At 46.4% G+C, this 52,455-nt stretch overlaps 1 protein-coding gene and 1 long non-coding RNA gene across 9 annotated transcripts; both read left to right on the forward strand.

Annotated features, from left to right (window-relative positions):
* The first annotated feature begins 2,735 nt into the window (after positions 1-2,735).
* Positions 2,736-10,656, forward strand: LOC119844228 (zinc finger protein 436-like). 8 transcript variants are annotated; one of them, XM_043498514.1, is made up of 6 exons: positions 2,793-2,933; positions 3,521-3,561; positions 3,856-4,087; positions 4,230-4,356; positions 7,065-7,181; positions 8,477-10,656. In XM_043498514.1, exons 3-6 carry the CDS (start codon positions 4,070-4,072, stop codon positions 9,283-9,285), a joined length of 1,071 nt encoding a protein of 356 aa, XP_043354449.1. In that variant the 5' UTR covers positions 2,793-2,933; positions 3,521-3,561; positions 3,856-4,069; the 3' UTR covers positions 9,286-10,656. The 8 variants fall into 8 exon arrangements, with proteins under 8 accessions (XP_038230743.1, XP_038230742.1, XP_043354449.1 ...); XM_043498515.1 differs by having other exon boundaries at positions 3,856-4,009; XM_038374815.2 differs by lacking the exon at positions 3,856-4,087 and having other exon boundaries at positions 2,736-2,933; positions 7,068-7,181.
* Positions 10,657-20,630: 9,974 nt separating this feature from the next.
* On the forward strand, positions 20,631-40,813 carry LOC122456855. Its single transcript, XR_006275962.1, has 3 exons — positions 20,631-20,769; positions 29,128-29,134; positions 40,799-40,813. It is a non-coding gene; the product is annotated as an uncharacterized LOC122456855 (long non-coding RNA).
* The last annotated feature ends 11,642 nt before the right edge of the window (positions 40,814-52,455 follow it).

The raw sequence follows: 52,455 nt of genomic DNA on the forward strand, positions 1-52,455 counted from the left end.
TTCCATTGTTAGGCACTAGCCACTGTCTACAGCCAAACTCTACGATACAACCGCAGTTGCTCCAACCCTTCAGACAGAGACAAACACCTACAAGATCTCCATCAAGCATTCTTACAACTACAATACCCACCTGCTGAAGAGAAGAAACAGATTGACAGAGCCAGAAGAGTACCCAGAAGTCACCTACTACAGGACAGGCCCAATAAAGAAAATAACAGAACGCCACTAGCCATCACCTTCAGCCCCCAACTAAAACCTCTCCAACGCATCATCAAGGATCTACAACCTATCCTGAAGGACGAGCCATCGCTCTCTCAGATCTTGGGAGACAGACCAGTCCTCGCTTACAGACAGCCCCCCAATCTGAAGCAAATACTCACCAGCAACCACACATCACACAACAGAACCACTAACCCAGGAACCTATCCTTGCAACAAAGCCCGTTGCCAACTGTGTCCACATATCTATTCAGGGGACACCATCATAGGGCCTAATCACATCAGCCACACTATCAGAGGCTCGTTCACCTGCGCATCTACCAATGTGATATATGCCATCATGTGCCAGCAATGCCCCTCTGCCATGTACATTGGTCAAACTGGACAGTCTCTACGTAAAAGAATAAATGGACACAAATCAGACGTCAAGAATTATAACATTCAAAAACCAATTGGAGAACACTTCAATCTCTCTGGTCACTCAATTACAGACCTGAGAGTGGCAATATTTCAACAAAAAAACTTCAAAAACATTCTCCAACGAGAGACTGTTGAATTGGAATTAATTTGCAAACTGGATACAATTAATTTAGGCTTGAATAGAGACTGGGAGTGGATGTGTCATTACACAAAGTAAAACTATTTCCCCAAATTATTCCTCCCCACTGTTCCTCAGACGTTCTTGTCAACAGGTGGAAATGGCCCATCTTGATTATCACCACAAAAGGTTTTCTTCCTCCCCCGCCTCCCGCTGGTGATGGCTCATCTTAAGTGAGCTGTAGCTCACGAAAGCTTATGCTCTAATAAATTTGTTAGTCTCTAAGGTGCCACAAGTACTCCTTTTCTTTTTGCGAATACAGACTAACACGGCTGCTACTCTGAAACCTGTCCTTACAGTGTGTATGATAAAACCCATTGTTTCATGTTCTCTGTGTGTGTATATAAATCTCCCCACTGTATTTTCCACTGAATGCATCCGATGAAGTGAGCTGTAGCTCACGAAAGGTTATGCTCAAATAAATTTGTTAGTCTCTTAGGTGCCACAAGTCCTTCTTTTCTTTTAGCCATTATTTATTTCTCTTCCTTTTGCTGCTGGGTCAGGGTGTTGCTGCTGTTGAAATTCAGGATGTGGAGATGTTTGGGGACTTTACAATCTAGTTTAAATAAAAAAAAACTCATTAAAAAACTTTTTAAATCCAGCTTGTTATCCTGTTTTCTTGCCCCTCACCCTCCATTCTCTAGCTCAGGGAGAGAGGCTGGCTTATTTGTCCCTTATTCAGTTCCCCTGAGGGGCAGGCTAGAAGAAAACAATTCCTAATAATGAGGAGACTTTGGCCATGTGGAATAGTCTCCCTCTCAAGAGAAGGAGCCGTAGCCTCCATCACTAGGGACATTGAAAATCTAGGTAAAATTGGATAAAGCCCTGGAAAATAGGCTATTGACAATTCTACACAGCCCCCCCAGCAGATGCGAGAGGGCTCGAGATATTCAGAGGGGAACTGCCGTGGGATATACCTGGGATCGGGGGAGGCTGAGAGACAGAGAGAAGCTTGGCAGAATTCTTCTTCTTTTTTTTTTTACAGTTTTAATGGATAATATTGATTTTTATTTTTAAGCATTGTCTTCGATTTTTATCCATCTGCACTTTCACAGTTGTAGGGAAAATATACATGGCGGGGACCAGACACGAATTGTTTAATGACAGCAGACACTGAAATTCATAAAGTTAAAGCTTTGTAACCACTGAAGCACAAACAGTCAACATCAAGTGTCAAGATACTCAAGGTTAATATCCTTAAATCAAAGTTCTCAAGTGGCATTTTTCGTACTTTGCCTTTCTCTACATGTTGATTATTGACGGAAATATTTTCACGTCGGTCTGTGTCTGGTGAAATCGACGTTTATTGATGCTTGTGGTGTCGTTGTAGCTGTGTTGGCCCCAGGATATGAGAGGAACAAGATTTTCTTCAGGACTGTGGTGCTCCAAAGCTTGTGTCTTTCACCAATGAAAGATGTTACCTCACCCTCCTTGTCTCTCATTTACTGACATTTACAGATAAAAATTGAATCCTTCTAAGCCTAGCTATAAAGAACCGAGACTTTGTGGGAGACAGAGAGAGGGTCAGTTCAGAACAAAGCGACCCCATTTAAAACCATCACTAAGGGCTCAACAGGAGAGATATTGACAGGAATCCCCACTGATCATTACCTCCTGCCCCCCTCAGACACAGCAGCCTCCTACAGAAGTGAGGAGGGGATTTGGCCGGGAGATCCAGCACCATTCCAGGGGGAACCTAAACTAAAAAGGACACTGGGCTCATGGAACCTGGTCTGGATGAGGCTGCACAGCCCTGGAGGACAGAGCTATCCCTGTCCCGTGCTGTTATTTCCCCTCTGATTTTCTATTCTTTAAACAATGAGGAAAGGATCCTGGACTGCTCTGTGGGGGAAGCTGTGTGTCCAGGTTTTTGTAGTGATGACCACTAGAGGGTGATGCTTATTGTGGCAGGAGAAGCTGTGCCTGTCTCTCCTCTTGCTAGTTCCTGTGCTTTGGATACCAGGGGTTGAGCTTCCTGAGATGCAATTTTGCAATTGCAACAGCCCCTGCTGTTCCCTGAGGCCTGCTGAGATCTCACAGCAAGGTCCTGTTCCTAGCCAAGGTGGGGACTGTCTCTGGCTGTCACTAGTCTCCTAGGGAGACACAGGACTCTGCAGGTAATTGGAAGAGAGAACTCAAGCACTGACTGGCGATGGGCAGGAAGGGGACTATGTAAAAAGGACTGTGGCCTCTGCTGACACACACAGGCTCTCAGGTCTGTTAGCACTTGCTGGCGCTGATGCAGGTCCGAGAGTCCAGTGCTTCCAGGGATGGAACAATAACCCAGGCTCCCAGCCAGAGGCAGTGGACAGGGGAGGAGAAATGAGACTGAATTGCTCCCTCGCTTTTCCCGACCTCAGGTTCCTGCTTCTGTCTAGTAAACATGCTGATGGAACAGGTTGCCTGCCTGGCAGGGGAACATCACCAAAAAAGCTTCTTTTTATTCTGCCTTTTCATGGGCTGGTAAAGGGAGGGTTTAAAATATTTTGCTGTTCTTAGCCTGGGTGAAAGGTGCCAGATCTGCACTATCATCAAGTGATCAAGCATTTTACCAGCCCCTCACAGCCTGCAACTTTTGCATGCAGACAAAGACTGTAGAGAGGACTGGGCTTTAAAATGTTCGGGAGCCCGTCCTCATCTCTCCCCATTTGCCCTCAGTGCCCTAGCAAGCTAAGGAATAACACCCACCTTTTGATCGTTTCAGGGGGACAGAAAAGAGAAATGGCTGCATTGGAGCCAGCTCAGGTAAGGCATTTTCATGGAGCTTGTGGGGCTTGTTATACAGGGAGAGGACTAAATACACAGGAAGGTGGAGGAGGGGAGAGAGTGCAAGCAGCCTGCCAGGATGTGTTCAGAACAGGGGCTGACTTGTAGGATCAAGGAGATTATTAGGGGAAGGGCGAAATCCCTGAGCTACAGCATTTGGATCAAATCTTAGCACTTCCCTCTCTGTGCTGGGCAAGGGCTTCTGGGAATTGTTTCTGGCAGGATGAGTGAATAATAGAGCATCATTAAGAAGTTTCTGATTGAATCTCCCAGTCCTGCCAAGACCCAAACGTGAAGCCACAGATCCCAAGATGGGGGCAAATTAACGGAAAAGTGCCCGGAGCTCAGGACAGAGCCACAAAGAGTGTTTTCTGCCTCTGGGCTTCCCAGCGTTGGCATGTTGGAGTTCAGTGACGTCTGAGGCTGGGTATGTGAGTGCAAGGTGGGCTTACACCTGGGGGAAAGCAGGCCTGCATTGAGGGGTCCCATGAGAACGTGGTGCCAGGTGAGTCTAACCTGAGCTTTAGGTGAGCTATTGCCATGCCGTGCCACAGAGCATAAGGTATGGGAGACTGGGGCACATGGCTTGAGCGGCGCGATTGTTCATGAACCAGCAGGTACTGAGTGGGCAATGCTTGTGATTTCAGGTCCTGGTGACATTTGAGGACGTGGCTGTGTATTTCTCTCGGGAGCAATGGGGCCTTTTGGATGATATGCAGAGGGCCCTCTACAGGGATGTCATGCAGGAGAATTACCAGACTCTGGTCTCACTGCGTAAGAATTCAGCTCTTCTCGGTTATTTGAAGCTCTGTGGTCACTGAAGTGCCGGGGGAGGCTTCGGTTCAGGCCCTGGGCCCTTTAGGGTACGTCTACACTGCAAAGAAAAACCTATGGCGCCAAGTCTGAGAGCCTGGGTCAACTGACTCAGGCCCGTGGGGCTAAAAGAAGCAGTGTTTGTGGCCTTGGTGTTTCCAAGCCTATGCTTGAGTGTCCACACTGCATTGTAACCTAGACTTACAATTGCAAAACCCAGGTCTTACCACCATACCAACGCATCCATACTGCACCACGCAGACCTTCTGATTCGGGTCTGTGGCTCGGCCTGCATTCAAAATTACAGGGCTTGGACCTGAGCCACAGCAGAACTTGAGCTCTGACCCACCCCACTAGCAGGGTCTAGGACTCAGGTGCTGAGTGCTTGCTGATGTGAGTCAGACTGATTTATGTGTAGATGGAAGCAGGGATTGGGCTGAAACCAGAGTCAGAGCTTGGGCTTAGTGTGCAGTGTAGACGTACCAGTAGATGTCTGGGGAGCCAGCCAGGCCTGGAGTGGCAGAGAGAGACCCCAGACAATACCTTTCAAGTAGCCCATAAATGAGCGATCAGTTTGCAGGGGTGGGGAGGGATTGAACCCTTGTGGTATTCCTCCCCGCCCCCTTATACGCAAATGTTATCCACGGAAATTTAATTGTTACATTCTCACTGGCCTTTCTGTTACAAAACTTGTTTAAAACATGACCCTATCTCTCCCCTTTGGGGTTTTCTTCCTTCTTTCCTTTTCCCCAGCCTACTCTCAAAGGGACGTTAATAAAATGAAAAAGGTGTGATATTCAAAATGATGCATAATTAGGCTGGGAAATCATTAAGGCCAAGAACTTAGGATAGGACATTTATATGCATAATAAGAATAAAAACATAAAACTATTACTGATAAAATTTTCAGGGTACACAAAGATTGGGGAAGTTGTAAATAATGAAGAGGACACGTCACTGATACAGAGCAATCTGAATCCCTTGGTAAGCTGGGTGCAAGAAAACAAGATTTGTTTTAATGAGGCCAAATGTAAAATTATACATCTAGGGACAAAGAATTTAGGTCACACTTACAAGATGGGGAGACTCTGTACTGGGTAGGAGTGACTCTGAGAAAGACTTGGGGATCATGGTGGATAACCAGCAGAACATGAGTTCTTGGTGCACTCTGGTGGGGAAAAGGGTTAATGCGGTCCTAGGATGTATAAATGGGAATATCAAGTAAGCACAGAGAGGTTATATTATTTCCCTGTTTGGCACTGGTGTGATCATTACTGGAATACTGTGTCTAGTTGTGGCATCCATAATTCAAGAAGGATGTTGATAAATTGGAGAAGAGCCAGGAGAATGATTAAATGATTGTAAAACTTGCCTAATGGTTAAGGAAGTCGTATGGCCTGTGTTATACAGGAGGTCAGATTATATGATCACAGTGGTCTTGTCTGGCCTTATACAACTCTCATGCTTCAGAGTTTAAACTAGAGATGAGGGCAAGACCTAACATGGGGAGCAGATTATCCCACATTTGTCTAATGCAAAATTTCTTGTTCCTTCCTTTGAAACAGCCGGTTCAGGTGACTGAGACTGGACACAGGATTAGATGGACCTTGAGTCTGCTCCAGTCTGGCAGTTCCTCTCTTCTTTGTATTTCACTACATCTCGTTTCCCTATTTCTTCCTTTTTGTCTCTGGATCCCCCTTTCCCGCCCTTCACGGTGCTCTTTGCCTCCTCTTCCACTGTTCTCCCTTTGCGTCTCCTCCCTCCTCCCACAATTCCTTCTTTTCAATCATCTCCAGACCTCCCCTCCGCCTCCCCGCAGTCCAGTGTCTCCCTCAGGGCTCTGAAATCACAGCTCTCCAGTCACAGCCACACACCCTCAATCTAACCCACACACAACCCAGTCACTCACTGTCCCCCGACAAGCATATACAGTACCAGTCGCACACAGAGTCAGAGAGACATGCCCACCAGTCACTGACTTCTCTGTCCAAGTCACCTTCACCAGACACCCCTACCCCTGGTAACACAATTGCAAAAACCTCTTGAGGTGGCACAGGGTTTGCTCCCAGTCACAATCCTCCCCGCTCTGCGGAGATGCTGGAGTAAGCAGTGCAGAGAAGTCAGAGTCCCTTCTTGAAGACAGGGGTGGCTGTGCAGGATGCACGAAGAGCAGCAGATGTGATGTCTGCCACCTTGGCCAACATGCCAAGCTGCAGGAGAGGGTCTGCCACCTCCCCAACTCCTCCCATAGGAAAGGACGTTCAGAGACTGAACATTGTCCAGTGGGGAGAGAACTGTGCGATTCCCCTGTACATGGGCACTCCTACAGAGGCTCACCGTGTCCCCTCACCTCCTGAGGCTGGTTCCATGCTCTGAGAGGCCCTGGTCTCACTACAGGAGAGATAGCAGCAAGTACCAGACTTATTTGTTTCTCTTTGCCCAGATTATGTCCCCACAGTGTGTGCAGGTCCCTGAATCAGCTATAAGCGGCACAACACATCTCCCAGCAACTGTCTGCTTTTCCCAAGGGCCTTGGGGAACATCCCCCATCCATTGAGGTGAAATGTCTCTTCCCAGCAGAAAGAGGAGCTGGGTTTAAATCAGGGGCCATTCTTCATAACAAATAGTCGAGGAATATTTGACAAATGCTGATTTCCTTTCTCCCTCAGCAGGATCTTCCATTCCCAAACCTGATGTGATTTCCCAGATGGAACGAGGGAAAGAGCCATGGATCCCAGACCTCCAGAGCTCCCAGGAAAGGGAGATCCCAAGAGGTGCTCGAACAGGTGAGGAACAGGCTAAACCACCTCAGGAGCTGTCAGTGGAATGAAGATCTGGGAATCCAGCAGCACCTTCATATCTTCTCATCTCCCTCTTATCTTTCACTATCATAGCTGGTGTGGGTGATGCCCACATGGCGGATGTCAGTCAGGGCTGTCTACCCATCCTAATTCACATCTAGCAGGGGTCTGTCCCCTCACCCATCCTTTCAGTGTATATTCAGGAGGGGTGTGGCATCAGAATTTTCCCCTTTCCCTCTGTCTTCTGGGGACAGTTCAGGGATTCGATTCCTGATTTTCAGTCCCATTGCAACAAACTTTGACTAATTAAATAAAAACAACCCGTTTTCTGATATAGCCTTCTAACAGTATGTCCTAAAATGTACCTTAAAATTGGAATATGGGATTTCCTGCTCCCTGATTATATCATGAAGGGTTTTTGGATGGGCCTGCAAGCAAAATGGCCAAAGAGTCCCAGGTCCCCTCGCTCCTCTCTGGGCACACCCCTGCCTGATTCTGGCAGCCTGTTCAGTGTCATGTCTGCTGCTGCTGTTTCTGGGAAACCATCTCTGGCAGAGATGTCAGACTCGCCCCTTCTCATCTCTTTCTGTTCTGATGTATGACTTGGATTGCAATAGCACCAAAGAGCCCCTGGCCTGGGCCAAGACCCCTCTGTGCAAGGTGCTGTACGAACACAACAAAAAGAGCTGACCATCTAAGTATCAGACAAGAGACAACACATGGATACAGATAGATGAGGGGAGCACAAGGAAACAATCAGACGATCGGGTTACTTGTAGCAACAATAGGAACAAAAGGGACACATGGCTTTGCAAGTTCAGTTCCCTTTTCGCAGGTTTCCTTCCTGCCCACCCCTTGCAGGAAATCACAGGTGCCGGCTTCCTCCTTTCCCTAGGGCTGCTTGACCCCCATTCAGCACCAGGTCCTGCCCCCACACCACCCCTACCCCCAAGGCCCCACCCCTAACCCAGCTCTTCCTGCCCCCACTCTGCCCCTGCCCTGCCTCTTCCCACCCAGTTCTGCCTCCGAGTGTGCCCCGCTCCTCCCCCTCCCCACCAGCGCCAGCTGCACACTGCAGAACAGCTGATTGTGGCAGGCAAGAGGCACTGGGAGAAAGGGGGAGGAGTTGATCAGCATGTGGGGCTGCTGGTGGATGGGAGGCGCTGGGGGGGAAGGGAACTGGCTGCCGGTGAGTGGTAAGCACCCACTAATTTGGAGCACCCACGGAGTCAGCACCTATGCAGGAAATGACTCCTCTCTGGGTTCTCTTTTTATTCCAGCAGAGGATGACATCATCGCCCGGAGGAATCCTGCAGGCGATAGGCCGACCACATGCAATGAGTGCGGGAAGAGCTTCAGAGGGAGCTCAAACCTCGTTCAGCATCAGAGGATCCACACGGGGGAGAGACCTTATGAATGCGCAGCCTGTGGGAAGAGCTTCCGTCAGCGCTCGCACCTCCGCCAGCACTGGAAGATCCACACGGGGGAGAGACCCTTTGAATGCCCTGACTGTGGGAAGAGCTTCAGCGTGAGCTCTGCCCTCATTAGGCACCAGAAAACTCACACGGGTGAGAGACCCTATGCATGCGCTGAGTGTGGGAAGAGCTTCAGCGTGAGCTCTGCCCTTACTAGGCACCAGCGGATCCACACCGGGGAGCGGCCCCACGTCTGTGCCGAGTGCGGGAAGAACTTCAGTTTGAGCTCCCACCTCGTGCAGCACCAGCGGATCCACACGGGGGAACGACCCTATGTGTGCGCTGAGTGTGGGCGGAGCTTCAGCCAGAGCTCCCACCTACTCCAGCATCAGAGGGTCCACTCAGGTGAGCGGCCCTACGAATGCACCGAGTGCGGGAAGAACTTCAGCCAGAGCTCGGACCTCATCAAACACCAGAGAATCCACTCAGGAGAGCGACCCTACGAATGCTCTTGCTGCTTTAAAAGCTTCACCTGGAACTCAGCGCTCATTAAACACCAGAGAGTGCACACGGGACAGAGACCCTATGAGTGTGGCCAGTGCGTGGAAAGCTTCAGCCAGAGCTCAGCCCTCATCATCCCACAGAGAAACCACATGTGGCAGAAACCCCACTGATGGAGCATCAGGACACCAGCCAGTGTAATGCACTTGCTCTTATGAGCAAGTCACTTCAACTCTTGGTGCTGCGTCTTCCACCTCTGTCTTAAGGAAAATGAGAACAATGGGATTCTCTGATCCTTGTTCTGCTCACCCATCACCAGCTGGGACTTTCCCGGAATTATAGGGTTTGGGAAGTTTCTTTTCCTTTTACTATAGAGTGGGTTGAGTGCTGTTTCTAGAAAGCCAGGTTTAGGAGGTTTTCCAGTGAGTTTGGTTCCAGTTTCAATAAAGTCTTTATTTGTTGCTGTGGGTCCTTGGAATTTGGGTTTGAAATGTTAAAAATTCTCAATAAAAGTTTGCGTTAAGATACCACTGTCTTGGAAATTTTCTTAGTGCTCAGAGTGCCAGAGGCTAATTTCCCCAGATTGAATTATTCCCACTCAGTTTTCGGTATGCAGTCCATTTACGAATTGTGTTTGTGAATGTCCAGGAGACAGGTACATGAGACCCCAACGTGGTGACTCAGAGCCAGAGAACTGGTTCACTGACAAGTTGGAAATATAGACTCTTCCAGCAGCAAATCCACTTCTGCTCCCTGCTAACAACTTGAACTTTTGTGTCTCCTCTCTGGATCATATTTAACTTCTTTAGATCCCATTTCAGCAAAGCACTTAAAATGGTTATGTCCCATTGACATCACTGAGACTTTAGCAAGTGTTTAAAGTTAGTAAGTGGTTTGTGGAGTAAAGATGAACATAAGCATGCATTTTAGGGCTTTGCTAAATCAGAGTTTAATTCCCTAAATTCCAGGACTGTCAGTTCAACAGTGGGATTGTTCATTCAGGGTGGGTTTTCAAAAGCACCAGAAGGAGTTATTGGATTTCTGTGGGAGCTGGGCACGTAAATCACATCTTAATAAGGGTAGTCGGAGCAAGGTGGCAGCAAGGTTTGGGCTTCCTTCACAGAAGAGAGATGGATCGGAGCTAGATTTTTAAACCACTGCACAAGAATTACATCCTCTTACTTGTTAATACCGGTTGTTTTGCTTGTAAATTTGGAGATCATTGTGATGAGTCACAGAATTCCTATTAATTGATTAAACAAACCAAACCAATTAAAAACCCAAAACTAAAAACAAATCAATGTCCCTAGAAAATAAACCTTCACTACCCCAGTGGGATGCAACCTAGGGGATTGTGCTTGTGTGAGTCCTCAGTAGGCAAGGTAACACAATTAGCCCATGTTTTGATCTCAATAAATAGACTAACCCTTGGACACTCCGCACTTCCTGGGACAGTGCTTCTGAGAATTGTTCTGCTGTAGCAATACCATGTCTGTTGTTATAGTGGGTGTACCTAGCCCAGAGCAGGTATTAATTTTGTATCCTATCTCGCCCTCTCCAGAGCTCATAAAGTAACAGTACATCAGTAAACTAGATTCTCAGCTGGGGGAGACCAGTGGAACTATGTTGATATACACCAGCTGAGAATCTGGCCCCAAACTTTTAGTAGCAACCTGGTAGAATTTCAAACTAGGTTCAGAAATCCTGAAAATGCTTTTGAAATGTCCCTTGTGGAAACAATCCAGTGAGACTTGGAGGCAAGCTATCAAAGCAAAAGGTATAAACATTTAATCCCTCAGGGGTTCAGGTCGGATTTTCCAGCACAGTGCATGGAGCTCAGTTTCTAGATGTTGTAATTCAAACTGATTTTTTAGTTTAAAAAAACGGAATCTTTGATCCAAATGTCTTTGATGGCAGCTGTATTTTTAATAAAATTAATTCATATGACAACTCATTCATCCAAATTGGATCAGAAGTACGGAAATCGTTTAGGGGGGAGGGATAGCTCAGTGGTTTGAGCATTGGCCTGCAAAACCCAGGGTTGTGAGTTCAATCCTTGAGGGGGCTATTTAGGGATCTGGGGCAAAATTGGGGATTGTGCCTGCTTTGAGCAGGGGGTTGGACTAGATGATCTCCTGAGGTCCCTTCCAACCCTGATATTCTATGATTTCATGGTTTAACTGCATTTCCCCTAACAGATTAAACACAATTGTTGCAGATGAGGAGAAATATATTTTGCTTCTGCCACAGGATGTTGTACATCTTCTTTGCTTTGGATTTTTTTCTTCTTTTACGAAAGGGGAAGAATATGTATCACCACTAAGAAAGCCTCCAAGAATCAGCATGCATTTGAATGACTTGTAATTGACAAAGTACTTGTTATTTTTCAAATATCTGTGATCGATGTGTTCGTTATTTCCTGGTGGAAATTAAAAATTCAGCATGTCCCAGTAATTATTTGCAAAATCTTTGTTTTCCTTTCTGGTGGATCTTGAACACCTGAGTATGGGGAATCTTTAGCTACTCTGTACAGATTCCTTTGGCAGTCCAATTTCCACCCCTAAAAATTCACCTGCCCATTAGCAAATGCCCCAGAAGCACCTTTCCCCAGCTAGAAAGAGAGAATCTAGGATCTGATTTTTAAGTACCTCTAGACACCACTGATTTCAAGGGAAGATGAGGTGCTTAAGATCTCTGAAAAATCTTTTCACCTCAAGTAGTGTCATTCCTCACAAAGGTATAGGTGGAACAAATGGACATTAAAGGAGTTTGCAGATATTCTCACCTCTCAATCCAGTTGCTGAGTCCAGAGCATAGACGTGCGCAAGGGGTGTCCCAGGTGTGCCCAGGCACACCGTAATCAGGGCTGCCCCAAGTGCAAAAAAAATCAACAAAAAGGGTGGCGGGACTGCCAGAGATGGGGGTGGGGGAGTCGAGTAGTGGGCGACCCCGGCCCGGCCTCTCTTCTCCGTCCCCGCTCTCCCCTGTGGGGGCAGAAGCTTGGTGGGGCTGCGCGCCCCGGATTCGGTCCTGCTGCTCCACGGCAGCCAAGCCCCGACCTTGTCCCGCAGCGCGCTGCGGAGTCGGCCCGCCTCGGCTTCCTGCCCCTTGCCCCCGGGGTGCGGTCCGCCGGGCAGAGAGAGGGGGACGTGGAGAAGAGGCGGAGGCAGGGCCTTGGAAAGGGGATGGAATCAGGGTGTACCCCCTCCAGCCCCCTGCCCTGAGCGGTTCACAGCAGGGGGCTGGGAGCACCCCCATGACTCCAGTCCACCTCCCCAGACCTGACTCCTGCACCCCCCTCCCACACCCTGCCCTGACCCGTGCACTCCCCTCACCCCCCCAGTCCTCTGCCCTGACCCCTGCACCCCCTCACCCCCCCAGCCCTCTGTCCTGACCTCTGCACCCCCCCAGCCCTCTGCCCTGACCCCTGCACTCCCCTCACCCCCAGCCCTCTGCCCTGACCCCTGCACCCCCTCACCCCCCCAGCCCTCTGTCCTGACCTCTGCACCCCCCAGCCCTCTGCCCTGACCCCTGCACCCCCCCACACACCTCAGCCCTTTGCCCTGACCCTGCACCCCCCTCACACACCGCAGCCCTCTGCCCTGACTCCTGCACCCCCCTCACACACACCCAGCCCTCTGCCCTGAATCCTGCACCCTCCAACCCCAGCCCTGGCTCCTGCATCCCTCCACACACCCTGTCCTGACTCCTGCACCCACCCACGACCCCAGCCCTGACTCCTGCACCTCCACACATACCCAGCCCCCCCCATGCCCTGACTCCGGCCCCCCCCACATCCCCACCCCTCCCTGAGCACCAAACAGGGAGCACCTGCACCCTCCTGCCCACATATCCACCTGCACCCCTCGCACCAAAAGGGAGCTGCCCCAAGTAAGCACTCCACACCCCAACCTCCTGCCCCAACCCTGAGCCCCCTCCCTCATTCTCGCTCCTGGCCAGACCCTGCACCCCAACCTCAAGCCTGCTCCCGCACCCTAACTCCCTTCCAGACCCTGCATCCCCAGCCCTGTACTCAGGGCACCCCCACCCTCAGCTCGGTGCGGAGAGAGACAAAAAGAATGGGCTAGAACCAGGGAGAAGGTAGGTACCCGCTCTATGTGGGCAGGAGTTGGGGGGATCTTGTTTACCCTCCCCAGCCCTGCTGCACTTGTAGTTTACCCCCAGCCCCTCCCTTGCTCCAGGGACCAACCCTAGCTCCCGTCCCACTGTGCTCCTCTTGCCCCTGGCCCCGCCTCACTCCAGCTGGTGACCAATCCCCCCCATGCCCCACTGTGCTCTTGCCCCAGCCCCTGCCTTGCTCCAGCTGGGGACCAATCCTTCCCCCGTCCCCACCATGCCCGGCTTTTAGGGTGGATAAAAATCAATGACTTAAAAAAAAATCAAAAATATCGGATTTTTTTTATTTAAATTGGATTTTTGAGGAAAAAACATATCTAGAGATGTATCTTAATTAAGATACATTATATTTCATCATGGAATAGGGATTATAAATTCTAATTCTATAGTATGAGACAATATATTAATGTAATGTTTAAGAAAAGTTTTATAAATGAGTTCTAATAGTTCATGGATTAGGGACCCAATCTTATGGGGCTCCAGGAGCTTCTGTATAGATTATTTGGTTAATCTTTCTACCTATCCAATGGGACTCAGTGCTCAGTCTAGAAGATACCATCAGAACTGCTTAGTTTTGCAGTTGTATTATGTTGTATTATGCAATAAGCACTGAATAGCATAATCTAGACGTTGTAGAAATGTATAGAAAGCCCGCGTTTGCTCGCAGCATGCGCCCCCACAACTGCGGCACCGCATTGCCATTGGTCCTCCCCTCTCGCTCTGACTACTATTCTAGAACATTCTTTGACCTATATAAGCAGCCGTATCAGACGTGCCCAGCGCCGTGTCTACAGCGTTTGTAATCTTTGTCACGTGTACTCTACTGAAATAGCATAACAAGCCCGTGGCTTTATGTTTTAATTCAATCCTATGATACCCCCTTTTAATTTTAAAATATGGATCGGTTCGTTGTTAAGATAAGAAAAGGAGCAGACAAACTGAATGATAATGAATGTGCTGATAGTAGTGCAAATACCTTGGACTCCTCGGTTAAGAACTTACATGAAGAGAATGCCGCCACCAGTTCCAGTGCGTGCACTAAACTGAGTAACGACCAACAGAAACGGACTTTGTCTCTTAGTTCAGGTCAGTGTAGTTCCTATTCAAAGCCATCAAACATTCCATCTCATGACCCGGTCTGTGATATGCCAAAAAATAGATTAGAACACCAGTCTCGATTATCTAGAGGTCCTTAAGAGCCTAGATTGAGTATGTTTCTGAGAAGTAAAATAGGGAATAAACAAAGAAGTTTTCAGTCCGATTGGTATGAAAAGTATAAGTGATTAGAACATAGCTCATCAAAGGATGCAGCATTTTGCTTTTACTGCCGTTTCGTCTCCTCTAATGATGCAGCAAACAAAGGTCACACTGATCCAGCATTTATTGATAAGGGATTCAGAAACTGGCATAGGGCTAATGAATGTTTTAAAAAACCACCAACTGTCAAAATCTCATGTGTTGAGCTGTTCTTCATGGTCTAGTTTTAATGAAGGGAAACCTATTGATGTATTGTTGGATGAGGGCAAGCAGGCTTATCTATCTAAACAAGAAGAAAACCGGTGCCATAACCAAAGTGTAATGGAATGACTGATTGACATTGTTCTGTGTTTGGCGAAAGGTGGGAGACCATTCAGGGGTCACAATGAAAGAACTGACAGTTTTGAGAAAGGTTTATTTCTAAATCTTGTCAATATGCTCCAAAAATATGATGGCAAAGCATATGCAACAATCTCCTCGAAACGCTACCTATCTGAATAATCGCATCCAAAATGATTTAATTGTAGCCTTGCACAACATTGTGCAACAAAAGATTGTGTCTTCACTAAATGGAAAAATGGTCTCAATAATTGCCGACGACACTACTGACTGTGGACACAATGAACAGATGTCCATTGTGGTGCGGTATTTCGACAATGAAAAACATAGACCAGTTGAACATTTTGTGTTTGTTCAGAGACTATTAACAGTTGATGCTCAGTCTATTTTTGACCAGTTAAATGACGTCCTTGGCATTCTTAAAATTGACTGGTCATCAGTGATGTCTGTTTTGATGGCACATCTACTATATCTGGATGTACTGTGGGAGTTCAAATGAAATGTAAAGAAAGAAACAGTGAAATACTCTATGTACACTGCTATGCCCATTGTTTGAACCTCGTCCTAGAAGATGCATGCACTGCAAGTAAACAAAACAGAACTATCTTTGATTTTTTTTGGTGTTATTCAGACTCTTTATGCCTTCATGGAGGGGAGTCCTTTGCGACATGCAGTAATGGAGAAGATTTCACAAGAAGTAGGATCCCAGTTGAAGACTTTGAAGTCCCTGTCAAACATAAGATGGGCATGCAGAGCAGAAGTAGTGGCTGCTGTAAAACAAAACTACTCCATCATAAGCTTTACAAGAGATTATCGAAACAACTGGCCTTGCTGATGCTAAAATAAAAGCCAGGGGCCTTATCCATGAACTAAAGTCATTCAAGTTCATCTTTGCCCTTCACATGATGCACCCTATTCTCCAGATGGCGGTAAAAGTGAGTAAGGCTCTTCGAGCTCCAAATCTCAATTTACTTACTGCAATGACACAGGTGAAAAGCTTGTGTAACTCTTTGGCTATGATGAGAAGTGGCCCAGAATATTTTCAATCTATTTTCAATGACAGTGTGAAAATGTGTGTAGAGAATGATATATCGATCCCTCCAGTTAAGAAGAGAAAAACGTCCACTCATACTGATGATGCATTTGAGTCCCAGCATCACTTTGATATCAAAGAGGAGCAGGAGAGAATAACTTCATTTTCCCCACTCCTAGACCCAGCGATTACTGGCATTGAACAGCGATTTGAACAGGAGACCTGTAAAATTGTGACTGCAATGGGAAAACTGCTGAGCTTAAACCTTGGCAGGGACAATATGAGAATCGTTGCCAACAAATGTAAAGTGTCCTTGGATGAACTGGAAGCTGAAGTGAGATTGCATCGGGGTGATGACGGATCTGTTCCTGAAGGTAGCACTATGAACACCACCAGAGTGTGGCTTGATTGGCTAAAGGAGTCAGATCGGTCTTCCATGTTCCAGGCCTTTTACAAATCTCTTCAATGCTTTGCAGTCTTACCTGTTATAAGCTGTTCATGTGAAAGAGCCTTTTTGAAACTAGCACATGTAAAAAACAAACTAAGGAGTACAATGTCCCAACAGCGCCATTACTCACTCATGATTTTGTACATTGAACAAGAATTGACTTCATCAGTTAATTATAATGATGTGATTGAGGAATTTAAGTCCATAACACCTGGTGAGAGACGTCTCATTCTCTAGGACAGGCAGATGAAGAAATCTTAATCTGTTTTGGTCAATCTGGGTTAGCTCATTATCTGGTTAAAGATCATGACAATTGACTGTATCTTTTTATACGCTGGTTATCACTACAGCAAAAATTTGGTATTTTGTGTGTCATTTTTTAAGTAAAGTTTAGTTGTTAAATTAAAAAACATTAAGTTTAGTTAAGTTTTAGTTTCGTTAGTTTGTTTGATGAATAAAAATAATGTCCTTTATTGAGTATTCAATAAATGTTTGCCTTTAAAAATAAAATAATAAAATTCCCTGGGTGCACACCCTGATGAAATGTGCTGCCCATGCCTGTGGTCCAGAATCTCCTGTATCTCTTAAAGGGAGAAGACGAGTATGTAATACTTGAACATCCTACTCTAATCTGAGTGTTTGCCTCAGCAAATCCTGCCCCTTCCTTCAAGGATCGAGAGGGAACTTATTGCAGTCAAACCAATGCCAGGACTTATTTTTTGCAGTGTAGACGCACCCTAACTTCCTTGCTGGTTTAGGCTTTCAAAGCGGAGTAGAGTCCTGATCCAGCCCCATAGAAGCCAGTAGAAAGACTTCTCTATTGACTTCAAGGGGAGTTGTATCAGGCCATAGGAAATCTAGCCTCACAACTTCTATCCAAACCAATAGCTGTTGCGTGGCTAAATGCCTTAGTTGCTTTTGAAAAATTCAACCTTCTACACCTCTTTCCAGAGCTTTCCCCACCCCTCCAAATGAGTTATTATTTTTTTCCTTCCTTCCTTCCTTCCTTCCTTCCTTCAGGAACAAACTGTCACAGGATGGCTGGCCCTTGTAAATGACAGTAGGTCCAGTGCTCCTGGGCCAAAACAGGCGTTCCCACTTGCCCCAATTAAGGGGGCAGGTCTGTACCTGGGGCTATAGAGGGTTAAAGAGAGAGCAAATGAGTGAGGCTGAGATAGAGTGAGTGAACCAGGAAGCTGCAAGAGGCAGGAGGTAAGGTAGCAGGAGAGCCTAAAATGTAAAGGGTGAGTTGAAGACCTGTGTTTTGTTTGTTTAAGATTGTGGATCGGCTTTAAAGAGTCCATGGGTGTGGCAGTGAGGCCTTAGCAAGCTGGGGAGATGCCCTGCCTTGTTGCAAATACATTAGCTGTGTATGAATGATAAGGATCATCTTGTGGTTTTCTTTTGGAAGGGTTAGCAAGGGCCTGGTTATAGTTGGGAACATTCAGCCTGGTATGAAACAGTTCCCACCAAGCCACCATTAGCTTACTGACTTGGCCTCATTTCACTGGCTGTGGGCATTTCCCTACAGGGGGACTGCTGCTTGATATTTGCTTGCTGGAGTGTTTGTGAGGCCCTCCAACCAGGGGCAGACATTTTAAAGCGGAATAAAAATTGTAGAAATTCAAGAAGATGAGGACCCTCTTCTATTGCTATGGTCAGAGGGGTGTGATTGACTTGTGGAATTCAATCAACCTGTCAAAAGAAAAACCTAAGCAAATGCTGCTGTTGGAGAAAAGGAATATTTTACAGAACTAGGAAGGGATGACACAGACCCTGATTCAGCAAATCTGGAATGTCTGGCCTTTTCTAAAAATCACTTGATTCTGTTATGTCTGTCTCCGTAATGTGTCTTGCTCTGAGCCTTCTCATCTGGTGATCCAGGCCAAGAGGTCTCTGTTCTTAACTCCCTGTTTGTAGGATCATTGCTTGGCATGTAGAATACAAAGTTTGGCTTGCCATCAAAGCTGTATATTTTCTATGTGCTAAGGCTCACTGAGCTGTGGGCACAGGAAGTGATCACGTTTAGTAACAACAGGATGTGGGGCAGGCAGGAAGATATCCAGGGACAAGCAGTGGCCCCATCATGTAAGTATAGATACTTTCCACTCTCAGACCCCAGCACCATCCACAAAAAAAAGATGATATGAACTGGCCCAGTAGCATGATTGGAGATGAATATACCCTTCAGCACAGTCAGTCTTCTTGCTCATCTAAGCAGGCGTACATTTCATCTCTGACAGCTGGTAAGAATATATGTACCCTTTGCCTGTCTTCCAACATCTGCATTGGTCTCATTGGCTCTCAGGCAGTACTTCCTGTTCAGGCTGGTGAAATGACAAGAATTGTACCACCAGGCTTCCTTACAGACCCAATTGCGTGAATGTTTATCATTGTTGCAGTCTATGATTGAAAGCAGTGTGTTCTTTAAAAAGAACAGGAGTACTTGTGGCACCTTAGAGACTAACAATTTTATTAGAGCATAAGCTTTTGTGGGCTACAGTCCACTTCATTGGATGCATAGAATGGAACCTATAGTAAGAAGATATATATATATATATATATATATATACACATACAGAGAAGGTGGAAGTTGCCATACAAACTGTAAGACGCTAATTAATTAAGGTGAGCTATTATCAGCAGGAGAAAAAAACTTTTGTCAATCTGTTTTTTCACGTCAGCAGGTGGGTATTGTAGTTGTAATAATGCTTGATAGAGATCTTGTAGGTGTTTGTCTCTGTCTGAGGGATTGGAGTAAATGCGGTTGTATAGTAGAGCGTGTGGTGTGTTCTGGATGGAAGCTGGAGGCATGAAGGTAAGTACAGCGGTCAGTAGGTTTCCAGTATAGGGCGGTGTTTATATGACCATCGCTTATTGGCACAGTAGTGTCCAGGAAATGGACCGCTTGTGTGGATTGGTCTAGGCTGAGGTTGATGGTGGGATGGAAATTATTGAAATCATGGTGGAATTCCTCAAGGGCTTCTTTTCCATGGGTCCAGATGATGAAGATGTCATCAATGTAGCGCAAGTAGAGTAGGGGCATTAGGGGACGAGAGCTGAGGAAGCGTTGTTCTAAGTCAGCCATAAAAATATTGGCATACTGTGGGGCCATGCAGGTGCCCATAGCAGTGCTGCTGACTTGAAGGTATATATTGTCCCCAAATGTGAAATAGTTGTGGGTGTGGACAAAGACTGACAGAGCCAGAAGAGTACCCAGAAGTCACCTACTACAGGACAGGCCCAACAAAAAAAAATAACAGAACGCCACCTTCAGCCCCCAACTAAAACCTCTCCAGCGCATCATCAAAGATTTACAACCTATCCTGAAAAATGATCCCTCACTCTCACAGATCTTGGGAGACAGACCAGTCCTCGCTTACAGACAGCCCCCCAACCTGAAGCAAATACTCTTCAGCAACCACACACCACACAACGAAAACACTAACTCAGGAACCTATCCTTGCAACAAAGCCCGATGCTAACTCTGTCCACATATTTATTCAAGTGACACCATCATAGGACCTAATCACATTAGCCATGCCATCAGAGGTTCATTTACCTGCACATCTACCAATATGATATATGCCATCATGTGCCAGTAATGCCCCTCTGCCATGTACATTGGCCAAACTGGACAGTCTCTACACAAAAGAATAAATGGACACAAATGTGACATCAGGAATCATAACTTTCAAAATCGGTAGGAGAACACTTCAGCCTCTCTGGCTACTCAAAAAGAAAAGGAGTACTTGTGGCACCTTAGAGACTAACAAATTTATTAGAGCATAAGCTTTCGTGAGCTACAGCTCACTTCATCGGATGCATCTGATGAAGTGAGCTGTAGCTCACGAAAGCTTATGCTCTAATAAATTTGTTAGTCTCTAAGGTGCCACAAGTACTCCTTTTCTTTTTGCGAATACAGACTAACACGGCTGCTACTCTGAAATCTGGCTACTCAGTAAAAGATTAAAGGGTGGCAATTTTGCAACAGAAAAGCTTCAAAAACAGACACCAAGGAGAAACTGCTGAGCTTGAATTAATATGCAAACTAGATACTATTAACTTGGGTTTGAATAGAGACTGGGAGTGGCTGGGTCATTACACATATTGAATCTATTTCCCTATGTTAAGTATCCTCACACCTTCTTGTCAACTGTCTAAATGGGCCATCTTGATTATCACTACAAAAGTTTTTTTCTCCTGTTGATAATAGCTCACCTTAATTAATTAGCCTCTTACAGTTTGTATGGCAACTTCCACCTTCTCTCTCTGTATGTATATATATCTTCCTACTATATGTTCCATTCTATGTATCCGATGAAGTGGTCTGTAGCCCACGAAAGCTTATGCTCTAATAAATTTGTTAGTCTCTAAGGTGCCACAAGTTCTCCTGTTCTTTTTGCGGATACAGACTAACGTAGCTGTTACTCCGAAACATGTGTTCTTTAAATTGCTAAAGGAATCACCTGGATTAAAACAACATTAATGACTTACTACACATGGTTACAAGTTGAATTGCCCCAAATGTCTGACCTTTCAGGTAGGTTGTGTGTACTAAAGGGTTCTTCAAAAGGGGAGAAAGGCGTAACAAGAACAAATGGCTGGAAATTTAGGCCTGACAAATTCAAATTAGAAATAAGGCACACATTTTTAACAGTAAGGATGATTAACCAATGGAAGAAATTACCAAGTGAAGTGGTGATTATTGCTTGAAGTCTTCAAATAGAGACTGGGATTTGTCTACATGGCTCTGTAGTGAGGACTACATGGGTGTGATTTGTAGTGCGCATCAAAGTGTTCCTCTATAACTGCACCATGTAGACACTGCTAGCTCAAACTCAAAGGTGTCTAGTTCATGTTAACACAGTCCTGTTTCTGATAGGATTATATTATTGTAAATTAGGTACTTTTAGCTCATGCTAGCAAGGTCTACGTGGGGTAGTTAAAGTGCAACACTTTAGTGCACACTGCAAATCACACCCATGTAGTCCTCACTATGAGGCTGTATAGACAAGCTCTGGATTATTTGCGCTTCCTGGCCTTTCAGTCCAAAGGAGCCAGCATCAGCTTTTACTCCTGATAAAAAAAAAAAGATTAAAAAAATGAGCAGAGATGCAGAAATATCAATGAGGGGAGGGGAAGGCTCACAACTGAGGTCAGGATAAATATTTCAGGCTAAGTCTTCATGCCAGGACCCAGCCAGAGTAGCTGGTTAGAAGTGTACAGAGGGCGGGAGATCCATGGAACCAGCAGGTCTGCTCCCTAAAGGGTATTTCAGGCCAGGGGAGGCTAAGCCTCCCCTAACTCAGGCTGTGGCCCCACCCATGCTCCACCCTGTGGCCCTGCCTCGCTTCCCTGAAGCCAGGTGACTCAGCTCAAGCTGGCGGCCTGGCGCTTGGGGGTCGGGCCAGCCATGTTGTGGGGGGCAAGACCTTGGGCGGAAAGGGCATGGCCAAGGGCTAGCTTCCCCAAAGGGTGTGTGTGTGGGGGGAGTTCACCCGCTGTCCATGTTTCAGACTATTGGCTGAAGTGGCCTTCTGCACCTGAGCTGCCAGGTGGAAGGCCAGTGAATTGAAGCAGCAGCAAATAAACTGTCTGCATCCTGAGGCTGTCCCATGACCTGCCTCTCTGCCCCTCTCCAAATCTTACCTCCTCGTTGAGGGCTACTGCCGTGGTTCTGCTGCCGAGCTGCCCTCCATGGCCACCAGGGAAAGGCTCTGCCTCACTGAGAATAAAACACTTTACAAAAATGTACCCTGAAGGGTGCATCCAAATATTTATAAATCTCTCCTGGTGTTTCAAGCACACACTGCACAAACAGTTATTATCTGTTCTTTATTACTTTACCTTTTTGTTCTGCTGGTCCCATCTTGCCTGGGATCTTCTGAGCAACTCTTTCTCCTCAAAGGCAGATGAAGACTTGAATATTTTATATGATTCTTGTAGTGTATTGAAATAATTTTGACCTATCACTTTCCAGGGTTTTCCTGGTCTTGACATACTCTATAGGGAAGTGGGCAATCTAGGCCAAGCAGCAGTCAGCTTGCAGATAGACCTCTGAGAGCAAGGTGGGGTGCAATGTACCTTTCTGTTTTAGGGAGCAGCCTGCTTTGTCTTTCTGTTTTGGGGTTCTTGTGTTTATTGTTTTGAATTCTAAGAAGTAATGTAGTGATGTTGCAACCATCCAGCAAGAGTCTTTTATTTTTTTATCTAAGTTCTCTGTGTGTAAGCTGTGAAAATAACAAAGCTAAACACTTCACATGCACCAAATGAAAATGAAGCACGCTCCCACGTCTGCTATCTTTAGTTCCCTGGCTTCACTGTGGTCTCCTTTACCCAGTGTAACTCCACCGTAAAACCTGTGTAAACCACTATGTGAGCTAAGGATGAGCCCCTTTAGCTGGGAGTCCTACAGACTAACTGCTATGAGCGTCTCTAGTAGACCGATGAAATTTCAGTACGTTCCAATGCTACAAATAAAGGCACCATGAGGAGAAGAGCAGGGATGTATTTCTAAGACTGAAATACAGTAGACTTGGGGAAGAGCCCCTTTTAAAAGAGCAGGTTGGAAAATGGTAAATAACTTGTTAAAGCAGGGAATGTTCTTCTCAAAAGGCACAGCTGTTAGCACGTTTGTGCAACTAACTTCCTGTTTTGTCTAGTCTTCTGCCTGATAACTTGTAGGCAGGAATCGTCAGACTCCATAGGTTGCTCTGAAAAGCCTAGCCATAGTGTCCTGGCATCAGATATGCAAGTAACCAGCCTCTAAGCCGCACCCCCCAGGCTTCTATTGTTCTGTGGCATGATAAAGGAAAGGAAACAGACAGTGTTTCAGAGCAGGGTCGTTGTGCTGTCTGTGTCCTTCACTGCAGGGCGAGAGAGGGTTGTGCTGTGATCAGGATGTTTTTTAGCATTCCCTGCATATCTTATTTCCAGGGTCCTTGTGAGGTTCTCTGGATAACTGGTGTTAAATGGAGTTCCATGACAAGAGAACTTGACATCAGCATTCCAGGACCTGACCTGGCTTCTGGATGGAATTCAAAGTGTATGTGTGTGAACCCATGAAGTCCTGAGAGTTCTGGAACCTGGTTCCCTGAGAGACTGTCCCTCCACTGTGCCCTACTGCCATAGCAGAGATGAGCCTCCTCCCCAGGAGAAGGAAGGAGCTTCGGGCAGGCTATTAGAATCCCTCAATTAGGGGATTCATCCCCTGCCTTGGATTTGTTAAGCTCTCAGGTATGCTGCAAAACCCGTTTCCCCCAGGCTAATTGGGAGGGAGTGGACTGTGGAATGGGGGGGGGGTTGTTGTTTACTGATGTCAGCAGAGTCAGGATGAGCTCTACCCTGACATCTGGTGCTGAGTTGTGGTGGGTTGTGGAAAAGAACTTCAGGGGCTGATCTCATTTGCTTAGGCACACCCACCCCGCTTAGATGGTCACTGTGAGATCTCCAGTTTCTCTGTTATTAGGGCAGGAAGAATAAATTGTTGTTATCCTGATTATGTGAATCAAGGACAGTGGAACTGTACTTGGCCTTTTGTCATTATGGAGGGACTCACCATCAACTAAGTACCACTCACTAGGCAAGGGACATGGGTTCCAATTCTCAGTGAATGGGTAGAGGGTGATGATAGATATTTTTGTTTTGTGGGATGGGCTGTTTCTAAGGACCCTAAATGTTAACTGCATCACCTTCTTCTCTCCACTGTGTAATAGCAGAGCTATTTAATTCTGTTATGAGTCTGGTTGCAGATTCTAGAGCTGGCTTTGCTTTAGGCCAATAGTGTATCAGCACTAGGTCTCCTCTACTATGAGCTGAAATCACTGAGTACTGTGTTAAGTAGTAGGGACCCTGAAGATATATTGGCGAGTGGCTTGCAGGATGGCTGCTGGAGAGGAGCACCTGGTGGAGTGGCTTGCAGGATGGCTACTGGGGGAGCAGCTGGCAGTGCAGCTTGCAGGATGGCTACTGGAGAGGAGCGGCTGGCAGCAAAACCCAGGGAGAGGCAGGGAAGTTGGCTATCAGAGCATGTAAGGTGCCCCTTTACACCCCCACCCCATTTCCACACAGGCTGGGGGGGAGGGGTTAAAACTCTGCAGATGAACTTTTGAACTCTGGACTCACCAAGGATAGAGACAGAGACTTTTGGGTTGGTGGACTTTGGGGTTTTTGGACTTTTGGGACTTTGGGTGACTTTTGGGTTGCTGGACTCAAGAACCAATGGGAAAGAACACGATCCAATTTGCTTGGGGTGGGTTTTTGCTTATGGTTTGTGTTATGAGTCCTGTTGGTGGTGTTTCGCCAGCATAATCCCACATTGCTTCTCTCTGTTATTAAAAGGCTTTTGCTACACTCAGACTCGGTGCTTGCGAGAGGGGAAGTATTGCCTCTTAGAGGCGCCAGGGGGCATGGTGGTGGTATATATTTGTCTCTGGTCACTGGGAGCTCGAGCTGGTTTTGCATTGTGTTATTGGAACGGAGCCCCTAGATACTGAACCCGGCCCTTGTTGCTGCCAACTCTGACAGGCAGAAGGGTTACACTTCAATTCTCCTCCTCTTAGAGTGTTTGTCAGGATGAGCCTGATTTGGAGCAGGGACTTGAGTTCACATCCCAGCTGGATGTCTTAATCAGCAGGCTATTGGCTATTCTGGGGAAGGCCTCTCTCAACCTCTCCTGTTGGAGCTGTCCCACTTTGTATAAATAATTACATATTAATTGGAGCAGGGACTTGAACCTGACTTTCTCCTATCCTGGCTGAGGACCCTAACCATTGCTCTGTAGAACCATTCTTGCTCTTTGGCCTAATACATATTTATTTTATACATAGTGGACCAGCTCCAACAAGTGAGATTGAGACCCACTGTAGTAAAGCCAGGTGATTAGGATGCTCACTTGGGATATAGGAGACTCAAGTCTCTGCTCCAAATCAGGCAGGGAAGGGATTTGAACTTAGATCTCCTCCACCCTAACCACTAGGCAAAGGAATGGATGGGAGCACCGATACCCCAGTGTTCTGTGTAGGTGAGGTGTACTCTGACCATGCCTATATGATTGGGCCCCACGGGTGAGCTAGGTGGGGGAACTTCTAGTGTGAGAAGCTGGAGTGTTCCTTTGTTATCTGTGGGGCGGCATCTATATTTAGGTGGCTTTGCATGTGATTACTGGTGGCAACTTAGGCACCTTGAGGGTTGGGCAGCTGCTGAGCGGTGGTTTTGAGAATGTCAGTAGCATCTACATGGTGGATTCAGGTCCCTTAAAAGGCAGTTAGGCACCTAAGTACCTTTGTGGATCTAGCCCCAACTGCTGGAATTGTCTAATTCTCACTCAGTGCCTGGGGAGGTACCTCATCTCATTTCTACGGCTCTGGGTTCTCCTTTGGGACCTGCAGCACTGGGTATCCCAGGGCATCTGTGGAGACTGGAGAGTTTATCAGAACACTGAGACCCACAATCATCACCCCTGGGGAGAAAAAATGGTACAGGAAGGATTGCAGGAGTGGAAATAATCTCAGAAGCAAGCTTCCCTTTGTCCTATTCACTGGCTATAAATCTAGTAACTGTCAAGCTCAGATCTAGGAGTGAAGTTTGTAATATACAAATATCATGATTATAACAATGAAGGCAATAAAAAAAAGAACAATGACAAAGGATTTAGGATCAGAAATGTTTTGCTAATTCCCCCAGGGTGGGTTTGGGGGAACTCAATAAATTAGAACGTATAAAGTTTTCCCTCAGACTTTTTGACTGGTTATAAATGCTACAGAAGTTGACTGGAGGGAGAGGAATTAGATGAATCTTCACAACTAAAGGAACTACATTTATAGAGAAATACAGAAGACGTTATTGTCATGTACCATTGTGTTTGGCAGTGTACATGTACACACATTAAATGGGCAGTCACTGCCCCAAGTGGTTATAATCTAAATAGAAAAGAGAAGAAACGCATTCATATCCTGACATTACTGACGGGGAACGGTAGTGGGGCAGCTGCCGCACTCTGTCATGGAAGGGGTTAAAGCGAGCCAGAGAGGTTGCACAGAGCCCCAATCGTGGAAGGGAGCCAGTCAGGGCCAGGCTGGGCCCTATAAGAAGGCCACAGGGCAGCAAGAAAGACAGTCTCTCTCTGGAGAGCAAAGGGAGAAGAACTGGCTCTTAGAGAGTGAAGAACCTAAGACTGGGCAGGGTCAGCTGAGGCTGGGGGAGCTCTGGGCTGACGACTGCCAGACTGGGGCCCTGACACATAGGGCCAGAGAAGGTGCTGGGGCGACGGGGAAGTGGCCCAGGGAAGCAGGCAGTAGAGGAGAGTTGGAGGAGGGCAGTTGGTGGGTTGGGGCCCCACCACTTGCCAATGATGAGAGCGGCTAAGCCAGCCTGCAGTTTGCCCTTGGAGGAAGGGGCTAGATGAGGACTGCAGTGAGCCACTGAGGTGGGAGATAGAACCTGAAGCTGCTGGTCCCTGGAAGGGGGGTGGAGGGAGAGCCAGTGGTGCGGGCACAGCCAGAGGGCAGTGTCCAGAAGCAGATGCCGCGGTCCAGGAGTGACGTGGGTCTAACTGTGAGGATGGTGGAGACCAAGAGAGTAACAGTGGGTGAGACAGCACTAATGAAGGCGCACTGCTGAAAGAGCTAATCCCCAACCCAACCAGCAGGAGGTGCTGCTGTGGTGAGTCTGGCACTGTTACAGGAACTAAAACACAGAGATTAAAGTCACACAGGAAGTCGGTGGAAGGGGTGAAATTTAAACCCACATCTTCGGAAGGTCAGTTTAGTGCCTTAACTGGAAGAAAGAAAAGGAGTACTTGTGGCACCTTAGAGACTAACAAATTTATTAGAGCATAAGCTTTCGTGAGCTACAGCGCAAACATGGCTACTACTCTGTTAACTGGAAGAGCATCCTTCCTCCCAAGTGAATTACTTGGTTACCAGATTTACTAGTACGCTAATTTGGGATTTTACAATAAGATGCTTAGCTAAATGAATGAATAAAAAATCTAAATGTGCCTGAACCCATGGGAAATTGACAATTTTCATTTCATACAAAATGTTTCCTGGATTGTATTCCTCTACCTCAATAAATCAAACTGGTAAATTTTAATTTTGAAGCACCTCTACTCAAAGTGGGCTTATTTTGCTGTAAAATGGCCCAATTTCACATGAAAAATTCATATACCCAAGTGATTTTTTTGAAAATTGGCCTGTTTTTTGCATTCATAAAGAAATACCATTCATTGCATTTCAGTGCGAATGTTGCATTTATCTCTCATTGTAATAGAGAGACAGCCTGAAGCACTGGGCCTGGTGCAAGACCCGAGACTTGAACCAGAGGCTATGAATCAAAGTCAGGCCATGTATTAAAGCAAAATACATGAGCTTAGCAAAGTTGTTGCTAGTGTACTAGGCACTAGATATTCTAGCTAGTACAGATACATTTCAATTTAGTACAAAACAAGATGGTTTGACAAAATAATGAGTAGGGATGTTTTGTTCAAGATATTAGGAACAAGGGGAGGTAACAAACAAACAGCATGACTTACGTAAGGTGACACATAAGTTGTTTATTTCAGTTGTTTGTCTTTGCTGTAAACAAGTAGAACTAGACTTGCTAAATCCGGGCTGAGATTGGTACTGGAGGATCTGCTCTTGAAAATTTTAGGAGGGTATCAAATATCATTTCAGGAGGAGAGAGAGCCAGATGTCTCAATCTCCACTGGAAGAAGAGTTTTCAAAGGACTCTGCTCCAAAGACATTAGCTATTGAGAGTCATACCCAAAACTAAGGTAGTTTCCATGTTAGTTTAAAAGTCACCAGTCCCTTTGGGTGCTGATGAATAGCATGCCGCCGAACTGACCACCAAAAGATTGCAATCCAGTCAGGAGGTTGTAGCTACACGGATAAACTTCTTACATTCATCCCTGTGGTTTGACACCAGAGACATGATGATGATGATGTATAAAGCACCCAGAAATGCGCTAGGCCCTTTATGGAATAAATAAAAACCACACAGTATAGTTCCTTCCTGACAGATTAACAAGCTCATTTGGGGTATTGCAGCCTAATTAGATACAGTTAGGTGAAGACTACTTCCTCATGTGCTATCATCAATGTTAGGGAGGCAGATGTGTCAGCAGGGCTGAGAACACTGGATAAATCAGAACAATGGGGTGGGTTCACTGGAAGGCTGAAAACTTCAACCACTTGTCTCCCTACCTATCCTGTGCTCATCCCTGAGATGTTCAAGAGCAGTAGGCTGCACCTTCTGGCTTTAATTGCTGGACGTTATGCATCCAGAAAAATACTGAATGGCTGAGATTGTGACAGTCTAATAGTTGCAAGAGATCATTTTGGGAATGAGATCTACCTAGCCGGTCTGTCAGCGTATCTGATGTTAAAACACAGTGCCCCTCATTTAATTGCTGATTGGAACATGGCAGCTTCTATGAAGCCCCAGTTCATTCCCTTCCTTCATGGGCCTTGGAGAGAAAGGGAAGCTGCATTACCCTCAGAATATTCAGAACATTTGCAACTCTGCACTAAGACAGCAACTTATCAAATTTCATGTGTGTGGGCTTCCGTTGGCATCTTCAGGGGTCAGGAAAGGGTTTTTCCCCCGATGCACAATTGGCTTGATGTATTCTGGGGCCTTTTTTTTTTGTCCTTCCTCTGAAGCATCAGAGATTGGCCCCAGCTGGAGACAGGATACTGGGTGGGGTGGACCAGTGCTCTGGGGTGGTACAGAGAGGCCTGTTTCTCAGATGCATGGCTTGTGAGTCTTCCTGCAGGGGTTCAAACTGATTGCCAGAGTTTGGGTCAAGAAGGAATTTCCCCCAGATTGCCAAGCATCTGGGTTTTTTCACCTTCCTCTGTAGCATGGGGTATGGATCACCACCTAGGCCTATCTGATCTCTCACCTGTCTAATTCTCTGTCACTGCAGGGGCCTAGTTGGCATTGTGGTCTCTCCTGTTCTGTGTGTATGGCACTCAACAGTTTAGCCTCCTGAGGGTTGAAATGCTTTAGTCTAACTCACGCTATTGGGCTCAACAGAGGAATAATGGAGTGACATGTAAGGGCCTGCAATGTACAGGAGGTCAGACTAGATCTAATGGTCCCTTCTGGCCTTAAGTTCTATGAATCTGAATATTGCAGAGTTTGGGTTAAGCATTTTGAGGGACCAGGTGGCACCTACAACTAGAGATGTTTGGACGATAGTGCCTCTATTTCCTCACCATTAGATTGTATCCAGTTGGTACCACCCCTGAACACATTCAGGACAGTGTTACTTTCCCATCTGGCTGCTAGCACTTGCTCCACTCCTTAGCTGCCGTGGAACCCAATAGGAAGGAAAGGGAACGCTGATTCAAAAGAATTTTGGCATGGTGTTATTGTACTTTCAAGTACCGGGGGCTTTGGATTCTCATCTCCACCCATGCATCTCTTCATGTGTAAGGAAGATTTCTGACCATCTGGCAGCTCCCCATTGCCTGAACCTTTTGCTGTGGTATGTAGCGTCACTCTGCAGTGACAAGTGTGGATGCAGCCCACTGTTCAGTGCAGCATGTCGCTACACATGGAGAGCCTGTACTTTGCACTCCACCATAAGTGTGGACATAACCTAAGCAGTTTAAATCCACAACTCCCATTAATAAAAACACACAGAAGCACAGCACTGTTTCCTGCAATGCTCTATTTTATTCACAGTCGTTACAAAAATTGTCAGCGCAGAATGTCAGTTGTTCTCACTCCCTTCTGTTTCCCAACATGTGGGTATGGGCTTCTTACATCTTGCACAAGGGAAACATCCCTAACGTGCAGATGCAATGATCCAGAAATGATTCTGTAAAACCAACAGCATCAGGGGCCTGACACACTAACTCTATAACAGGGAATGACTCTCAGGGGAGAAAATCACTGCAGGTTTATATCACGAGAGGATCAGGGCCAGGAAACATCAGCCGTATAAAAGTGAATCATGTTTTTAAAGCATCGTTTCAGAAGGGAAAACAATCATTTTCCCAGCATGGCTTCAGCTGCTGAGCCCAGCCACCCATGCAACAAGTGTTGTTAAGAGAAAGGTAGGGTCTTCTATGGTGGCAATGGAAGGCAGACAGATACAGGAATCAAGATTTGTGTTGGGGGCCTGTAGTGAAGCTGAGATTCGCTGCCACAGGTGCCTCCTGCTGGTCATCTGGGAATTAGCTCTTTCAGCACTTGGAACGCCTCCTGCTGGCCGGTGTCTCGCCTGCCTCAGGCCACGTGTCCCTGCCAGCAGTGCCCCCACTTTTAATAATACTTATTAAAATTCAACATTATTGCAAGCTGTCTAGAACAAAAACATGGCTAAAGAGACATCACAAGCCCACTGTACTGGAACTAAACCTCTGTGACAGAGCCAGGTATTGAACTTGGATCGTTTAAGTGCCAGTCTAGTGTCTTAAGAACAAAACCAGCTGACGAAGAGCAGAAAAATCCTCAATTCTTAACTGACTGGGGGCCTGTGCATCAATCTATGCAACCGCCCCATTGATCAGCATGATGTCTGTGTATTGTGGCCCACACAATGGTACCGGGTTTATTAGTCTTCTCATACCTTGGATGAGTGCAGTAACTGAAAACTACACTCAGTGGTTTTAGCTCTGAAATTGAGGCAGGCTCTTTAAAGAGACTATCCATTTAAAATGAGCTTCGCCATTGGGTATGTGTATATGTCATGGCCAGGGATAGTGTGACAGACACCATGACCCCTACAACAGCTGGGGGAGAATCAAATGTGACTCTGCATTCTGAAGCCAGGTTCTGTGTCCCTGGAGCAGAATGAGCGGACTGACCAGAAATTCCAGGAAGCACTCACCTTTCTTACACTGTACGCTGTCCAGCTCGCTCTCTCCTGTGCAGGAAAATTAAATCAGAAAGGAGTGACTCTGTAAACTGCTCATGGTGTCTATAATAAAAATGCTTATCAATTATGACTACATGCCTCTGGGTTTGAGATGCACAAAAAGTGCTATAAGTTCAGTGTTAATTTTGCTGGGTTTGTATTTTCATGAGCCATTATTCCTTGGTGTTTCTTTCATTGTCAACTGGATGATGCATTCCCACCAATGGAGAGGAGTTGCAAGACACCTGCCCTCCTTAGATGAGAAGGATGTCCTAGGCAACAGCCAGGGTCAATTTCAGTCTGTGCACTTGTGGGAATTCTCCACACACGCCAGAGTACCTTGAGGGTGCAAATAGCTTCCAATGAGATGGGTAAAAAGCAGGCAGAGAGCTCAGCCTTTTCTTTTTGTTTGTTTGTTTTTGCTGGAGGACAGAGCAGGCCAGCCATGAATGGGGAAGCAGGTTGCACCAGCACTCCATCACCTGGGACCCTCAGAATGCAGCATCCCCCCTGTGTACTAGGGAACGTGGGCAGGGTATTATAAATACCGAGCGGCAGCGAACCAGCGGAGCAGCGGGGACAGCAGAGCAGCTCACAGCAGGAGTTTGCCTGGGACTGGTAAGTATCCGAGTGTGTGTGTTTGCTTGCTGAGGAAGTATCCGAGCGTGTGTTTGCTGGGAGGGCAGGGAGAGAGCCTGAGTGAGTGTCTGATTGGCTGCTAGCCTGCAGGGGGCGGGCATTAGGGTGTCTGTGTGTTTGCGTCAGGGAAGCCTGGCTGTTTAAAAATAGCCAGAGCCTCGCGAACCAGCTGAGCAGCGGGGACAGCAGAGCAGCTCACAGCAGGAGTTTGCCTGGGAGTTCGCCTGGAGTGAGCCCAGTGAGGCTTACATCTTGCCAACGTCTCTGAGGAAGCTCATAGTAGGTAGGTGATATGGAAGGGGGGGGTTCAGCTGTTGTGACCTGCACTGGATGTGCCATGTTTGTCTTTCTTCCACAGGACAGAAGCGACTTTGTCTGTACAAAGTGCAAGCTGGTCTCCATATTGGAAGAGAAGATTGAAGGTCTGGAGCAACAGGTAACGACCCTGCGTTGTATACGAGAGACTGAGGATTTTCTGGACCAAACTCAGGATAGCCTTCTAGGGGCACAAAGCTCTAAAGATATAGAGCAGGTTGCACAGAGGAGCCAAGAGGCCAGTGAAGAAGCTTGGCAACATGTGACCTCCAGAAGAGGTAAGCGGAATGTCCGGGTTCCAGTAACACAGACACAGGTAACTAACCGCTTTCATGTTCCCTCCACAGGTACCAATGCGGAGAGTGGACCAGATGATAGGTCTGGGGGGAGAAAGCGGAAGGAGACTCCGCTGGTTGGGAGGCATGAGATGCGATGTCCTGAGGTTGGGGGTTCCACGACCACCACTCCCAAGAGGAGAAGGCGGGTGGTGGTGGTCGGGGACTCTCTCCTCCGGGGGACTGAGTCATCTATCTGCCGCCCTGACCGGGAAAACCGAGAAGTCTGCTGCTTGCCAGGGGCTAAGATTCGTGATGTGACGGAGAGACTGCCGAGACTCATCAAGCCCTCGGATCGCTACCCCTTCCTGCTTCTCCACGTGGGCACCAATGATACTGCCAAGAATGACCTTGAGCGGATCACTGCGGACTACGTGGCTCTGGGAAGAAGGATAAAGGAGTTGGAGGCGCAAGTGGTGTTCTCGTCCATCCTCCCCGTGGAAGGAAAAGGCCTGGGTAGGGACCGTCGAATCGTGGAGGTCAACGAATGGCTACGCAGGTGGTGTCGGAGAGAAGGCTTTGGATTCTTTGACCATGGGATGGTGTTCCATGAAGGAGGAGTGCTGGGCAGAGACGGGCTCCATCTTACGAAGAGAGGGAAGAACATCTTTGCCAGCAGGCTGGCTAACCTAGTGAGGAGGGCTTTAAACTAGGTTCACCGGGGGAAGGAGACCAAAGCCCTGAGGTAAGTGGGAAAGCGGGATACCGGGAGGAAGCACAGGCAGGAATGTCTGTGAGGGGAGGGCTCCTGCCTCATACTGGGAATGAGGGGCGATCAACAGGTTATCTCAAGTGCTTATATACAAATGCACAAAGCCTTGGAAACAAGCAGGGAGAACTGGAGGTCCTGGTGATGTCAAGGAATTATGACGTGATTGGAATAACAGAGACTTGGTGGGATAACTCACATGACTGGAGTACAGTCATGGATGGTTATAAACTGTTCAGGAAGGACAGGCAGGGCAGAAAAGGTGGGGGAGTAGCACTGTATGTAAGGGAGCAGTATGACTGCTCAGAGCTCCGGTACGAAACTGTGGAAAAACCTGAGTGTCTCTGGATTAAGTTTAGAAGTGTGTGCAACAAGAGTGATGTCATGGTGGGAGTCTGCTATAGACCACCGGACCAGGGGGATGAGGTGGATGAGGCTTTCTTCCGGCAACTCACGGAAGCTACTAGATCGCATGCCCTGATTCTCATGGGTGACTTTAATTTTCCTGATATCTGCTGGGAGAGCAATACAGCGGTGCATAGACAATCCAGGAAGTTTTTGGAAAGCGTAGGGGACAATTTCCTGGTGCAAGTGCTAGGGGAGCCAACTAGGGGGAGCGCTTTTCTTGACCTGCTGCTCACAAACCGGGTAGAATTAGTGGGGGAAGCAAAAGTGGATGGGAATCTGGGAGGCAGTGACCATGAGTTGGTTGAGTTCAGGATCCTGACGCAGGGAAGAAAGGTAAGCAGCAGGATACGGACCCTGGACTTCAGGAAAGCAGACTTTGACTCCCTCAGGGAACAGATGGCCAGGATCCCCTGGGGGACTAACATGAAAGGGAAGGGAGTCCAGGAGAGCTGGCTGTATTTCAAGGAATCCCTGTTGAGGTTACAGGGACAAACCATCCCGATGAGTCGAAAGAATAGTAAATATGGCAGGCGACCAGCTTGGCTTAATGGTGAAATCCTAGCGGATCTTAAACATAAAAAGAAGCTTACAAGAAGTGGAAGGTTGGACATATGACCAGGGAAGAGTATAAAAATATTGCTCGGGCATGTAGGAAAGATATCAGGAGGGCCAAATCGCACCTGGAGCTGCAGCTAGCAAGAGATGTCAAGAGTAACAAGAAGGGTTTCTTCAGGTATGTTGGCAACAAGAAGAAAGCCAAGGAAAGTGTGGGCCCCTTACTGAATGAGGGAGGCAAGCTAGTGACAGAGGATGTGGAAAAAGCTAATGTACTCAATGCTTTTTTTGCCTCTGTTTTCACTAACAAGGTCAGCTCCCAGACTGCTGTGCTGGGCATCACAAAATGGGGAAGAGATGGCCAGCCCTCTGTAGAGATAGAGGTGGTTAGGGACTATTTAGAAAAGCTGGACGTGCACAAGTCCATGGGGCCGGACGAATTGCATCCGAGAGTGCTGAGGGAATTGGCGGCTGTGATTGCAGAGCCCTTGGCCATTATCTTTGAAAACTCGTGGCGAACGGGGGAAGTCCCGGATGACTGGAAAAAGGCTAATGTAGTGCCCATCTTTAAAAAAGGGAAGAAGGAGGATCCTGGGAACTACAGGCCGGTCAGCCTCACCTCAGTCCCTGGAAAAATCATGGAGCAGGTCCTCAAAGAATCAATCCTGAAGCACTTAGAGGAGAGGAAAGTGATCAGGAACAGTCAGCATGGATTCACCAAGGGAAGGTCATGCCTGACTAATCTAATCGCCTTTTATGATGAGATTACTGGTTCTGTGGATGAAGGGAAAGCAGTGGATGTATTGTTTCTTGACTTTAGCAAAGCTTTTGACACGGTCTCCCACAGCATTCTTGTCAGCAAGTTAAGGAAGTATGGGCTGGATGAATGCACTATAAGGTGGGTAGAAAGCTGGCTAGATTGTCGGGCTCAACGGGTAGTGATCAATGGCTCCATGTCTAGTTGGCAGCCGGTGTCAAGTGGAGTGCCCCAGGGGTCGGTCCTGGGGCCCGTTTTGTTCAATATCTTCATAAATGATCTGGAGGATGGTGTGGATTGCACTCTCAGCAAATTTACGGATGATACTAAACTGGGAGGAGTGGTAGATACGCTGGAGGGGAGGGATAGGATACAGAAGGACCTAGACAAATTGGAAGATTGGGCCAAAAGAAATCTAATGAGGTTCAATAAGGATAAGTGCAGGGTCCTGCACTTAGGATGGAAGAATCCAATGCACCGCTACAGACTAGGGACCGAATGGCTCGGCAGCAGTTCTGCGGAAAAGGACCTAGGGGTGACAGTGGACGAGAAGCTGGATATGAGTCAGCAGTGTGCCCTTGTTGCCAAGAAGGCCAATGGCATTTTGGGATGTATAAGTAGGGGCATAGCGAGCAGATCGAGGGACGTGATCGTTCCCCTCTATTCGACACTGGTGAGGCCTCATCTGGAGTACTGTGTCCAGTTTTGGGCCCCACACTACAAGAAGGATGTGGATAAATTGGAAAGAGTACAGCGAAGGGCAACAAAAATGATTAGGGGTCTAGAGCACATGACTTATGAGGAGAGGCTGAGGGAGCTGGGATTGTTTAGTCTGCAGAAGAGAAGAATGAGGGGGGATTTGATAGCTGCTTTCAACTACCTGAAAGGGGGTTTCAAAGAGGATGGCTCTAGACTGTTCTCAATGGTAGCAGATGACAGAACGAGGAGTAATGGTCTCAAGTTGCAATGGGGGAGGTTTAGATTGGATATTAGGAAAAACTTTTTCACTAAGAGGGTGGTGAAACACTGGAATGCGTTACCTAGGGAGGTGGTAGAATCTCCTTCCTTAGAGGTTTTTAAGGTCAGGCTTGACAAAGCCCTGGCTAGGATGATTTAACTGGGACTTGGTCCTGCTTTGAGCAGGGGGTTGGACTAGATGACCTTCTGGGGTCCCTTCCAACCCTGATATTCTATGATTCTATGAAATTGCTCTTTGTAATCCTTGGAGGTAAGGAGATATAGGGGACCAAAGGGTTGTTATTAGTCATCACATCTCTTATAGAAGGATATTCTTTATTTAAGCAGGAAACTGGCCTTTCTCCCAGGATTCACATGAGGATGGGAATTATGGGCTAACTGGGTCATCTTAACTGAGACCCCTATGCAGAATGGTGCTGGCTCAAATCTGATTAATTTGTACGTTAGAAATATTCCTGGTACTTGAGTTCTGGCACTGGCCAAAAAGTCATCTGTGTGTAATTGGAGGAGCTGTTGCAACATTTGGATGGCCACATGTAGACATGTTTGTTATGCTAAAAAATGTTTCATTCTGCAGGCTTCACTTCAGTTATGAACGTTACAGAAAGATTCGGGGGATGGGGGGGGAATGGACCGCTTGTGTGGATTGGTCTAGGCTGAGGTTGAGGTGGGATGGAAATTGTTGAAATAATTTCCATCCCATCATCAACCTCAGCCTGGATCAGTCCACACAAGAGATCCACTTCCTGGACACTATGGTGCTAATAAGCGATGGTCACATAAACACCACCCTATATCGGAAACCTACTGACCGCTATTCCTACCTACATGCCTCTAGCTTTCATCCAGATCACACCACATGATCAATTGTCTACAGCCAAGCTCTACGATATAACCGCATTTGCTCCAACCCCTCAGACAGAGACAATCTCTATCATGCATTCCTACAACTACAATACCCACCTGCTGAAGTGAAGAAACAGATTGACAGAGCCAGAAGAGTACCCAGAAGTCACCTACTACAGGACAGGCCCAACAAAGAAAATAACAGAACGCCACTAGCCATCACCTTCAGCCCCCAACTAAAACCTCTCCAATGCATCATCAGGGATCCTATCCTGAAGGATGACCCATCACTCTCACAGATCTTGGGAGACAGGCCAGTCCTTGCTTTCAGACAGCCCCCCAACCTGAAGCAAATACTCACCACCATCCATACACCACACAACAGAACCACTAACCCAGGAACCTATCCTTGCAACAAAGCCCATTGCCAACTCTGCCCACATATCAGGGGACACCATCATAGGGCCTAATCACATCAGCCACACTATCAGAGGCTCGTTCACCTGCGCATCTACCAATGTGATCTATGCCATCATGTGCCAGTAATGCCCCTCTGCCATGTACATTGGTCAAACTGGACAGTCTCTACGTAAAAGAATAAATGGACACAAATCAGATGTCAAGAATTATAACACTCAAAAACCAGGTTTCAGAGTAGCAGCCGTGTTAGTCTGTATTCGCAAAAAGAAAAGGAGTACTTGTGGCACCTTAGAGACTAACAAATTTATTAGAGCATAAGCTTTCGTGAGCTACAGCTCACTTCATCGGATGAAGTGAGCTGTAGCTCATGAAAGCTTGTGCTCTAATAAATTGGTTAGTCTCTAAAGTGCCACAAATATTCAAAAACCAGTCGGAGAACACTTCAATCTCTCCGGTCACTCGATTACAGATTACTCTCAGGAGTGGCTATCCTTCAACCAAAAAACTTCAAAAACAGACTCCAGCGAGAGACTGCTGAATTGGAATTTAATTTGCAAACTGGATACAATTAACTTAGGCTTGAATAGAGACTGGAAGTGGATGAGTCATTACACAAAGTAAAACTATTTCCCCATGTTATTTCTCCCCCCCACCCCACCCCCACTGTTCCTCAGACATTCTTGTTAACTGCTGCAAATGGCCCACCTTGCTTGTCACCATGAAAGGTCTTCCTCCTTCCCCCCCCCCGTCCTGCTGGTGATAGCTCATCTTAAGTGATCACTCTCCTTACAGCGTGTATGATAAAACCCATTGTTTCATGTTCTCTGTGTGTGTATATAAATCTCCCCACCGTATTTTCCACCAAATGCATCCGATGAAGTGAGCTGTAGCTCACGAAAGCTTATGCTCTAATAAATTTGTTAGTCTCTAAGGTGCCACAAGTACTCCTTTTCTTTTTGCGAATACAGACTAACACGGCTGCTACTCTGATAAATATCTTATAGGACATGTTGACATGTTACATTTGGGAGTTCCCTCTTTGTCCTCTGCCTTAAAGCCAGAGGGTGTAGGGAGAAGTTGCTCTTACTGGAAACATTAATGACCTAGTTAAGCTATGTAAACTGTGTCCAGATACCATAGTGATGGGTGTGATAAAGAAATGAATTGAAATGCTATATTTGCTATTTTTGATCAAATGACTGCCCGAAAAGTGCTCTGGCAGCAAAATTTTTGATTTCATAGCAACACTTCCACACAGTTTAATCTTGATGGGCTAAATTTCAAAATAGCTCACATCCAGCATTCTGGGCTTTCAAAACAAACACACCCCCATCCTGGCCACCTAGTTCAATACCTTAGTGATAGCTGAGCTCTTTTGTAAATCTGACCCTATGAATATCTCAAAGATTTAGTAGCTAGCGGCTCCAATATTTATTGCCTAGATTGTTTCTTGGGGACATCATTCATATATAGTGTATTGTCACCACCATGTGGGACCTAGAAGACTAACAGCTCATTTCTCTCTACATGGCACCCCTTGTGTTTCCATTGTGAACTGCCAGTCTGAGGAAAGGACACTCTATGAGAGCAGAATTATTTTAAGCTCATGTCTGTTGCAGAGTGAGTGTCTTACACTGTAATTGGGATAGTTAAGGCAATTATTCCTATCATGGGAGTATCCCCAAGGACTGAACATTTATCATTGTCCTTGGTGGCCTCAGTGTGCAGATCCATGCTAAGTCTAGTGTGTTGGTGCAGGATCCCAAGGCTTCCATGACATGGATTATTACACCAGATGGTTTGGGGACTAAACTCCTCTTTACAGGAATGCTCTGGATGCTGACTTTGGGATGGTGTTGGAAATGGAGGGTGACACCATTGAGGGTCATAAATACCACCTCCAGTGCAATGTTGGGGGGTAAGGGGACTACTCCCATGCCACTTGTTGTGGTGTACCTCTGTGCATGGTCTGATATCAAAAATTGATGGACCAAGTGGGACTCTGTAGTATTCAACTATGGGTCAACTCTGCCAATGGCTTAGTAAGGAATGATAATCACTCTGTTGCCCAATCATTGACAGATTGTTGCCCTGAGGTCCTCACAAGTCACGATGGGGCTTGTGATGGATGTACTAGAAGGGGAGGTGATGAGAGTGTCTTTAGTGCTGGATTGAGACTGCATCTAATGGACTGGAATACTGTATTTGCATTTTTGGGTATTTGCATTTCTTAGCTTCAGTCACAGTGGTAGCAAAGAGAGACACTTTTCCTCCTTCGCTAAAGCATCCAGAAGACCTCAGCCAGCAGGGTTATTCAGAGTGTCAGGTAGGTGACTACTCCATAATGCTTTCCCTCTGGGACAAAATAAAGCTTCTTCCAGAGTGAAGACTTTTCCATCTATGGAAATCCATGTCAAGAGCATTTGGACACATGCTCCAGAGTCCATATCAGAGCAGGAGATGACCATGGGCATGGCTCATCTTGGATGGTGGTCAATTAAGTCACTCTTCAGGGTGGAAGAGGCACTGAGGAAGCTGGGCATGATCATCTGTTTACTAGGCACAAATATTTGTCATTCACCATAGGCTGAGCCACAAACACTTTTCTTAGAACAAACATTTGTGGAGCATTTAGACTAGTGCCTACGTTGTGCTAATTGCCATTTAACTGCTATTAATCAGTTAACTCTAGTTAAAACAGGACCACAGTCTAGTCTAGACAAACCTCTGTAACTGGCTCCTGCCTTTGGAAACCAGTCCTCCTAATGGGCTGTTAGATATGCAGGCTGGTAAGCTTCAAACTGTGCTGCTGGGCTCAGCCAGCCAGGTTATTGACTGTAGTTCGTACGTTCAGGATTAGCTGAGGTTTTAGGAAGGTCGAGATGTGGGACTTGTTTGTTGTGACTAACTGTTTTCTACACAGCTTGGCTATTTTTGTTATAAACATCCTAGTTAGGGTTGCCAGTTTTAGTTGGACATATTCCTGGAGGTGTCATCACATGACCATCTTTAATTAAAGATTAATCTTGAATTCCCAAGGACTCCAGGACAATCCTGGACGGTTGGCAACCGCAATCCTAGTGCAGCTACTCTTTAAAAGAAACAAAACTGTGCCCAAAAGAGAGCTGAGTTGCAGATAGTGTTGCTAAATGCTGGCCATGAGAAGACATGACATATAATAGATCCCTAAGTAACCCAAACATCAAATCATAGAAATCCCAAACTAAGCTGACATGAACAATTCTGATCCCAGCCTTCTCCACTGGTTCATGTCAAGAGGCTATCAAAATGAAGAAAAAATAGAGAAATCATTCACACTTCTATCCATCCTCATCATCACTCAAATCAGGTTCTCATTCAGTGCCTGGGAGTGTACCTCTCATTCCTGCAGCTCTTGGGGCACCTTTAGGTCCTGCGGCACCAGGAAACCCAGAGCAGCCTTGGAGAACGGCGAGTTTATCGGAACCGCTGAGTCCCACTATCCTCACTTCTGGAGTAACAAACAAATAAAAAAATGAGTTCTGAAAGAGTCTCAGGAGCTGAAACAGTCTTCAAAGGGTGGTGGTGGGGAACCTCACCAGACCCATTTCTGGGTATTTGTAAGGCCCTATTTCCCTAGCATCTGAGCACTTCAGTCTAATATATTAATCCCCATGACCCCACTGTGAAGTAGGTCCTGCCTAAGGTCACAGGAAGTCTGTGGCATGGCAGGGATTTAACCAAGGTCTCCGACCTCCTAGGTTAGTGACCAAACCGTGGGACCATCCATCCTCCTGATCAAATCCCGATCGGAATCTACAGATCTCCGTTGTTAGCTATAAATGCAAAAATAATCATCTCACTTTCAGACATTAAATACACAATATACTGCTGTGAAGATCATGATAAAAGAACTAAGTTTATACAGATCTACAAAAAGAAAAGGAGTACTTTTGGCACCTTAGAGACTAACAAATTTATTTGAGCATAAGCTTTCGTGAGCTACGGCTCACTTCATCGAATGCTGTGTTGCATCCAATGAAGTGAGCTGTAGCTCAAGAAAGCTTATGCTCAAATAAATTTGTTAGTCTCTAAGGTGCCACAAGTACTCCTTTTCTTTTTGCGGAAACAGACTAACACGGCTGCTACTCTGAAAACTATACAGATCTAGTACTTCTATATCTACATGTATTTATTAAACTGGTTCCGCTTCAAAGATAGACTGATCCTAAGCTAGCCGTGGGAGAACTACAGATTGCGGGTGGTTCTCTGAAATGTATCAATCTCCTAGGTCCTGAAATTAAGCAAGAGCTGCTGAGATTTCTTGCACTCACTGATTTGGGACAAGTCAGAATCTCACATGAAATAGATTTTCTTGTGATGTCTTATTAACATGGCTTCTGGGCTCGGATGAAATCAGGAAATTCACTCAAACCTCAGAAAAGCTAGTTTTGGCTCAAGAGAGGTGTGTGTGTAAATTCAGGCTGGCTCTGCTGCAGGGGAAAATGACACAGATGTAGTCACTCAATAGCCATGATGACCTAATTTTAAAACTCAGACCCACTTATGTTCCTGTAATCTGGCTTTGGGTGTGCTTTATAGGAGAGTTTCTGCTATGAGACAAGCTATGAGATTCATGCCATATTGAACTTTTACTGCATGAGGGGCACTTTCATGTGTTATCACTATTACTAATCATTTTTGTAGTGTAGTAAATGTACACAGTACTTTGCAAAACACAGAGTAAGATAAGCTCTCTACCCCAATACACTTACATTGTGAAACTGATAAGGAAAAGGTGACAGAGGGAACGAATTCATTTAAACAGGAAGAGTTCCTGGAAGAAGTGTGTTCTAAGGAGATCTCTGAGAACAGAGGACTGTGACAAAGTGGGAATTTTCTGTAACATACATATGAATGATATGCATGACAATGACTCCCTTGACTAGGGATTGCTACCCAGTGGGTGCAGAAAAGGTTAAAATTCTCCTGAGGCAGAGCAGGACACATGAGGTGCTTGGGTCATGAATGGGACCTTAAGGACTAGCGGAAACTGACCCAGATCCTCCATTGCTATGGAAATACAATGGGAACCCCTGCCCCCCACCAGGACTGAACAAATGACCCCTAACAGGGAACATGTAAACTCAGCACCAGGTTCTGCAGGAGAAGAACAATGGACCAAAAGGTATGAAGGGGCTGTGTTAAGAGTTTGCCTTTGTAGAGACACAGGAACTCTCACCTGGCACTGAGAGACAGACCCAGAGGGAGATGGAACCAAAATGGATTCTACAGCAGCTTGGCTGGAGAGAGCCCTGGTGCTGGCCAGTCTGAACCCTGTCTTCACCTTTGTTTCTCTGTGGATTTCCCTAAGGACTTTCCAGTGCTGGAGTTCAGTAACTAATACACACTACGCAGTTTTGAAAGGCTGCCGGGTGTCACTGCAAATATTGCTGTAGCGCATTGATCCCTGGGCAGGGCAAAAAGTCTCTGAACAGGAGCCTATTTCAGTTGGACTCTTTGGGCAGTGCTCATGGTGTGAAACAGTTCTGCAGTCCAGAGACTCAGTCTCGGAGTTGAGGCTGCATGGTCCGTCCTTGCAGAAGAGTGGGACCCCTTGTGGTTCTGGCACACCGAAGGGACTCCTCTAAGGGACTGTTCAAAAGCTGGGACGTAGCACAGATCCTGTAGATCTGTGACACAGGCATTTGGTGGACCAGAGATGGGAGAAATCAACAAAGCAGAGGGTTCCCACACTGAAGTAGGTTCCCACACTGAAGTCAGTGAGATTGCATTGGGTGTAAAGGTGCAAAATTTGCCTCATTGTTGAAAATACTTGATGTTTGCCCAGTTCACTGGCTGGGACAGAGTTTCCAAGTACTGGAAAGAAACTTAATCCAGTTGCTTAATTGCTCACGTTTGTTCTAAGATATTCACGGTTCTTGCAAACAGGGAGAACTTTCCCCGCCCCTGTAACAGGATGTCTTGCATCACTGTTGGCTTTTCCCTCCCTTAAGCAAGCATCAGAATGTGTCCAGAACATACCTGACTCACCCTTAGTAGAATCTCCAGAAATCAGCTTGTATCTCTTACTCTCCTGAAGTTCTGAATTATTTGTACTTGGCAAACTATTTGCTGTCAAAACTCAAAGATCGATGTGTAGCTCACAGTTTCCTGTTAAGCAATTTGGAAATAAAAATAGTCATCCCAATCTTTGGGCTCCCTTTTGGTTCACATAGGTTGATATCCCAGGCCAATCATTGTCTTTGCTTTTACTGGCCCAATTGTCATCGTCTGTACCGGCAGTAAATTACAAAGCTCTTTGCACCAGATCAGCTGTGCTGCTTCCGTAAAGCCCTGGCTCTACACACTCTTTCCACCTGTTCTGGTAGGACTGTGGAAGTAGCAGGAGCAGTGTTCAGATCCAGGTTGCCCTTATAGAGGTGTAAGTGGTGGTGATAGTGGTAGCTCTTACTCCTCCTTGTATAGTCCAAGACACAAACTACCTCTACCTCTGAAATTCCGGTTTTATCATATTTATAATACGTGTGTGCTGAAAGATGTTAATGGCTGCCATCAAGCATGACTGCTCTGTAGCTCAAAGACACAGTTCTGATTAGAGCTCTTTCATTCAGGCTAAATGGATGGAACAATTAAATTTCCCTTTCCGTTGTGATCGCTGACATCATAAACCAGCCCGGTAACATGCTGCTGGTTTTCTGCCTCCTTTTCTTTGGCGCTCAGGTCCAGTTCTCTGGCTTGCTGGTTTCCTTCCTACTTCTGGTGGTCACAGTCCTTTTCTCTATTAGTCATTTCCATCCTTTTGGCCCACTCTCCCAGACTCCCACCTCTGATGTCTGTAATTCTGTCTCAGCTAGTTCGAGTTGTGTGCTCACTGAGGTCTCTGTCTTTGCCCACGTTGCCTTTAACATGTCCACTCACGTTTACACTTCCTTGGTTCTGTTTCCTCACCTGAAATAAACAGAAACCAACTGTCACCTTTCTGGAACTTTTCCCAGCCTCTGCCCTTGAGAGTCACCTACGGCTGACTTACCAGTGCTGGCAGTATAAATCTCTGTTACAATAGCAAGCTGTGCGTAAATCCCATTCAGCTACACCCAAATAGCATTGCTGCGAGCTGCTGTTACCCTCTGCCTCAGCAAGAGTGAGTTTTGCTGGAGATTAGCCTTGTCAGCTCCCTGCCACTCCGCAAGGCTCTCCTGGCCCAGACCTTGCCTAGAAGGTAACAACTAGTGAACTCCAGCCCCTGGGTTCCTCAGATGTTTCTCTGCAGTGCACGACTGGGCTGCATTGGTGCAGCTGCACCGCTGTAGTGCATCTGGTGAAGACACGCTATGCAGACAGGAGAGCGTCTCCTGCCGACAGAGCACGGTGCAGACACCGCTTACGTTGAGGTAACTTACGTCACTCGGGGGAGGGAGGGTGGCTTTTTCACATCCCTGAGTGATGTAAGTTACATCCACTTAAACTCAGGGTTCATCTACACTACTGCTTAACAGCCACCCTTCATTCAGATTAAATGCAAAACAATACTGGATTCCGAGACAAAAACCAAGGCCACTGAGGAATGTCAGAGGGTGTATGGCTGCACATTGCTTGCACATGTGCGTTGGAGAGAGAGGGAAGGAGTAGAAAGGGAGAGAGAGCCTGAACATGTAGCTGGTAGCACAGCCCTGAAGAACTGAGGGAGCTCTTGGGGTGGGAGAGGGGTAGTGGCTGAAAGAGGTTTGGTGCAAGGAAATGATCTCCTGTTCTGGTTCTGCCTGTGTTCAGGGAAACAGGATTTTGTACAGGGCTTGTAAATGAACAGGATTGCATCAAAAGTACCAAACTCCATCAATTTCTCCTCCCAGCTGGGGAAACCACAAGCCCCCCAGTTCTGGCTGGTTGCTTAGGTCAAAAAGGGTAACCCTCTATTGTAGATTCCTAAATTCTCAATTACTGAAGGACAATCTTCACTCATTGATATATTTTGCTTTCTACCACCAATTCTCTATAACTTTTTTCATGAGTAATGTACCCGAATGCATGGATGCTAGATATCTAAACTGTATTCTTAAATTCATTCACCTAAATTTGGGTTATTGCACTATATGTATCTTATGACTTTAAAAACAAACTTGTATTTGTGGATAATCTAAGCCCTATACCCAGACGTACAGACACTCTTTCCCCAACCTACGTATTATATAATTTTTTTAACATGAGCTTTAATAAAAATTTTAATTCTGTGAGCCCTGTAGAGCTAGTGCAGTAAGGGACTTAGTCCTTCCTGTGCTTCATCAATGGCTAGACCAGGACAATTGAAGACAACAGGATTGGAGAGGTGCCACTCACTGATGACCTCATTTCGCCTGCAATACCCTTGAGAAGGAAAGAACCCAGCTTGTTCTTAACATCCCCAGAGTGTGTTTGTAGGTCTGGCCTTTAAAAACAAAACATCCACTCCTTGTAAACAGAGCAGAGTTGAGAAACCACTGCCAACGACAAACGAGTAACCCCACAGCATGATTTTTGGAGGCTCGCTCTTCAGCAAAGTGCTGCTGTAGTGGGGCAGCTGCCCCACTTCTGGAGAACAGGGGTTAAAAGCAGCCAAGCTAGGCTGACTGGGGAAGCAGCCACAGCTATGGCCAGCTCACTTAGGGCTCAGTGGGCCCTGACAAGAGGGCTGTGGACCAGGAGCTGTGAAAAGTCTCACGCTAGGCCTGGAGTAGGAAGGGCCAGGCTGCCTGGGAGCAAGGTACCTTTGACAGAGCAGTGCTGGGGAAGGGGCAGGCTGAGGCCCAGTGGGAAGGCCTAAGGAGGTACTGGGGCTGCAGGGAGATAGCTGGGGCTAGAAAGGCAGCAGGTCCAACCCCCTTGCCAGTGATGGGTGGCCATTACAGACTGCAGTCTGCCCCAGGGAGTGGGGGCGAGATGATGACTGGCAGTAGCCACAGAGGAAAGGTGGGCTTAGAGGGTTGGGGGTCCCCTGGGAGGAGAGACCTAGAGCGTGAGAACTGTGGTGGGGCAGCATCCAAAGGTACAGGGCACTGGGGTCCAGGAGGGACACCGGCCAACAGAGGGTGCTTGAGGCTGAAGAGCTAATTCCCAAGATGACCAGCAGGAGGCGCCACACCAGTGAGTCCGTGAACGGCTACAGCTGCACTCATAGGTATGTTTCTCTTTGCCCCAAAAAAGAAAAAAAAAGTCTGCAGTGTTCTTACTCTTCCCTCTCTCCCACAAAAATGATCTTTTCTCTTATTTAAATGACCTAGATGGAGGAAAGCAGCTGATAAAGCTACCCCCAGATCTCCTGCAGTTAACTAAACAGGCCAACAAGTAGAACATCTGTTTGGTTTTTTTTGTGCTTTATTCAGTTACACAAATGATCAGCAAGGCAGAATAGATAGAGAGGGAGGGTGTCCCATGGCATAGTTTCCCCTTCTCCACCACACAGTGAAGGTTCATGTTGCATTTTGTGATTATAAAGAAATAACACAAGAGTGAAACATCCCTAAAGCTCAGCTGTCACTCTGTGTGTCAGCAGCACACAGTGATTCTAAACAAACTAGGCCCTATTAAGTACCATGCAGAACTAAAGTCAGTAGAGTAGTCCCCTGAAACATGAGTCCTACAAACAATGAAATGTTCCCAGGGCACAGACGCTCCTCAGGGAGCCCTTTACAGCTCTGATCATGTGGGCTGGGATAAGTCAGTCCCAACCTTGTAGTGAGTTAGAGTAGCCTGGGGGTAACTATAATTTATACCAGTGGCAGAGCCAGGTGTTAAACTCCCAGAGTAGGGTGCTGTTTCAAACTGGAGTATTTTATTGACAGTTTTGCAAGAATCAAGCAACCAACACACCCAGCTTCCAGAAACCTGCTGCTTGAGCATCTCCCAGGAGCTCCGCCCTCTGCTGTGACTAAGCTGGGCTCACCAGAGCGGTGTCTTCCTGACCTGTCAGCAGACTGCTGGGAAAGATAGCCCTGGCGTTCTACCCACTCTTGTGTAAAAGCATGTTTGTTACCAAACAGTAAGCTACATTTACACTGTTCTATACAGCATGACTTTTGAGTGCTGCATGCAGTGGTCCCTGAGGAACCAAATGCCAAGAGAGGATCAGCATAGCACAGTTTTGCCAGCTCTCACAATGTCATATTTCTTAAGGCCCCAGCTGCTGGAGGCAAGTGAAGATGTGAGAATCTAAGTTTTCATCCCAAGAACCAGTGGTTGTAAAGAAATTCCAGGCAACAGCATGAAAATGAATGCACTGTAAAGGTTCTGGAAGGCAAATAAAAATCAACCCCAAACGTATTTTATTTTTAAAGCCAATTTCATGATTGTTTAGGGGCGGGTTGGGGCTGACTCGTGATCGTTGAAGGATTGGTGTTGGCAAAACCAGTTAGTCTAGCAGAATGTTGCTGTGCTTCTATCCTGCCACCTCCTCGCCCCCTGTGATGGGAGGAGGCATGGGCAGAGGAGGTAGATCCACTAGTGCAGTTGTCTTCACCCAGCGATATCTACAGAGAAGCTCTGGCCAGGGGCAGGCACCTGGGCAGGACCTGAGTGTAAAAGAGGATCTGGCCCAAGAGTTACGCCTTAAGCTCAGGAGTAAGGATTGCTTGAAAATTTTCCATCTATTTTTTCAGTGGAAAATTGGCTTTTCAACTAAACAAGCGTCTGCTTGCCATGGAAAATTGTGAGTCTAAGTTGTTGTTTTTTTTGCCAGAAAGTCTGATTTCCCCTCCCCCCAATGAAATGTCAAACCTTGCCACATAACAGCCCATGCCCCTGTTTACCAACCAGGTGGTAAGGGAAGTGCTTGTGTTTTTGGTAACGGATCATGGGTTCCATCCCCAACCATCACTATGCTGACCATAGATATATTCAAGCATCAACTGATTAAACTTACACTTGCACAGAAATCTCCACTCCAGGAGACTCTAGATAATATGGTCCAGTTGTGCCCTCTCTTACATAGGCATATGTCACATGGGGCCAACAGAAAGGGATAAGCAAGTGTGATCTAAAAAGAAATCAATTCACCTAAAGAGACCTCTCTAGCTGTTTGCTGTTGTTGACTAAGTGCTGGGCTCAACAGACTTAAATTTCATTTTTGATACTGTGTAGGAATAGTAGTCCCCTTTGTTGGTCTCCTAGTTCACCCCATCTGCTTAGCTGCTGTGGGTTCCCAGCCAGTACATCCCATTGGCATTTTGGCAATTATTGTACCACCAGACTCCTTTAAACTTTTTGGCTCAGTTACTTTACTGTTGGTCATTGTCACAGTCTCTGGTTATAAATGGCATGTCCTTGTGGTAGGATAATGAATCCCTGTGGAAGATAAGCGTGTTCACTTAATAAAAGTCATTGCAGTTCAGCTTCCCATAACCTGGCAGATCAGTTCTGTAGTGGAGCCACTAACTTCTCCTTTCACCAAGCAAGAGTAACCTCTTGGGGAACAGAGAAGACTTTGGTTATGCTTGGCTTCATTAGTGGAAGGAGGCGAACAGGGGCTACTGCTCAGGTTCTGACCACAGCTGTAGTGGTGTAAATCCAGGGGAACCCACTGAAGTCAATGGGATTCTACCAGACTCACAATGACATAACTCTGATAGGTATCATCCAGTCTATTTTGGGGCTTTAAACTGCCATCCATCTCTATAGTATCTGAGGCCCAAATCCTCAAACATGTTTCGGGACCTAACTCTCATGGATTTCAGTGGTAGTTAGTTGCCTAATTCCTTTGAGGATATTGGTCTGTACATCTACCCAGTAATTCAGAACTCTAGTCAGCTGAGTGTGCTTTGCTGCCTGATCATGTGATCATCGCATGTGCCTTTGCTGCACAGAAACCGATGAAATTATGGGCTGATTAAAAGCATTAGGTTGGGTACTAAAATGAGAAGCTGTTATCAAACCAGTGTGCTAACAGTATTGCTGTATGGTTCGGAAGCAGCTGCATTAAGTGACAGATAGTCAGGCAGAATTTTCATATATTGGGGTCTGATGGAGAGCTCCCAAATCTCAACCCTTATTACATAAATAATTCCCAGTTCTAACCAGGGCAAGTTCCCACTCAGTCCCTTGTTGAATACGTGGTATTCCTGCAGCTCTGGGTTCTCCTCTGGGACCTGCAGCTCCAGCAATCCCAGGGCATCCTTGGAGAACAGTGAGTTTATCAGATCCACGTTGACCCACTATCCTCACCTCTGGGGAAAGAAATGAATCAATAAACAATCTCTGTGATGGACCCAGGCTCTGAAACATTCTGCAATAACCGGGAAGGAAATGAAATCCCCAAATAAGAACCTCGATATTTTCTTCACTTTACTGGGATAGGCTTTATTAGTTGTATGTGTTGTGGTAGTATCTAAAAGTCCAAGACCCCACTGTGTTACACTATGTACAAATATAGAACACAAAGATGGTCCCTGCTCCAAAGAGCTTACAGTCTAAAGACAACTATGAGTTTCTTCAGTTTTACGAATTAAAGAGACATTGTCCCATGGATGATGCATAAAATTTGCATGGGTGATTTCTTAGCCTTTTGCACAAATAAATGTTAAATGCAGTCACAAAACTTTTTTAAAAGTGGAAGTGGCTTTTTCGATTTGGATGTGATGGAGAATATTCTTGGTTAGACATCAATGAGCTTGAAAGAGTAAAATTAGATTTTCCAGAATGTGTTAATAACTGGAACTAGGGAGATGGTGGGTCTGTTACTTTTCCAAAGTGAAATATTTTGTCACCAGTGTATTATGGTAATGGATGTGTTAGAGAGATTCCAGCAGAAATGGGGCAAGGTTAGAAGTTAGGAAACTAGTCTGAACTGCACTGTTCTTCCAGCTCTATCATTTTATTTAAAAAATAATTTCAAGGAGCAGTTATTAGTGTTATTTATAGAATAGCAACAGTAAGCAAAGCACTTTACAGAAATGTAGGGAACATGGTCCCTGCTCTAAATAGTTAATACAATAAAGATGAACTAATCAATTCCCAATTCTGCAAAGTATTAAATGCTGTTGCCAACAGATTTCTCTCCCTCACCTGGGCAGGTGTCCTCAGCCTCACAAACTGCTGCTTCTAGACAGAGTAAAGCAATCAGGGTTGATTGTCCAGCTCTCCCCATGGCTGGTGCTTGTCTCTGCACTGGTAGTGCCACCTCAACGTCTCACCGCAATGATTTATGCTCTGCAAGCCTTTTATATGCAATTAACATACAGGCCTATTCTCCGCCTCTGGCATCTCAACACCACCCTCCTCTTCTCTGCTTTCCAGCAGTTCCCTGAGATTCTCATGTTGCAAATTTCCCAACCCATAGCTCATTAAATGATTATTTCCAGCATGGCCAGACATCAGATTAACAGCATGAATGGGGGATTAAAAATGTTTGCTGTTTTCATCAACTTCACAAAAGCGTTTGATTTGGTTTGGAGGGAAGCATAAAGGAAAGTAGCAAAATCATATGGCATTCCAGATAAGATAATAGCAATGATAACAGCTATGTATAAAGACTCCTCCAGTACAGTAAGAACTGTTGGAAAATCAAGCAAATGATTCTAGCCAAAGCCGGGTGTAAGATGAGAGGTCATGGAATCGCCATAACTTTTTGTCCAGTTCATAAAGTGGAAGTTAAGAATGTTATCAGAGTTGGAGGCAATAACATTGGATGATTTAGAGTTAAGCTCCTTAATTTATGTAGATGACATTGTGCATCTGGTAGACGTATTTGAATTAATGATCCTCTTTGACACCTGGGAAAATTGGTGAAGCCAAGAAGAAAAAGTGTCTGCATCTTGGAAAAGGGATAATAGATTGTGTTGAAATGTGGCTACGCTGAAGTTGTAGAGCAAGTAGAATCTTGTGTACCTAGGAAGATTGATCACTGCTGATGGCTCCGTCAAGATGATTTAGTTGGTGTTCGTCCTGCTTTGAGCAGGGGGGTTGGACTAGATGACCTCCTTAGGAAGCATGGCTGGTGTTAGACTCGCTAGGGCCCAGGGCAGAAAGCTGAAGCCTCACCATGGAGGACAGCAGCTTGGAGCCCTGAGCTCCAGCAGCTGAGGCTGAAGCCTGAGCAACTTAGTTTTGCGGTGCTCCTTGTGGCATGGTCCCCGGGCAATTGCCCTTAATTTCTGCCCCTTAATGCCAGCCGTAGATTTTATATGGAGAAAAACAATTGTTGCGGTATAGGTGGGCTGTGGAGATTTAAAAGCATGTTGTGGGGGCCTCAGAAACCCTGATCTACAGAGTCTTTGGGTTTTATTTGATTTTTAAGATAATCTTTCGCTGTGTTGGTTTGTAGCGCATCTGGTCTTCATGTGTACTAGTTTCAAGCAAAGTTTCTCTGGAAATATCAGCTACTACTACAGCTGCAACTTGAGTGGTATTGAACAAATTGTTTTCCTGACTTAAACCTTGCCATAATGACAGATTCCTGTGCCCTGAATTGAGATGTGGCTCACACACTTCTACTTTAGACTCCAGGGATTTACAAATGATAGTTTCTGCTTCTTAGAATATTTGGAGGCCGTTTGAAATAACAAAAAATCACTTTTTCTTTTCATGCTCTAAAATCAGACCTGTATTTTTATTTATGATGTTCATTTTCAGACACCACCCAGTACGAGAATAACTAAGCTGGCAGTGTAGGCCTAAATGAAGTGTATTTTTTGTGCTGCTTAATTTATCCTTGATTGTGGGGGGAATCATAAAAAGAAAATTTTCCATGCAGAATCTAGCAGAGATAAGCAAAGCTAGAGTGGGGCCGGGGAGAGGCTGTAGCAGGCAGATACATACCTCTCAGTGTCCCACTGCATGAGAAGGCTATAGACACAACACATCCCACCAGCGGTTCTGTCAGCACTGGCGCATGTCCAGAGGCTCTGGTCTCTGCAGACTGGAAAGGAAACTTCTACTAGCAGCAGCCAGTGCTGGGCAGGCTCAAACGCTGTGGAGTTTTCAAAGGCATTGCAGGGCAGGTGGCAATGGGTCCCCTGGGAGCAGCGGCGATATGTAGGGCGCTCATGGGGGACCAAGTGCCCTCCTCCCGCAATTGGCCTGCTGCATTGTGGGGCGGGGAGAGGGGCTCTGTCCTCCTGTTGCTCCTGCCCAGCCGGCACGCTTGGCCTCTGGCCCTGGCAGCAGGGCCCAGGCTGGGGGCAACCCGCCGCTGCTGCCACCTCCCCAGCCCAGCTCTCTCGGGCAGCTGTTGTGCTGCGTGGAACAGAGACCTGGAGCAGTCGGTTCCAGCCGGCGTGAGATGTGGTTCCATCCCGCTCTCCACCCGGCCCGGCTGCCGGAGTCA

The sequence above is a fragment of the Dermochelys coriacea genome, chromosome 16 (assembly GCF_009764565.3).
Source record: "Dermochelys coriacea isolate rDerCor1 chromosome 16, rDerCor1.pri.v4, whole genome shotgun sequence".
NCBI lineage: Eukaryota > Metazoa > Chordata > Testudines > Dermochelyidae > Dermochelys > Dermochelys coriacea.

Excerpts from the sequence above, each read along its gene's own strand:
- LOC119844228 (XM_038374814.2), top strand. The coding sequence starts at position 3,538 with ATGGCTGCATTGGAGCCAGCTCAG. Across the intron at positions 4,357-7,064 it reads CCAGACTCTGGTCTCACTGC|CAGGATCTTCCATTCCCAAA; the intron begins GTAAGAATTCAG and ends TTTCTCCCTCAG. Across the intron at positions 7,182-8,476 it reads CCCAAGAGGTGCTCGAACAG|CAGAGGATGACATCATCGCC; the intron begins GTGAGGAACAGG and ends TTTTTATTCCAG.